This window comes from Rhododendron vialii, chromosome 9a (genome assembly GCF_030253575.1).
Source record: "Rhododendron vialii isolate Sample 1 chromosome 9a, ASM3025357v1".
Taxonomy (NCBI): Eukaryota; Viridiplantae; Streptophyta; class Magnoliopsida; order Ericales; family Ericaceae; genus Rhododendron; species Rhododendron vialii.
The window spans coordinates 27,765,536-27,837,624 of record NC_080565.1 but is presented as its reverse complement, the minus strand read 5'-3'; the positions used below and the strand labels follow the sequence as shown (position 1 = coordinate 27,837,624).

Genomic DNA, 72,089 nt, shown 5'->3' with positions numbered 1-72,089 from the left:
TGGGTTTCAAGTCTCAGCATTTTCTCTCTACGTGCTGTTTTCAATGAATTCTCTCTTTAATTACTATTCTCATTTCTATATCTATCTCTGTCTACTCATTACCCAAAAAAATTTGTTCAGGTCCCACAATGTGGCCGAAAGAGTCGGCGTGCCAGATGGGAGGATATGATAGGGTCAGGGCCGGCTTATAGGATAGGCAAGGGAAGCAACCGCTTCCGACTCCTGAATTTTGGTCCAAAATTGAGGCTCCATTGTAATGTAACTTACGTATTAATATTAGAATGTTTTCAAATAAAAACACAAACTAGATACTTGGTTTAGTGGTCACATAATACGGTCATGCTATTAGGAGTGCGTGGTTCAACTCCCATGCATCTCCATAATTGCAAGCATATCTTTTTTACATTTTTGTCATAATTGTATCCTTTTAGTTTTATTTTTTGTTATTTTTTAAACTTTTATCATTTTTTAAAGAAATCATGAACATGTAAAGGGCATTTGGAAAATTGCTTCGGGCCTTCAAAATATATGAGCCGGCACTGGATAGGGTGTAACAGGGTTGGACGATCTTGTTACAATGACGGAAATGACGAAGGGAAATGACCGCAAATAAACACGTAAGCATGAATTAATTACCTATAATGCTGGTTATTGGTAGCAATTTCAACTCATATTTTTCTAACCCGCCTAATCTGTCAAGTTATAACTCAACTCGCCCATAATACCTTACATACAGCAAATTGGTCTACAGTCCATTTTGGACCAGCCCATTTGGATTCTAGCCCAGCTTCTTTTACCTTGCTGGACTTGGTCCATTACATTGTTTAATTTGAAGTCTAAGGTCCTTGAATTTACTATTTTAGCCTTTTGTATTTAAAACTGGGGCCAATTTACATTCCAATCGCGCGCTGTTTTTCAAATGGGGCGTTGAACGCTAGGGCTGGCGATCGTCTCTCTCTCTCTCTCTCTCGATCTCTCTGGATCTCTCTCTCTTGATCTCTATCAGGTACGTCTCTCTCTCTCTCTCGTTGTTGATTTTTTTGCAAGTTATGGTTTAGTTTTGAGTTTGTGTGATTTTGACTCTGTTTTGAGTTTGTGCGATTTGTAATTGTACTATTTTTTGGAGTTTTGCAAGCTGTCATTGTTCGGTAATGCTGTTTGTTGATTTACTGGCACAATGATCATTTGTGTATTGGCATATTTGTATCTATTAGTCTTTCTGTGTATCTGTCATGTTGTTTTTTGTTCGTATGCTGTATTTGTATCTGTATCTATCAGCGTGATTTTGTTGGCATGTTTGTATCTGTTAGTCTCTCTGTGTTTCTGCATGTTTTTGTTCTGTATCTGTCAGCATGTTCGTGTATCTGTGTCCCTTTGTCTTTCTGTTTTGTTTGGTATATGCGTTTATATTTGTCCTGTTATACCTTTATTTTTTATTTGTTTTTGCAGAGTAGGATTACTCTATTTCAATGGCTTCTCCGGTTATATTGATGTGCAAATATGGTGAAGTTACTCTAGTTGTCATGGCTACAAGAGGTTTTGGTTTCAATGATCTGGTGGAAAGCATTCATAAAAAGTGGCAGAATTTGGGTAGTTTTGAGCTTTTTTATGCTGTCGCTGACCATCATAATTGCATTTTGGACAATGATGAAGACTTTTGTAACATGATTGCATTAGCTGCTGCGTTTGGTGTGACTTGTGTTGATGTATCTGTTGGGGTTATTTCTTCTTCTACCATTGAATGCGGTAAAAGTTTGGGTGAATGTGTTAGGAGTTTTGAATATGGTGAGTGTAGTACTTTTCAAGGAGAGGAAGAAGATCCGCTTGATAAATTTTGTCCTCATCATGAGACAGTGGGTCTTTCAGCCGATTGGGTTAATTTGCTTAAGTGTGTTGGTCAAGAGTTCAGAGATGGTGTAGATGATTTTAAGGCTTGTTTGTCCAAATATGCCGTTGAAGTTGGTTTCAAGTATAAATATCTGAAAAATGACAGATCAAGAGTAACGGCCGAGTGCTGTAAGAAGCTGGATGGTTGTACATGGTTTATTCATGCAACTTTAGAAAGATCGAATAATTTTTTTGTTATTAGGGAGTTTCACAAAGAGCACAACTGTCTTGGTACGTTTTTTAGTTCAAAAAATCCTCGGATGACCTCAAAAATTATTGCCAAAGAAATTGTTGAGGAGGTTCGTTCGAAGCCATCTTATACACCGATAAAGTGTTTGAAACATTTTGAGGGACGATATGGTTGTTTGATTGGTTATTACCATGCATGGTTAGCAGTTGAGAAAGCAAATAAGGAGCTATTTGGTGATTTTCAATTATCTTTTGACAAACTCCGCTGGTATGCTGAGGAATTAAAGGAGAAAAACCCGGGGACTGTTATGGATGTGGAATATTGCAATGAGACTAATCGGTTTATAAGGTTTTTCCTGGCGTTTGATGTATGCATTAAAGGCTTCAACTATTGTCGTCCTATTTTGGCTGTTGATGGTACCTTTTTGAAGGGGAGATACAAAGGAACGCTTCTCTCAGCTATAGGAAAGGATGCCGATCAAGGTTAGTTACTATTTTTTGTTGCTTGTTGTATCTGTTAGTCTCTTGGTATCTCTATCAGCATGTTCGTGTATCTGTTGACATGTTGATTTTATTGATATATCTGTGTATCTGTCTCTTTGTTTTGGTATATCTGTTGTTAATGCAGTTGATAATGTATTTTGTTGTTTGCTTTTGTTGAAGGATTAGGTTTTGTTGGTATATCTGTCTCTTTGTTTTGGTATATCTGTTGTTCAAACAGTTGATAATCTTTTTTTTGTTGTTGCTTGTTTTATCTCTTAGTCTCTTGGTATCTCTGTCAGCATGTTCGTGTATCTTTTGTTGATTTTGTTGTATCTCTTTGTCTTTTGACATATTGGTTTTGTTGATATATCTGTGTATCTGTCTTTTTGTTTGGTATATCTGTTGTTGATATTATTTTTTGTTGTTGCCTTTTGTTGGAGTAGGATTATTTCCTCTTACTATCGGTGTTGTTGACTCTGAGACAGAGGCAAATTGGCAATGGTTTTTGGAGAAGCTGTCAACAGTTATTATGTGTTCTCGGCCTCTTACGTTCTTTACGGATCGTCACTCTAGTCTTGTAAAGTATGTGCCTACAGTTTTCCCAACTGGTTATTACTCTTACTGCTTGCAGCATTTGAAGGGAAACCTTAGGGATAAGCTTTCAGGTCGACTCTCGAATGGGTTTAGGGAGAAAGTAGTCAATCTTTTCAATGATTGCGCACATGCTCCTACTGTGATAACTTTTGCCAAGGCTCTTGAAGAGCTATGTACTGTTGGTGGAGCGAGTGCAAAGAATTTTGTTGAGTCATTTTCGCTTGAGAGATGGGCAAACGTGTACTTTGAAGGTAGACGATATGGTGAAATGACTTCAAATGCAGCTGAGTCATTTAACAACCAGATTCTTAAATTCCGTCATTTGCCAATATGTGAGTTGGTTGATAAGGTAAGGGTGCTAATTATGGAGCAGATGTGTAACAGGAGACTACTATCAAACAAGTGGAGCAGCTATGTTTGTCCTGTAATGGAGAAAAAGTTGATTGACCGTTTCAATAAAGGTCGAACTTGGCATGTGGCAGCAGCAAACGATGATATTTTTGAGGTTTTTTCTCAGCCAACTGTTGTGGTTGATCTTAAGAAGAGGACATGCACGTGCTGTCGTTGGCAACTTCATCTTTTTCCATGTGTGCATGCTGTTACAGTTATTCAAAAGACAGAAAAGCAAATGTACGATTATATTGATCCCTATTATACCATCGAGGCTTTCCAATTGTCGTATGAAGGTACTATAAACCAGGTCCCCACTCTTGGAGCTTCGGTGATCACGAAAGAATCTGCCATCATTCTTCCTCCTAAAACGAGGAGGCCACGTGGGAGGCCAAAAGTTGGGAGAATCCGATCAAGGGATGAGAAAGTAAGGCAAATGTTGTGCGGGAGGTGTGGGAAGTTAGGCAAACACAACAGAAGGACTTGCAAAGAGGCCGATGATTGATGATTCTTTAATTGCTATTCTTACGTTTTATAGATATACTTTGTAATTGACTTTCATTTGGATATAAATTGAGGTGGTTCATTTACTGCAGTCATTTTGTGTATCTAATTGAATGTTGGTATAACCGTATCTGTTTTAAAAAGGTATATTGGTATATGTGTATCTTTTTTATGTTGGTGTATCTGTTTATCTTTATGTTGGTATATTGGTGTATTTATATGTGTATGTAGGTATATCTGTTGGTGGTATGTCTGTATCTGTTGCTGCGTTAGTGTATCTGAAAGATTTTCCTCAAACCATACATATGATTTTCATCATTGTCCAGAATGCACTTTGTAATTGACTTTCATTTGGGTATATCTGTTGGTGGTATGTCTTGCATAGGAGCAAGACATTCCAGATATGGTCAGGTGGATGCCTAGTGAGAATAATTGTACAAATGAAAAACGAGAGATATAAAGATTAATTCTACTTCAGTAAAGATCATAACCATTGTGGTCCAATTGTTTGGACAACAAAAAATATGTACAACCATTGGTATGGAAAATTCCAATTGTTTGGAGCCGAGTATATGCCTAAATTGCCAATCCATGCATTAGTTGCTTGCTTTTTCATTCTTCTGTTGACCATGTTTTGGGCTTGTCATTACATGTACAGACTAATTCTACTTCATAACCCTTGTCGTCCGGTTTGAGGATAACAGTTTACCACCGGACACCAAAAAAATATGTACAACCCTTGGTATGGACAAAAAAACTTTAATTCTTGAGCAAAAGTATATGCCTAATCTGCCATTCCTTGCATTAGCTGATTGCTTTTCCATTCTTCTATTGACCATGTTCTAGGCTTGTCATTCAAGAATATATTGACCAATTCAGCTCTGAATTTTTTCAGATTTTCCACAATGAGATACGTTGGGACGGGCTTCTGTTCTTCAAGTTGTTTAATGATATAGCACACAATTATTCCACAATCAACCCTGTAGAATTCATAGAAAGCAGGTCGAAGAAGAGAAGAGTTTAGAAACACGACGACGGTGACAGATACAGGAACAGATACACCAACATAAAAATAACAGAAGCTTACGATCCAAGTTGTTGCTGAGGTGCATCATCAATGGAGCTTATTGGAGCACTGAGTGTGTTGGTTGGAAACAGTGTTGGTTTAGCTGTAGAAATGAGTTCAAAGCTTGGTGGTTTACTAAGAGTCAACTTCCTCATTTGCTCTTCCACGTACTCTTTCTACAATTTGTAAAAAACAGCAAATTTTTTTTACTGTTATGATTGAGGGATGGACTACCAAATTAAAGGTAAAGTTATGTACCACAATGGAGGCATCTGTCAAGTAAGGATCCTTCTTTTTCTTGGGCTTTGTCAAAGAATTATAGTGCATCCATTGTTGCTTGGAAGTATCGTAGACCAGAAGAGTCCAATGGTCAGGAGCTTTCACTTTTCTGCCTCCCATTGAATTCATCGGGAATATGAGATATTTGTAGAATGCAACACCATTTATGTCAATAACTTTGTCCAGTTCTTTCAGCTTTTCGTTGATTATGTTTGTTCTTGCATCAGCTTTTTCTTTGATTAGTGTCTGTCAAAAAAGAATGTATTTCACATATTATCAGATATTGGGATAACATATATCTGTTCTCAGTTGACAAAGATGGAATACTAAACAGTTTGCATACCCAACAGGTGGATGTAATGTAGAAGCAGTTCTCCTGTGTTTTTGCTGTCTTTACTTCCTGTCTTTCCAAAATGTAAGTGAGCCCATCAATGCACTGCAATAGTTATGTCTTGATGTTAGAATTGAAGTTGAAAAAAAAAAGATGTACCCATAGACCTACATGGTTCCAAAGTACTAAACAGATGTACCAAATATGCTTAAAACAGATATACCAAGTGTACTAACAGATACGTTGTTCCAAACAGACCTGTATTGTTCCAAACTACAAAAACTACCAAATAGACGTACCAAACATGCTTAAAAACAGATATACCAAGTGTACTAACAGATACAAACCTATATTGTTGCAAACTACAAAAACTACCAAACAGATGTACCAAACATGCTTAAAAAGATATACCAAGTGTACTAAAAGATACAGATATACTAACAGACCAGCATTGCTTCAAACTACAACAATCGAACTGATTTACCAACATGCAGATATACAAAACCAACTTAGAAACCAGCCGATATACAAACGTATTAACAGACACACTCGCATAAAATCAGATACAAGTAAAAATAGTTTCTTTGGTGTTACCGTGTTTCCAATATCACCCTCGTTCAACAGATTCAGGACGTCTTCGATTGTAACTGTATCATTGTTGACTGGGTTGTGCCAGACGAAAGATCTGCGATTGCCAGAAGAAAAGATGTATTAAATGGAATGAAATTTGTGAATTTTACTCGATACAAATCTAGCTTTGCTGATTTCACTTACTTTTTGTCTTCTTTCTCAAATTCATAAATTGTATCTAGTAGATCCATATCTTCCTCCGAAATGTAATTGAACAGCTTTGTCATTTCAAATGCAGAATTGCTTTTCTTTCTTTCCTTCTGGTTCCTATTATAGTAGATGAACTCTTCCTCCATCTTCACTGTTCTGTCATCTTTGCCCTTCAGATCTTTTATCATTGACGACGGGTCAATATCATCTTGTTCTCTCTTCCTTTTCTTTTCTTCTTTCCTTTCTCCTTCCTGCGTGTCTTTGAAGATTTGGGAGATTGTTTTGTCAATAACTTCGTCAGACAAAATTTTATCATGCAATCCAGTTGCTATCTCAACTCTTTCGCTGATAGTTTGATCAACTTCTCCTTCCTTGCTCTGCTCCTCTTCTTGCTTTTTCTCTTTGTCTTCTTCTTTGTCCTGACAAAGTGAATTAGGCAATTATGATTTATGTGTGTAACTAATGTACAGATACATATATGACATGGCATACAGATATACCAAAACACTAACAGATACAGATAAAACTAAACAAATACCAACAGATATACAAACAGATATAGCAACATACTTATGAAGAGATGTTTTTCTTACGTGGTGTTCTTGTGTAACCATATGGGTTACCATGTCATCTAGGCCATCTTCGAAACTTGCTTTGTCTTTTTCAGATTTTTCAAGTTTTTCCTCTAATAAGTCGTTGCTGACGTACAAACCTCCTATCTCAACCTCCTTTTGCACAATTTCTTCCTGCAGGATACCCTTTTCAACATGTACCGTCCCGACTTCTGTTTCATAGTCAAACATTTGCTCAGCGGCGTCTTCATACGGTACATGGTCCCTTTCAAGTTCAGCTATTTTTTGTTGCAAAGTTTGAATTACTCTGTCCTTTTCCTTCGATTCTTCCTTCAACTTGTCAATTTCTTTGAGTAGGTCAGAAATTAGGTTGTTGGTATCATTGTTAGTCTCCTCAACCCCCTCGTCCTTCTCAGATTTCGATCCATCGTCGTCCAAGCTGCACTCCCGAGCATCATCATCCTTCACATCACTCTTATTTTCAATTTGTTCAAGAAAATGCAACAACTTTTTCTCTTTCTCGTTGATGGGCTCCAATTCTGCATCCTTTACCATTTCTGGATTAAGGGATTCCAATGGTGTTCGTGCCAATGCTTCTGGTAAATCACTCATATCCCACTTCATAAACCTTGGACAATTGTCTTTTGATTGTTGCACATTCATTATGCTTATATGCTCGCAGAGCCAATACTGCATTCAAGCAAAGTAGCTATCACCATAGAATTCTAATATAAAGCAGATACAGGTATAGAAAACAGATACACATATAAAACAGATACAAATACAGATACCAATATAAAACAGATACAGATACACAGATAAAACGGATACACATATACGGATATACCAATATAAAATAGATACAGATATAGCAACAAACATGACATTAAACTACAAAAATAGAAGAGATATTCACCAGTAGTCCAAGTACACATCCACCAACAGTTGTTGGATTTGTATGCTTTGTATCAAGCTCTTTGACCAAGTGCTCTATAATGAATGTTGACCATGCATACGTTGTGGATGTGTTGAGATCGTCAATGAATGGATAGTAAGCCCAGCTTAATTTTGGTTGTGAGAGTGGGACAAAGATTGTCGTGAGAACTAACATCATTAGCACACGTGCGATGTCCTGCGCACTTTGAGTAGAATCTTTTGTAAAAGCTTTTCTCAAGAATATCCTTGAAACTAACATTTCCTTTTGTTTTTTGAAGACTCTGTCGAGAAAATCTGAATTTGGCCTTCTCGGGTTCCCCTGGAGGTGTATTTTGATTGGTCCAGATTTGATTCCAAAGATAAGTGTCAAATCCTTGACACTTATCTTAACTAATTTGCCACCAAGATCAAAGTATCCCTCCCCTTTGTACTTTTCGACCAACTTTAATGTAATTTCATCGCTTTTCTTCACGAAAAGTTCATTAATTTCCGGTTTGGTCATTGGAAACAAGAGATTTGCAAAAGGGGTTTTTTTGATCTCACGAACTTGGAGAGGAGTGAATTTTCTGCGTTTCAGAAGCCGTACAAGGCTGACGAGATTAGACCTGCAGGAGATTTGTACAGATGAGATAATGTTATACAGATAAACCAACATAAAACAGATACACTAGTAATGTAACAGAGAAACCAACATGAAACAGATTCATCAATATAAAAACAGATACACCAATAATGGAATAGATACAGAGAAACCAATATAAAATAGATGCACCAATATAAAAACAGATACACCAGTAATGTAACAGATACATATAAACTAACATAAAACAGATGCACCGATATAAAAACAGATACCTGTATTGGCAGCTCTCTTTTTTGATCTCAACAACATCTTCGTTCTCCTGTTTCTCCTTTTTCCTTTCTTGTTTTTTTACCCTTTTTTTAGGAAGACGTGGGCTAGACTTCTTCCTTTTTCCCTTGACCTTGACGAACTTGTCGTCCTCCTCGTCTTCCTCAACATCTTCCTTGTCTTCCTCCTCGTCTTCCTCTTTTTCTTTCTCATCTTCCTCCTCGTCTTCCTCAACACCTTCCTCGTCTTCCTCCTCGTCTTCCTCATTTTCCTCCTTGTCTTCCTCAACATCCTCCTGCTCGTCTTCTTCATCATCTTCCTCTAAGACTACCACATCATCTTCTTCCTTGTTTATAGTCTTCTTGTTTCTGTTTGATTTTCGAACATGCTTCTTTTTTATTTCAATCGTCGTTTCAATTTTTTTTGACATCCTTGTCGTTCTTATTTCTCTTTTGGTAAGAGATCTTGTTATTCTCCTCAATTGAGTACCTTTAACAGGTGATTTCTGTGAAGCCCTCCTTTTATGTGGCGATTCAATGTCATTCTTCTCCTGTTCAGTTTCCTTTATCTGTGTTTCATCATCATCATCATCTTCCTTTTGATCTGTTGTTTTCTTTACAGCATTTGAAGGTGAGTTCTTTCTTGCTCGCATCTTAAATCTTACCTTTTTTGCCTCTAATAGTCTAGTCTGTTCTACTACATCTTCCTGTTCAGAATAAAAAACACAAATCCAAAATAAATATACCAACACAAAACAACAGATATACAAAGTGTACTAACAGATACAAAGATACCAACACATGGATCCAAACAACCAAACAGATATACCAAATATGCTTAAAAAGAGATATACCAACTGTACTAATAGATATAGACCTAAAACAGACCTACATTGTTCCAAACTACAAAAACTACCGAACAGATGTACAAAACATGCTTAACACAGATATACCAAGTGTACAAACAGATACAGACCTACAAACAGACCTACATTGTTCCAAACTACAGGGTAATAAGTAGGATATTGAAGACATATTAGTTTGCACTTCGTTCTTTAGGATCCATGACTTGGTGAACATAAACTCTGAAAGAAGGTTCTCAAAAGAAACTAAAAACTTACAAAATACGCTAATACAGGCACAACGATATACATAGAAGACAGTTAGTATACTAAACAACAACAACAGATGTACCAAGTGTACTAACAGATACAGACCTACAAACAGACCTACATTGTTCGAAACTACAGAATAGATTTACCAAAATAATGTCAAAAAGCAAACAGATACCAGCACAAAACAAACAGATGTACCAACTCGTTCATAATGAACTCAACAATAACGATGATGAACTCAACAAACAGATGTACCAAATCGAACAGATTTACCAATATGCATTCAGATACAAACATGAAACCCTAAGTTAGAAGGCGATGGAGAAGACAATAATGAACTTAACAACAACGATGATGAACTCAACCATGACGATGAGAAATGAAAACGAGAACATGCGATACAGACATGAAACCCTAAGATGAAGAAGACAATGATGAACTTGATCAAGAGGATGAGAAGTAAAAACAAAATCGATTAACTCACCGGACGTTCCATTAGTGATCGATCGATCGAAATGAAAACGATCTGCTGATTCTTTGTTGATTCTCTCTCTGCCTTCTTGTTTCCACAGACGTTTGGCGTACAGTGAGCTCACATGTTTGTTTTTTGTAATTTTTGGGCTCGCATGAGGGCTCGCGTGACGTAAGGGTTTTTTTTGTAAATTCTGGACAGAATGTCCTTTAAACTCTAAGAGTAAATATTTATGTCCTTATTATAGTTAAAAACCTTATAGTATGTCCTCCTACTCAATTTACCCTAATACATAATGGATTGACATAAGTTGAACCCATATTTACATGGATTTAGATGGATTAAAAATGAGTTTAATATGAACTGAAAGTAAAAGACTCTCTCATTCCCATCCAAATGTAGTGCATCGGACTATGAAATCTACACGTGTGGATCAGGCGATGTAGGGCCTGATTCTGAATTAAATCAGGCCATTTAATTAATTCTTTTCGATGGTGGAAGCTTCAATTTGAGAGAGAGAGAGAGAGGGGAAGGGGGGAAATGGGGAAAATGGAAAATAAGGCCAGATGATGTGTTGATGGCACTTGCTATAATTTCTTTGAAAGAGAAAAAAAAAATGTCAATAAGCTGTCTTTTATGATTTTGATAAAAAAAAATTTACTTTCGATTTCACTTGTCGAGACGAACCAATAAATCACAAAAATTTGATACAAAATTAACAAATGCAATTTTTTTTGAATAAAGGCAAAAAAAGTTACTCCCTACTTTTTAATCCAAACTCACCCTTAGAATAATACTACTATAATTATAGCTGTTGCACTTGTTTTCTTTTTGGGACGTCCCACAAAATTTTCTATATCTCACAATCTATATGTTTTTTATGATTTCGAAAATTTTGTTTAAAAAAATAAATTGAGATCTATCAAACAAGATATATATTAAATATATAAAATACTATAATAAATTGTGAGATATAAACAATTTTTTGGGACATTCCAAAAAAGAAACAAGCGAAACAAAGTGGAACAGAGTGAGTATTTCATTATTGCAAATAATGAAAGAAGATTGGGCAAAACGTCAAACACGAATGTTAATTAGCTTTAGGCGACATGATGAAAACGGCAAACACGGCTTCTATTCAACAATCCATACCGAGGGAAGACAAAGGAGAAGAAAAGAAGGGAGGGGAAAGGGGGGGAAAAAAACAGAAGAGAAGAAGAAGAAAACGGGTCGGGTGGGTTTGGGATTGACTTGACCCATATTCAATCCGATCCGTTTCAACCCCTTTTACTATCTGACCCATATTTGACACACTCATATTTGATCTGTGATCCGTTTCAACCCACCCAAACCCGATACAACCCACCTATTTGTCACCTCTAATGTTAGTTATTTATATTTTTAGAAAAAAATAGGATTAAAGAAATAAATTGACGAATAAAACACAAGACCGCCCCACCCGGTGGGAGACTCTACAAGTTGGTTCCGGACATTCCATTTTGTTGATGTCACTAACTAATATTTTTGGAATTCGATTCCCTTTTTCATTCGCTGTCTATGCGAAAATAATACTAATAAAATTCAGGTTAATCAAATGTGGAATAATAATTATATTTAAAAAAAATTGGTCAACCAGAGTTCCGATCATCCTTCGGTTTCAAAATCAACGTGATTCAATCAAATTGGTTGAGTCAAATTTTTTTTCCCATGAAGGATATAGATATTGAGATCTCGATATCACCGGGTCAAATTGTTAAAATGGGTCAAGTTGTTAAAATGAGACTCATGATTGAAGCGCCCGCCTGCTACTGGTGAGAGGAGCTAGCCCTTTTTATATCTCTAATTTTGTAGACATGTAGTACGGAGTATCATGTTATCAGGATAAGCTCCCCCTCCATACCTCAATCTCTCGACCGCTTCATTCTCTCATTTTGTTGTTTCATTCACATTCCATAAAGAAGATTTATAAACTCTTCACTTTACAAAACCAACAAAGAAGAGCATATATATGAAAATTTTGTTTGGTCGAATATCAATAATCAACAAAGAAGAGCATTTTGTTCAGCAGAATGGACAGTCTAACTTAAAATCATGTTTGTCTTTCTTTTTGTAATGTAAAAATTAACATGTTCTCGTGCTTATTGATATCTATTCGAGTTTATTTTTAACAGTCATATTCATATTTGGGGTTCATCGGAAGTAAATTTTAATGATTCAAGTGGGTTGTATAGGACCATGAATGGGCTCAAAAAACTGAGAGTGTCGAGAGACAAAAGCAAACGTTCAAATCAAGACAAATGCCTCTGTTATGGAGTGGGTTGGAAATTGGAAGAGATTGATATTTGATAGTGAAAGGATTGAATTTGGGGTTGGTTTTTGTTAGAAAAAATATAACCATAGTACGGAAGCGGGTGGTTCGGATTACCTTGAGAACTTTAACCAAATCGGACCTTGGCGTGGATGGATTACGAACTCTCGATCACGTACCAAATCAACTACAAATTCCTGCGATGGAGTGATACTACGAAGATCGAGTATCACCCTTTATTCCATGGTGCAAAAGCTCGGATTGCTCTTTAATGGTAGAGAGAGAACTATCGAAGAGAGAGAGAGAGAGAGAGAGAGAGAGAGAGAGAGAGAGAGAGAGAGAGAGAGAGAGAGAGAGTTTCCTAAAACTCTATATCTTTTGTATACCTCTGGTGTATAGTACTATATTATTGTGTAAATTCTTTATGAATATCCTGTAGGAAATAAATAGAGAGAGCATCCTAGATGCTTTAGAAGTCTTCTAATTCTAAGAGATTAGAATTACTTCAACTTCTCCTATCTTATCTCCAAGATGAGATAGGACTCTCTAATATCTGGGTCACCAAGTCATGCCCACATAGGCAATCCGATTTGGTCCCGGACCGGCCCCAAATTCCAACATCTCCCACTCGTCCATGCATGGGCATGACAAGTTGTATCAATCTCTCTTCCATCTACCCAACGAAGAAGCAAACTCATACGCGCTAATGAACCGTGCGATCGCTGGAGCACCTGCAAGTGGGAGCTCTACACTAGAAACTCTTTAAGAGCCAGCATAGAGATATCAACCCATAAGAGTGTCTCATGTACCCTGAATCCATTTAGTTACACCGGACCAAGCATCTTTAATCCTTCCAAAAAGTATGCTTGACCCCCCAACATCATGCACTTTATATTCAAACCCGATCCGCATCCTAATAGAGCGACCTGAGTTTGTCGACAGTGAATATATTACAAGGGTGTACTACTAAATGATCATGTTTTTGCCCTCATGTCACTTCATTTTAACCTTGCTGTTTTCCCAGACATGCTCCATGGGACCCTGACATTTCGTGGTCTTAGGTAGTCAAGCTAGAGTAGCAACACAAAGCCTTTACTACATGACACAATCAAAAATCAAAGAGCGCATTTAATATATATGCAGTCATCTAAATGACTGCTTAGACTCACACAGTGAGGAAACAAGGATCCATTCACTCACCTCTAAAACAAATGATCACCAAGCACATGTAGTATGAATATATGCTACGATGGAGTTACTTTTTCAAAAAGTGACGTCATACTCCCAAACACCGTACAAACTTTAGTCTAGTCGCTACCTAGCGCCCAACCTGAGTTCTTAGATAGCTTGCCATCATGGCGCTATACGAGTCCTCGCATCTGGCTAACAAAGACAGGTTAATCTCAACACAGGGGGAACTATCCGAAATTGGTCTCTAGCTAATAGACCTTATCTTGGTTCCAACCAAGGCAAAATATGGTGGGTATATCTGATTCTTTTTATCAGACTATATCACTGGTCCAACCTATATATCTTACTACCCATCCGTCTCATCTTCGCTCGCTATTTCAAGTGCCGAAGGCGATTGCTCGTGTGAGTGAGCCAATCTAACCTGCTGACATCAATCTTTAAATTCTGTATGTGTTGTTTAATAAACAATTGTCCAAATTGCAACAATAATAAGCTAATATTAAGTGCACAAATGACATAAATATTCCAAAAATCTGAAAGAAGTGATTCATGAAATTAATAAATAAAACACATCTATCATTATCTACGCAGTCCTAAAGCCTTATCATGAGTCTCAAAAGTCCTCTTAGCAAAGGGCTTAGACAAAGGGCATACAACTATACGACTCGTAGCTATGTGTTTTATAATTATTTCTTTTTGCGCAACAATATCTTTGACCCGACTAGGCATAGATACATACTCTGGAAGCAAAGAATATAATAAGCAGTCCATTAGAGATATGTTAATATCCTCTTGACTGCTTGTCAACAATCACGACCAAGATTGGACCAATAACTGCTTATAAGCTGCCAATGGTACTTGAATAGGGCAAGTGGGCCATCAGTTCCAATTCTTTAGGAGTTTTAGGTTCCATGTTAAACCCCTAAGGCCCCGTTCCAGAAACCTTCTTAAAAAATAAGTAGTTTATTTCACATTTTCAAACTCAAAAAAAAAAAGTAAACGAAAAATATTTTTTTAATTTTTTTTTTGCATCGTATAAAAGATCTCATCGAGATCTTCTAAACAAGATTCATATTGCATATTTTTAGATTTCAATAAGTTCATAATTTTTGAGTTTGAAATTGCCTTCTTAAAAAATAAGGACTTATTTTTGGTTCCGGAACGGAGCCTAAGTCTCGCCTTTAACAATAGAAGTATCTATGAGTTTATAGCTTTGTCTTCGGAATCGTTCTAAAAATATTCTTCAAGAAAGAATCTTCCTAGAAAGATCCCTTAAGATCTGAACTCTAAGCACATAGCTTGCTTCGCTTATTCATTCATCTCATAAGTGAAAGATAACCACAACTGTGTGGCAACTATCATCTCCTAGTTATTCCAGCCAACTAAAATGTCATCAACATAGAATGACAATATCAAGAAACTATTTTTGGACCATCTCATCATATGCACGCAATGGCCTTCATCGATCATCGTAAACCCAAATGGCTCGATGAAATCTCAGGTACTGCCTGGATGATTGTTTTAGGCCATAGATAGACCGTTGGAGCTTGCAAACTCTGCGCTCCTAGCCTATTGCCTTAATGTCCATCTAAAATAGTTCTAAGGCTAGAATAAGTTCGCCACTAGACGAGTCTTATTGCTCAGTATGGGACCATCTGCTTCGCGTTTGATCTTAAGAACTCATTTGTTCTTAATGATCTTGCGTCCAAGCGAAAGATCAACCAAGTCCCAGACAAAGTTTATCTTCATAAACTCCATTTCATCTTACATTGCAGCTATTCATTCCTTCATAGCAGACGATAAAGGAGTTTCTCCCACTGTTATGGGCTCTCTTTTATCTTCAAGAGTAATCATGACAAAACTCTCCCTCAATCTCAAACAGACGAAGAAGGATTATTCAATGTTTGCTTCTATGCCTAAGAGGATCTTGAGAATCCATATCTATTAGATCTAATCCATAATTAAGCAAGTCGCTCCCACTATCCCTAGGAGGTAGGAGAATTTTTTCTTCATTCTCAACTGGACAATTTGGTGCGCCTCTTGTTGGATTCTCCATCTCATAGAGTTCTACATCTCTACTAACCACTCATCTGTTAGGAAAATCCTCCTCGAGGAATCCACATCTCGTGACTCCATTTCAGCCACAAATGTCTAACAGATAGACTGTAATGGAACAAATGCCCTTATGATTTTCTGAATGATTTTCTAATTGTTTTTCTTGTTGGGCAATGGTCACAAATGACAAATGGGTAGGTTGACTTAACAAATCTTCCTTTTGCCCAATGTGACCTAATTTTCAATGCCATTTAAAAGAATCAACATCAACAGAAAATGTAACAAAGCAAATAGAAACACTAGCAATATTATTAAAAGTAAAATTAATAACATCTAGTATTATCAAACCATCCAAAAACCATAATGAATTGTACTCAAATCAATCCTCACTTAGCTACTCTCAAACAAAAATAAAAACTTAGACCCATCATGCTAGTGACTAATAACAAGTTTCGTCAAATTCTTGGAGCATAAAGTACTTCATGAAAAAATAAAGTGCGCCCATGTCGCATGTCCAGCTTTCCAACGCCCAGCACTAACACACTAGACTTGTTTCTCATGAAAACTCTTTGGCCTCCAACTGGAACTCAGTGATACTCTACAAACCTTTCTTGTTTCTTCGCTAATTGGTTGGTTGCTCTTGAATCTACAACCCACGAATGAGGAGAATAAGCAACTAAACCTTAACATATTCCAAAACAGTCAACACGAGAAACAAAAAATATGGTGTACCTTCTTAGGCTCAGTGCACTCACGAGCAAAGTGTTCCAACTTGTCACAGTAAAAGCATGCCTTTCTGGCCTTGTTTTTGTCACCACTCTTCTTCTTGCCTCTATTGCGCTTAAAAGAACCAGCGCTAATAGGGTTAAGGCCTATAGCAACTCCTTTCTTAAGGGCGCGTTTAGCCTTCCTTCGCTGGTACCCAGACCTACAAGGGACAGTCTCAACTATGATGCATGAACCATTTGGCTCAGCTGCCTCTTGGCGCTTAGCCTTCATGTCCTCTAATTTATGTTCATCATCATATTTTAAGTTCGAGACCATCTTAGTCGAGATGTCAATATCATATTTCTATTTGATAGCTTCCCATAACTTATGAGCAGTCTCATAATACTCAAACTCACATATCAAATCATTGTGCATGCTGCGTACCATAGTAAGTCGCGCATATTGATCTTTCTTGTACCATTTTTCAAAGGCCTCAAGATCACAAAGATATTGTGGTGAGTCACTAAGTTTTGGCTCAACCATCTCATGGTCGAGGGTCTCCAAGACCTCTAGCTCATTGAGAAAAAATTGGATCTCATAGCGCCAAACATTATAATTGTCACTTTTCAATTTTTCAACCTGGGTCAAATCAGCTACAACTTTCTTAGCTTCCATTTCAACTCTATCAAAGAAATGCGCATGAGATTATTAATAACAACACAACACAGAATTATTTTGCAGCAAGAATCTAAATTAGAAAATAATTGTAACGCCTCGAATTTCGGAACATTAATAAAAACATTTAAAAGACAATTTTTTCAATTTAAAATTTATGGATTTAATACATCACTGTTTCAAAAGTAGATGTCATCATATCACAACCATATCGAATTAAGTTTAAGTAGCCAAATTTGACCAAATATTACAATTCCCCAAACAAACTTTGAAGCTTCCAAAATAAAGTTGATTTAAATTAAATTAGAGCTATTACGCATACGGAAACCAAGGTTCTTCGGCTCCCTCCTCAGCAGCATTGACTCCAGTCGAATTGTACGACACTTCTGTTCTGTCTTCGGCACCTGGCATTTGAGTTACTAGGGTAACATTGTATCGTGAGCGATGATGCTCAATAGCCAAAACCTACCCGAAACCCATAACTTACACATAACAAGATAAGGAAAGCAATGCAAATAATAAATGGCGCTTCATTTCAATTACTACTCCTTAACTTATGTGAAATCTAGGATCTCACCTTGAGATCCGTCCAACCCTTAACCTCCAGCATAAGGCAACCCAGTATGATTCAGACTGCTCCTTGTTGTGTCCTGCTGATAGCTACCAAATTATTTACTCGGATTTACAGTCGATGCAACCATGCAAGGAAGGAACCAAACCTGTTCTCGCAGCCAATCATCACTGTGCCCTACCTAGGGTTACGTTTCTCAAACAATCTGGGCCCTTGTTAGCACCCATGAACACAAGACTAAGCCCCTGTTAGCACCCATCTTAACACGAGACTGGGCCCTTGTTAGCACACATCTTAAAATTGTAACGACCTGGATTTTTGCCCTATTTTTTTTCGAATAAAGAAATTATTATTTTTAATTAAATAGTCTATAGTAATCGATTAATTATTTAAAAGTATAATTAGATTAAACTATAACTTAGATTAATTTTTAGTGATAAAAATTAGTTTAGCTTATACATTATTAATTGGAGTTTTTAAATAATGATCTTCAAACCTCAGTCCATGTAAGTATTCATCCTGAGCATTTTGAACAGTTATATTTTCATCCTCACTTTTTTCTAATTCCAAAAGTGCCCTTATATAGCATTGATTTTTGGGATCAAAACATAACCCAACAATCCCCGTAGATTCAATCCAATCCCGAAATCTATCCCGAAAATCTCTCCTAATTTTTAGAGATAATATGTTCTTTGTACTTTGTACAGCTCATTCAATCACAAAAATCTCTTCCGAAATTCTCACCACCACATCCCCAAATCATACAAAACCATTTTCATCCCAAAACCATTTTTGATCAAAATCTTGGTTTGAAATGGAAATACCCCCACCAATCGAGACCACTGCTGCCGCCCAACTCATCCGGCCCACCGTGGCCGATCAACCAAATCATTGCCGACCATGTCACAATCGGATGGCCACAACCGCCGAGGCAGCGGAACCGGCAGCGCTCGACAGATGCGTGAGGCGGAGAAGTTGGCGGTGGATGGAACGGCCTGAGGCAGAGGAGATTGGAGGTGGATGGAACGGTCTGAGTGATTTGTACCGCCACCATGGCCTGAGTGATTTGTTCGGCCTGAGTAATTTGGAGGTGGAGGATATTTTTTTTACATAGGTACTTGAAATATTTGTAGTATTCACCATGAAATTGCTGGGTTTAATTATCATGGCAAATTATTTATAGCATTGACCATGAAATTGCAGGTTCTAATTTTCATGGCAAATTATTTGGGGCGTTCACCATGAAATCATTGCAAAAAATGCCCACCATTTTGCATGCATTATTGTTCATCGATTCATGGTGTATCACGTATAAGCATTGGGGGTTTTGATTTTCATGGCAAATTATTTGTAGCATTCACCATGAATTAATAGAGATTTGCTAAATTATTTCGTATCATTCACGAACAAGCATTCGTCGCCGGAGGATTCTGTTGGAAATTCCGACGATTTTGCTTGAATTGGTGATTTTGTTCCAATTTCATGGCGCATCACATACAAGAGTTGAGAATTTTAATTTTTATGGCAAATTATTTGTAACATTCACCATGAAATTGGTGAGTTTAATTTTTATGACAAATTATTTGTAGCATTCACCATGAAATTAGGGGTTCTAATTTTTCATGGCAAATTATTTGTAAAATTCACCATGAAATCATTGCCGTTTGTGGCAAATTATCTGTAGTATTCATCATAAACTTACAAGAGTTAAATGATGGTCATCCGAATCCTTTTAATTAGGAATCAAGAGAAACGGCAATAATAGGGATTTGGTAATCTACATGGAAACATTGAAATTTTGAAATCCTCCTACTAATTCTCACTTAATTGCAGGACTGACCGGTTCCCTTTAATTTAGGGATAAAGAAATCAATATATGTACATATATATACTAAAGGATAGTAAGGGTATTTCACACATTAGAAGGATGAAAACATAACTATTCAAAAAGCTCAGGATGAATACTTACATGGGCTGAGGTTTGAGGATCGTTATTTAAGTCTCCCTTATTAATTAGCTTGTAACTATATATAAGTGTGTCTATATATCTGCAAAATAGATATTAGTAACCATCTCTCACCTATCTCTCCCTCTATCTCTATCTTTTCACTTATCCACTCTCCTTCAAACTCTTCCTAAACTATATCTCTCTCTCCTCTCGCATTCTACCACCTCCATACTTATCCTTAAAACCCCACTCCTCTCTCACAATACAACACTCCTAGTCCACTGCAAAAACAGAAACAAGAAAATAGGGATCACACCATTTCGTTTTTCGTCCATATCACATACCTCTATTCATGGCCTTTTTCTTCCTTGTTGATGTCGTTTTTAGGCTTGAGTTTCTTCACAAATGTTGTAGAGGGGGTTGAGAGCTTCGATTTCAACCCAAGAATCGCCCAAAATGGTCAAAAATTGATAGAGTTATTGCCATTCAAAGTTTGATAAAATTCTCGTATTCTAATTTTCAGGCAAATTCAGCGACCCTTCTAAACTTTCATTTTTCTCCTACTTAGATTGATTTTCGGGCTTAGACTTCTTCACGAAAGTTGTAGAGCGTTTCAAGATCTTCGCGTTAGACACAAGAATCATTCAAAACGGCAGATGTTTGGTCAAGTTATTCCAGCCCTAAGTTACTGCTAGAATACCGATCTTTCGCCGCCAAACAAAAACCCACTGGACTCCACCAAATCATTTTGTTCGGATTAAAGGTAGTATAATCACTACTCTATTTCCTCCTAAGTATATTAATGTACTAAGATGCTAGTTTTTATGGTTAGAATCGAAAAAAATCGAAATTGGAATCGAATGAATGAAACCCAAGTTTTCCGAAAACTAACTGTTCACTATTCATAGGCGTGGTTACTATTCACAATCTTGGTACTGTTCATACGAGTTGGCTTTTAAAAAAATGACACCTAAATTACAGCTTTCCCCTTTGTCTATTTAAGGTACTTCGATAACATATTAAAATTAGCCCCTGAAATTTATTAAGATTATGTTTCAGCCCTAATTGTTAATAATATATTTTGGACAGTAATATCCTAGATTAGTCAATGTCCTCATTTTTAATCAAATGAGTTATGAAAGCTACTAAATTACTATTTTACCTAGTCTAGAAAAGAGAACCAAGTAAATAGGGTTTGCCAATGTATAAAATTGCACTTTTAGATTTTTATACTATAAGTTAGATTTTTATACTGTAAGTTACTGTAATGGATTCAAATTATGTGGCTCAATAATTATACTTGAGACCTAAAAGGGTACCCTAGTATATTATCAAAGCTAAGCCTACGAAATTGCTAATGGCACCTTTGAAATTAATAAAAACTATAACTAATTTACTTGTTCAACAAATCTTAAGGGCATTGGCCCAATCATAAAACTCTATGTGTTTTACTTACTCGCACCATAACAATTGTCATGCTTGGTTTTATATTGAAATGTATTTTGTTTATTGATAATGCTATTATGGATTTCTTATTGTTGTACTTGCTAGATTGGATTTGGATTCATGGGTGGTTTCGAGTAGTGAACTCATAGACGTGGATAAGTTAAGGATAAAATGGTAAAGTTGATTGAGAATGTTGGGTGCCGGTAATGGATCCTGGTACAGTAAAGTACCTTTAGTTGAGTTGGGAAACGATAAAGGACCCCGAGTATGGTAAAGTACTCAGAGTGTGTGGAGGACAGTAAAGGACTCCGGGTACAGGATTTGGGATACGGTAAAGGATCCTAAATACGGTACAATACCCAATGTGTGTGTGGATGACGGTAAAGGACTCCGGGTACAGTATTTTGGGAAACAGTAAAGGATCCCTGAATACGGTACAGTACCCAGTGTGTAGATCAGGGGTATGGTAAAGTATCCAGTGTGTAGAGTTGGGAGACGATAAAGGATCCTAGCAATAAGATATTGCGACCCCTAATGCTGAGTTGTCATGGTGAGCTGTTTCATTATTACGGTTGCAGGCGAATCTAGACTGAGTACATAATTTGGTAGTATTCGCTTAAAACCCTAGTGCAGGACAAATAAATGGAGAGTTATTCCATGGGATGGTCAAAGTTGGTGGATGTGGGAGAAAAGAATCTCGTGGAGCGAATCCTTAGATTTCATGTAAGTTAATGGATAGTAAAGAAAAAGACGATGTGCTATTATTTTATACCATCTGTATATTATCAATAGTTATATTGTTGAACTACTAATTGTAGAGTAAGGGTTGGTAGGGTTAGGATTATTCTACTGGGTGAATTAACACTCACGGACACGTTTGTATCCTGGTAAATCGGTTGCTTTGGCGATCAATTTGCCAAAGGGTGCAGGATATCAGGAGACCGAAGAACAGGATACTCTACAAGTTAATCAGTACCAGGGTGAGGACCTCCCAGCTAAAGAAGGGGAGTTTGTCGAGTTTTGGATGTCTTACCCTTAGAAGCTCTATTAGTTTGAAATACTGTTATTTGAATTTCTAAAGATGTTATCACATTAGTCAAATTTTGTTTTATTTTTGGGGTTGTAAGACAATTAAGAAATTTTGACTTTAGTATTTGAGATTTTCGCTGCTAAACTCTGTTTAATAAAATTTCATTTCTTAAATCGGTCTTATGAATTATTAAATCCATTAAAATGGATTTAATTAACGTGTTCGAAAATTGGGGCGTTACAAAAATCATAACTCAATCACCTTCCGATTTATCCTTTACTTATTAACGTTTATGTGATCTGTGGGCACATGCCCCAAAATTTTCAATTTTCGTCTTAAAAATCGGGAGCGCCCTTTTTGGGAAGCGCAGCGAAACGCTTACAATTCAGAGTCGCCACTCGGGTTTTGTGGTGAAGCACCCAAGGAACCGAACTTGAAACACTTGCTACATGTTTGATTTGAAAAAGGCTTGTAGACTGGACCGTCGTCACCTTCAATATCTGAGGTTCGGGAGCCAGGTTATGAGAGGGGAAGGGTTTTATGGCACCCCTCTCGCCCGATCCGAAAATCGGTCTCTATTCAAGCATTTTGTAAAATATTTACATTTTTCTCTCAATAATCGTTTTTTTTGCTAGCTAGGGCGAGGGAACAGTTATAGGGGAGTAAAACTATAACAAGTTGCATTTATGTGACAAAAGATGGCGTATATTTGATCTAAACAGGTATAATAGATTGAGAACAAGCACCTGTGAGTATTTTTAAACAAACTGGAGCACGCTGTCCCAGAATGAAGCACGCAAAGGGAGACTATATGCACTGGCTGGGCCATTGCATATAGGGACTACTTGCGGGCGCCATCGGTGTACTGGCGTGCACCGGAATATCTAAACTCACAGCTTTTTTTCTTAACCCTCTGGGTTCTAGAAGGACCAGTGCACACTCAGGATAAACCACGCAGTTAGTATAGCAGAATAAATGCAGTTACAGGCATCAGAGATGGCTTTAGAGTAGTAAAATAAACAGAACGCCCCATAAATAGTGTGGGGTACATAAACGGAGGCCAAGACTCGAATGTCATGCAAGGGCCAGCCACTGGACCCATTGAAATTGTCATACGTCGGTCCAAAGACCCCGTACGCCAGTTACACTATGTGGTCAGTGCTTGGCTTTGCATGATCTGGGTTCTGGAACATGACCAGAAGGATCCCAGAGGCCCTCTAAAATAGAAATAACAGATAAGCAACTACACAGCTCTAAGATACAGAAAAATAGTAAACTGGTTCTTAGCATGCATAAAGGTGATAAGATGGAAGAAAAACAGAAAGATTGATGATCATTGATCCCCACGCCAGTGGTGCACATACAACCATTACTGGCGTACGACTTGTTAGTACTGGCGTGCGCCATTGCTCATTTCATACGGCTGTTAATATTTTGCCAGCTTGAGGCCAGGATTGGTATTGATTACCAACCTGGACCTCACTAGCTCCCCTCAGGGCTCAGAACAGAAAGGATCACAAAGGTGGTCTACCTTTGGTTTGAGTTGATGATGGGTTTGAGCTTGGAACTTGAGGCTTGATGGATGGATGGTGAATGTTTAGGAGTGAGGGATGTGGGAAGGACTCTCTTGCTTACTCTTCCAAAAGGGTGGTAGAGAAAAGAAAGCAAGAAATCCAAGAAGGAGAAGAAAAGAAACTTGGAGAGTCTTAATGTGTGTAACCTTTTGCAAATGAATGCAAAGGGGTGTATTTATAGCCAAAGGGGTAACTGAGAGAGGAGTAATCAGTTGGGTTAAGGGGCTAGTTGAGTTAGGAAGGGAGCCTCCCATGCATTAAATGCATGAGACTAGGTGATGAGAGATGTAGGAGAGAATGGGGAACGCCTCTGCAGAGTATAATCATCAAGGAACTGTAGACTACGTCAGGGTAGCCACAAAAGTCCCGAGCACGTGGTTGAATAGTGATGTTTGACTGACTTTTGACTGGCGTGCGCTGATATTGTACCTGCGTGCGCCGATGGCAATTGAGTCAACGGCCGATGACTGACACGTGGCAGTTGACCGGCGCACGCCATCACAATACTGGCGTAAGCAATTATGGTTTTGCCGAAACCATTTGGTTCTGGCTTGAAGGGTCTTGGACAAGGCTCGACATTGGTTTGAATGAGGTTCAGGACGCCCAAAGCTCAAACACACCATTAGGCTCGGAGTGTTATTGATCGTAATCATCATTGGGGAATCAAAATCCGTAAGTAAACTATTCTGAACAGTCCAAAATAGGGTGTCTACATGATCCTCTAATCGTATACCACCCCGTGAATCTCAGTCCGTTCTAAGTTCTCGCAAGGCGATAACATTTATCAAGACAAGTAACAATAACAGTAATGGATGTCATTGACAATGATACTGACAAATACAAAAATTATAATTGAACCTTTGTTAACTAATAGAAAGAAATCACCGTAACAGTAACTCATCCTTTAACGGAAATTTGTTAACTAATATACTAGTAAAATATTAAGCATAAAAAGGGAGGATATCAAGGCTAGTAATGGCCGTACTAAAAGGAACAGAGGACATATTTCCATTTCATCAATCCTGTCTAATTTCACAATTCCTAAGTGAGCATTTCAAAAGACCCTTAGACATGGAATTAGCTAGCATTACGAGACATAATTTTTTTGGAACTCGAATAATCTGACCATTCTTTTATTTATCATACATGGTTCTCTTAACCAACATTTCTATCACATAAACTTAATTATTTATCACATCATTACTCTAACTCAATACCATTTAACTTGATAAGGCAGTTAACAGAAAACTTTTCAACAAGGCACTAATTTCATTGATCTAAAAGTTCACCCAAATTTATATTCTAGGAGCCTACCATGTCAGTTCTACACTATTTGTTCCGTAGGAAAAATATAGTACGTACATACACACAACATTCAAATTTCTACATTATCCCACTATAGACAAATATACTTAGGGAGATAGGATTTAACTACCTCTCTTCCCGAAGAATAAGCGGTGGTTTGAAGAAAAGAAACGGAGCGAAACGGTGGTGACTCGGTTGCGGCGACTCAGGACCCAAATGGCTGATTTTTTTTGGAGTTGGTTTCTATACAGTTTTCGAGCTGGAATGGAGTAGTGGTGATTGGGTTATTTTGGACTGAAATTGGATGGTCCAAGTTGCAGAAATTTTAAAAAGAGATGGTGGATTTTGTAGATGGTAGGAGGTGTTGGAAAAAAGAAAGTAGTGTTCACTTCTTTAGTCTCTCTTTCTCTCTGCCGAGAATATGAAATGGGGGAGGGAGTTAATTTAAAAGTGTCATTAACTTAGGTAAAGATCTCTTGGATAATAGGTGGTAAGTTTTATGGGTTTTGTTTAGATGTTAAAGGAAAGCATTAGGAAGTGGTGTTGGATTCTTAGTGGCTAGGGAAAAGCTATGGCTTAAATTGGCTAAGCATGGAAAAGTAATTTGATGGGTGATGGAAAACAGAGGAGGTGATGTTTGGTTTAGTTGGTTGAAGATGGTTTGGTTAGAGTAAATGGATGGGGTGAATGGTAAGCAAAAGACCATGTACAATAAGAAGGTGAGGCTGGGGATTAGTGTTAGGTTAGGAAAAGTACTCTAGTGCGACCAAAGTACACACACAAGGAAAATTATTCGTCTGAACTCGTGCGCACACGAATGATTACGAAATAAAATTTCATATGACAGAATAGATAATTTTTTTTCGAACAAAATAATTATTTTTGTTTTGATAATAATTATTATTTATTTAAAAAAAATACCGGGTCTTTAGAATAATAATATCATATATGTCGCAAGATTGAAAACACGCAAAGCTTATAATCATCTCATGAGCCTCTAAGTATTTTATTATTACAATTTAATTTAATTCATGCGCAAAATTTCAGTTTTCGAAAAAAATATATCAAAATATTTTCTCTATCGAACAATCTCCCACTAGATATGACATATCACAAGTATGAAACAAATTTATTATAATGCATAACACAATTTATGCATTAAAAAGTATTTTTCATGCTATCAAAATGAATAATTTAAACATTGAACAATGCCAAAAATTATCCAAATATGCCACATACAACATGTAAAATTGTCCAAAATATTAAACATGTTGTTTTCAATATTTTGTACATTTCCAGTTGCTCACATGCAATTATTGCAAATTTTCAGGATTTATTCTAATTCTCCAAGAATTAATAACAAGTAGAAAATGACAAATAATATCAACATGTACTGAAAAAATAAACAACCTACACCAATGAATACGTACTGAATCCAAGAGGTTGAATCCAAAAATTTATAATTTTTCAGATTTTTATTCTAATTTTCCCAAATTATCAACGGATAAAAAATACAGAATAAAAAATAAAGCATACTAAAAAATTAACCCAACCACTCCTATAAATTGTTTATTCAGGAGGTTAAATCTGAAAATTTATAATTTTTCAGAATTTTATTCTAATTTTCCTGAATAAACAACGAACAAAAAATACAGAATAAAAAACCAAGCTCATTGAAATATTACACCTCATACACCAAACAATGGTAAATAGTAGCAGAATATGCCACAAATTTTTTTGTTCCCAATGGAGGAGGCACGCATCCCCACTCTCTCATAAATCGAGTCAAAAATTTCATTTTTCTTGTATTTAAAATTCTGAAAAATAATTTCATTTCAGAAAAATAAAATAAATACGAAGAAACGTAGGAAATTCAATTTCGAGTTCAGCAATACTCTTGGTTTTTCCATATGACACCGTTATAGTATGGGGTGAATCTCACTCTCTCTCGGTTGAAAGTGAGAATGTGCATAATCTGCACTTTATCTTCTCCAAAACATACCCAAACTAGAAATTGTCACAACTTTTGATCCGTAACTCCAAATTAAGCTTATGGTATACTGTTGCAAAGCTAGAAACAAGAGCTACACAGTGACGTAAGTCCCGCATGCTGAATCAAAATAGAGAAAAAGCTTTGCCCAGTCAAAGTTTGGGGAAAAACAATTAGGGTTTGATTTTTCTCACAAACGGTTTATCCAATCAACACGAAAATTTTCAGATATGATATACATGTTATGGACTACGTTATGTAAAAATTTGAAGCAATTTCAAGAACTTTTGAAAATTTACGTTTTTTGGATCTATATCCGGCATACAGGAAAATCAGTCAATACGTATGCCTAAAACATGATACATATGGCTATTTAAGTACTAAAGAGCACGTAAACATCTAACTAAGGCTCTGATACCAATGTTAGAAAAAAATATAATCATAGTGCGGAAGCGGGTGGTTTGGGTTACTTTGCAAACTTTAACCGAACTAGATCTTGGTGTGGATGGATTACGAACTCTCGATCATGTACCAAATCAGCTATAAATTCCTGCGATGGAGTGATACTAAGGATCGAGTATCACCCTCTATTCCATGGTACAAAAGCTCGGATTGCTCTTTAACGGTAGAGAGAGAACTATCTAAGAGATAAAGAGTTTCCTAGAACTCTATATCTTTTGTATACCTCAGGTGTATATTATTGTGTCTTTTATTATTGTGTATGTTCTTTATGAACATCCTGCAGGAAATAAATAGAAAGAGAGTGCATCCTAGATGCTTTAGATGTAACGCCCCTGAATTTTGGTCAATAAAAATTTTGTTAAATATTTGAATTTTATTTAAATTACTTATTTTCTCTTGAGTGACTATATGATTTCTTATTAATTTTCGTCGTAGTTAGATTTCGGTCTCGACTAGAAACCCTACTTGACCAATTTAGTTAGTTTCTAACCGACTACTGGGAGGAACCGAGCAACCAACTTACCTAGTTACTAGATGAACCTTTTGGACCTTTGAAACTTTTGAACCTTTTGCCTTTACCTATTGGTCCATAATGGTTAGGGTAATTTGTGTCCATTGGTTAATAATCTTTTCATTATTATATTTGTTTAAAGTACATGTAGTCTTTTCAAAAACTTATTTAAGTATAAAAGTACTTGTACTTCTATTATCCTTTGGTTATTAACCGCAAGGGAAACTATTATCCATTGGGTAATAACCGTTAGAGAAGTTAGTGACCCTTGGGTAATAGAGTCTTTTGACCAATAAAGTACCGATGTGACTAGGGAACCTTCCAATAAAGTTGATTTGACTTGTACTTTATTATTATTTAAATAGAAAGAATCCTAGCCTTTTTATTTAATTGGGGTACTTGGTACCACACCTAATTTAATATAGGGCTTTTGTCACATGCTTTAAAAGGACAACCTTGATTATTTTACTATAAAAGTTTCCTAGTAGCTATTGTCCATTGGACGATAAATGTTAGGGGATTTGTTATTCATTGGGTAAAAGAGTTATTTTTTCAACTAGTACATGGGCTTATTAATCTAGTCATTTTTCCAAATTACCCAAGTGATGAAGTACCAATATTTTATTTTGAAAGTACTTATTAGCCTTAGTAGCCTTTAAGGCCTAAGATTCTCCTAAGTACCCTTTTATTATTTTATATTGGGATTTTGTACCCAATTGGATTAATTTATTGGGGAGTTAATCTTCCTAGAGTACATTAGTACACTAGTTTATTAGTTTACTCCAACATGTGCTTATTTATTTGTTTAATAGGAAAACTTAGCCTTTAAATTTCCTTGACTCAAGTACAAAGGTACCTTTCGTTTATTATTTTCTTGTATTTTGTAAATATATATATATATATATATATATATATATATATATATTTATATATATATATATATGTATGTAGTGTACTAGGAGAGAGAGAGAGGGAGAGATATATATATATATATATATGTATGTAGTGTACTAGGAGAGAGAGAGAGGGAGAGAGAGAGAGAGAGGAGAGAAAGGCCGAGAGAGGGAGAGAGTAGAGAGGGCCGAGAGAGAGAGAGAGAGAGGGGAGAGAGAGAGAGAGTGATGTGTTGTGTAGTTGTACAAGCTACCTTATTAGGCCTAAGTCTATTTTGCCTAATGCCAACCCATTCTAGTCTCTTCCTAGCTAAGGAACTAACCCTCCATTAACCTCCATTGTATTTCTATATTTGTTTTAGACAAAATCTTGTACCATTGTCTCCAAATCTTCCAACGAATCTTCCATAATCCCATCCAAGGACAATCTTAGCCATGCAAGCCTAGGGTTAGGCTTTGATCTTTCAAAGATTGATTGCCATGTGTCAAAATTTGAAGAATGAGAGAGGAGGGGGGGGGGGGGGGGGGCGGCCATGAAGAGAGGGGAGAGAGCCAAGGTTTTTTCTATAAATAGGACCTCATTCCAAGCATTTGAACTCACACCTTCAAGCTTTGCTCTTCCTTCTCTCTAGAAATTCTTGTTCTTTCTTTTGTTCTTCCTTTGTTCTTGAGTGTTCTTGAGTTCTTCAAGAAACTCAACCTAAGCTGCCACTAAACCGCCACTCGACCACCCTTCGATCCATAAAGTAGAGTAGTATTAGTCAAGAAGAAGTTTCGAGAAAAACCATTCTCTTTTGAAGCTCCCGAAGGCATACCGTAGGAAGTTATTCCGTCCGACCACCGACGTACTTTCCGTAGCCGACTAACCTTTCGTAGCCGACTACCGCCAAGAAGTAAGGTAGAATCCCATATACACTATCTCTAAGTATATGTAGAACCCCTTGCCCCTAACTCTACGTATAGAACCGTATGATAGAAAGTAGATTATCCTTAACGGATTCGAAAGATAGAACTTATCGTTTGTTTATAAGTATTTGTATTTTGATCTTTAAGATGATTAATGCATATATGAGTTGCTTGTATTAATTGTGGTGTGATAAAGCATAAGTGATTTCACTCCAAAGACGTCCGTACATGTGGCGTTGTGCTTTGAATAAAGCATAAGTGATACACTCCAAGGGCGTCCGTACATGTGGCGTTATGCTATAAGTGGTGATTGAGCGTGATAAGTAATATAGAATTGGATGATCTTGTAGTTCATGCTTATTGTTGTCCTACCGCGGAGTCTTTGCATGTAACGAGACACGAGAATCGAGAAAGTAGAAATATGACACCTAGGGTGTGAGTAATGAAAGGAAATATTTCTCGAGGAAGAAAATATTTTGAAACAACATAATGACAGATTTCGGGTGGCATTATGTGAGTTGTGTGTGTGCGTGTGTAAAAGACGTGTTTTGAAAAGGTTTTGAATTTTCGAAAACCGCAATGTGGCCGGACGTGGTAGCCCATTGTGTGGTGTGTGTTGAAAAACCCAATGAGAACCCGGAGCGGCGGAATCATTGTGGGGATACTCGGGAACCCGGAGCGGCGGAACCGAGGTTTTTAGATTTCGAAAACCCCAATTGGGAACCCGGAGCGGCGGAACCGAGGGTTTTAAATTGTGGGCGTTCCCATGGGAACGCGGAGCGGCGGAACCATGGTGAGGTATAGCTTGGTTATCCGCGGTACGGAGCCAATGCAAATGTTTTTGTGTGCCAATGGGAACCCGGGACGGCGGAACCATTGTGAGGATACTCGGGAGACCGGAACGGCGGAACCGAGGTTGGGTGTGTAGCTTGGTTATCCGCGGTACGGAGCCAATGCAAATGATTTTGAAAGGTTGGGTGTGTTTAAACAAAGTGGTTTTTGAAAGGTTGATTTGTAAATGAAAATGTTGACACAGTCTACGATGAGTCGCGTAGGAGAAACAAAGAAAATCTTGGACACCAACGATAATTTATTAACGAATGTGGATGTGTCATTGTTAGCTGTGTATATACGTATCATGTGGAAATCGATGTTTGTATTTCCTGTTGTTTGTAAGTTATGGGTTAGCGGGTATGGGATTACTCTGCTGAGCTTTGTAGCTCACGGTGTTGCCTTTTTGGTGACCCTGACATATTATATCGGTGGTGACGCTGGTATAATGTGTCAGATTTTGTAGATAATCAGGGTAAGCAGATCACCGTGGAGGCTTTTGAAGCTGAGGAGCTGGTAAGAATGGAGGAGCAGAAGGAGCTGTAGTTAGGAACCCTAGAAACCCCCTCCATTTGTGTAAATATTAAACTCTTGTGGGAGTTTTGTTGTAATAAAAGCCAGACTCTATTTTGAAGTTTTCAATGAAATTGTCTTTTTAACGTACCCAAAATTCGGGGCGTTACATTAGAAGTCTTCTAATCTTAAGAGATTAGAATTACTTCAACTTCTCCTATGTTATCTCTAAGATAAGATAAGACTCTCTAATATTTGGGTCACCAGGTCATGCCCACATGGGTGACCCGATTTGATCCCCGACCGGCCCTAAATTTCTACAGTTTTGATGAGGGATTACTAGTGATCCCTCAGTACTGTTAAACCCACCAGACTTCTTTTTTTTTATCAATAACAAATTTAAATCCAAAAAATCTAGCAGCACTTTTTTTTGGTAACTGAGAAATAACCCTGCAGCCAAGTCGCTATTGGATCCAACTGTATAATCCAAACCTTGGGGGAGATTAGTACAGTAACCCACCGCCATGGCCCCCACTTAAATCATGATTTGTCTACAGTGAGAATTGAACCTTGCTATGTTACAAGCGCAGGTTCGTCCTTACTATGTTGATAATCCATGGGTGGGTAATCTAGCGGCACTTACATGGAATAAACATAATAGTCGGTAAAAACTAAATCTATTGAAAAGTAGGAAACGAGCAAAATCACAAAAGTGCATACAAGCTAAAAGATGCATTACTGCAAAAGCAGACCGGCGCGATGCAACATAGGGTCCATCCAAGAATCAGTAGATGAGCAACTCAGAGCTCAAACCATTAGATTGGTCCTTTAAATGGCTAATGTTGGCATTCACGGCGTAAGGGACGGATCCCTCACAGCCGCAAAGGGATGCTCCGGTGCGAGTTTCTGCTAGCACTTCGAAACTCCAGACGCGATAGTTGACCAGACAACCCACAACATGCCAAACCTCCTTGCAAGCACAAGCTGGGATCTGGAAAACCAGTTCGAACTGACCAAACAAACCCTACGGTTATTACCCACCACCCGCCGAATCTGGGGGGAGACCCAAACTGGAAATCCACCGGATCTTAAGGAAATCCAGACCGATAACACAACTAGACTAGCCGGGAGATCTAGATAAACTGGTAAAAAACAGAAGAAAACAAAGAGAAAACCCCTTTACCCACCTACCTCTGTTACCCCACCCACCAGACATGGCTAAGGGTTTTTACCAATAATTTTTTTTATAGCTCGATCTGGGCCAACTTACACTCATCTTGACTAATTCTAAGTGTCCCATTTCACTACCCACTTATGAAAAGCCTAATTAAAATTGGAGCAAAGCTCAGTATGGACTATCCCAAGTTGATAGCATCGCAAGATTTTAACCTTGAGATTTTATAAAAGAGCAAACTCAGAAGTGTTAGGCCATGCCACCAGCCCAACCCCTTTGGATTTTACTAGAATTATCCCTTGATTACGGCATGGTTTGGCTTAAAAAGTCACATGGATTATTATTTTTTATTTTTATTAAAAGTATTTTCACTTAAAAAGTCACTTGGTCTGTCTTAAATTTTTTGTGAATTATTGATTCGTCTCGACGACAAAAAAAAAAATGATCGAAATTTAAAATTTTGTGAATAAAGACAAAAATAATTTAAAGTTTTGGATGCTTAGCTTATTTTCATATTTATTCACACGATTTTAAAATTTGGTTAATAATTTCTAACGTTTTTTATTCTTATCGCCAAGACAAACCAATAATTTCCAAAATTTTATATAAAACTGGGAAATGCAAGTGTTTTTTTTGTATAAAGACAAAAAATTAAGCTAAGTCGCTTAAATGAGATCAAGTTCGGGCAAACACCTTTTGTAATCAAATACAAGGACAAATGTATCGTAAGATTACTAAAATACCCTTTATGCAAAATTAATGAAAGTTCACTAATAACTGAAAGTTAGTGAAAGTTTTAGGATAATCCTAAACCTCAGGGTACGCTACGAAAGTGCCTAAAATCCTAAGATCCAATTCATTTAAGGGTTTTGAATTCTAATCATTATCCTATTTATTTCAAATTATTACTCTCATTTTTTTTCTGTATCTTTCTTCAATCATTACTCTATTTCTCTCTACACTCATTACCTACAAATTCAAATCCAAATCCAAATTTAAAATCCCAAAACAAACAGTGTCTAAGTTACCCTATAAAAGTGCCTAAACTACTGAAACTCTATAAGAGAAAAATGCACATTAAAATCTTATGAAAATATGCCTAAACACTAAGGTATTCTACGATCGTAAGGTAGGGTACTACCCTATGGTAGATTTGTCCGTGAAAACATGTTTTGGCCTTATGGCTCAATAACTTTAAAAAGTTGAAAAACTTCCATTGAAAACTATTGTTTAACGTCATTTTCCTAAATGGACACTATTTTACCATACGTATAGCTAATTTTCCCTTTTTATTTTATACTTATTGCTTTCTTTCCATTTGAAGGGTTAGCGGGGAAGGCATGTGGTGGCCTAAAAATACCCGTTGATTTCAATTTGATTGGATGGGGTTGATCCTCACCACATACCGGACAAAACTGGATATTTGCACACTGGATGAGAACCCAACTCCAATATTTTAACTTTTTAAGACTCTGTTCCAAAAATCTTTTTAAATAATAAGAAGTTTAGTTTACATTTTTAAATTAAAACATAATGTAAATGAAAAATAATTTTTAAATTTTTTTTGTATTGTATAAAAGACTCGAGATCTTTCAAACAAGATCGATTTTAATAAATTTATAATTTATAATTTAAAATTATCTTTTTAAAAAATAGAATGAAATTTTTTTTTTTGTTTTGAAACGGAGTACCCCAGAAAAAATCTAACGTAATTTGTTCGCCCCACATTAATTGGAGTCTTAAACGAAATTTACAGCGCAAATCGGGTGCAAAAGATTTGTGGATCTTATAACACCATAGAATCTTTATTGCCGAGATTTAAAGCACAGTCCAAGGAAGCAAGACTTCTCCGTTGATGAGTTAGGGTTAGGGTTTCTGCGCAATTTGGAGAGGGTATGTCGACAATGGCGAAAGAGCAGGAATTCCAGTTGTACAACAGCATGACGAAGCAGAAGGAGATCTTCGTGCCGAAAGAGCCTGGTAAGGTTGGGATGTACGTTTGCGGCGTGACGGCTTACGACCTCAGCCATATCGGTCACGCTCGCGCCTATGTAGCCTTCGACATCCTCTTCAGGTTCACCTCACACTGTTAAAGCTCCTTCTTTTCATCCATCTTGGAAATCCTGTTTGAAAATAAGTTCTTCGGACAAATACCTGTAATTTTTGTGTTATTTCCTGCAGTAGTGCTATATGCTATTCGTTAATTGTTTTGGGCCTTCTAACCTTATGCGTCCCCATTTTGTTTACATTGGCAGTGTTTTGTAGATGGGATTATGCCAGATGCTATTCCCGTAGCATTTAGCATTTCCTGATTAGCATTGTAGACCTACTTTATTCGTTAGTTACAGTATTACCCTTCAATTGCATTGTCTAAGATTTCGAATATAAGTCGTGGGATTTGCTTGTCACATGACTTAGTATAATGGCTGCCCTCACCATATTACCTCGATTTTCGGCTTCATTGCTTCAGGGGAAATTAACTTCTTTAGTTTTCGACACAAGCTGCCTTCTTCTCTTTTGAGTTATATGAGATCTTATGTCCAAAGTACAAGGATAGTGCTTAGAATCAACACCTCTAAAGTGAGAATTTCAATTATATAGAAAATAAATTAATGGTAAAAGCCCACAGGGTTGTCAATGAGGTTTAAAAAGTGTGTTGGTGTGTGCTAGAAGTCGCCGAGAAGTGTATTTGAGTATGTGAAAATGTTTTATGTTGTGTAAAATGTATTTTATGAATCTCCTTGTTTTTGGCATTTGTTAAACCTTATTGACATTTTAGTAGGCGGGTCAATTTTACGATCGTTTGCAAATACTCCGTATGATATTTGGAAGTTCGCAGTGCGCATATGCATTTCTCCTTTTGCAACATAAATAGAAGATTCGGCCATCAGCTGCATAGCCAATCACGTGTTTTCATCTTGCATGTTAAACTGTAATCTCAAGTATTTTGAGTCAATTTGGTATTTTGCAGGTACTTGAAGCACTTAGGTTACGAAGTGAATTATGTACGGAATTTCACAGATGTTGATGACAAGGTGAGAATTCATACATATTTTGTTATGCCGCATTCTATGCCTTCATGTTTCAGGCAATGGTTTAGTGATTTAATAGGTTTATAACTTATGATTGGAAATTGGATTATTTCATCATCTTTTTTTTTTTTTCCCTGATGCTAGACCTTGGTCTTTTCTTCATATTTGTTTATTTCCAAAATAGGCGGGAGCGAATGCCCCAAGTGAAATTTTTTATGCCCACCAATAGTGGTAGAAATTTCAACAAAGTGGGGTCTATAGTTTCTGTGCGAAGAAGAAAATAATAAAAAAGTTACCAGAGTCCCAAACCCCTTCTCACAGCGCAGTAGTAATCTGCAATTGGAAGATAGCTATTCCAGTGATGCTAGGTCTTCCTGGGAAAGCTTGCAAAAGCAGTGGTGAGCGTGTCAGTTGTCACCTTGCCCGATGACCCATACGTCGACGAACAAGCTGAAGTCAAAGGTTTTCTCCATGACCCAAAGCTTTTGCTTTGCATTTTTTAATAGAACAACTTCCCTTCTTAGACTTGAAAGGAGACAAATAGCTAGACCAGAGATACTGACCATATATGCTATTGTTTCATTTACCTTCCCGAGTTGCAACTTGCCTTTGGAATCGTCCTTATTTCTTTTAATGGAGGTGTAGTCTGTCACTCAGTAACAGGATCAAAGCTAGACAGATAGTGACCGTTTAGACTATTGTTTTGGATACCTTCCTGAGTCTTGACTTATCTATGCCTTTGGGATTAACCTTATTACTTTTAATGAAGGTGAAGTCTGTCACTTGGTAGCATGATCATTGCTGGACAGATTGTTACTGTTTATACGTTTGTTTCAGATACCTTCTTTAGTTGCGACTCATCTATGCCTTTGGCTTTGGGATCGTCCTTATTTCTTGTTATCTAGGTGTAGTCTGTCACTTAGCAACAGGATCCTCCTATCTAGGTTGTGAATTCACCTCAAACCTCGCTCCGGCGCCAAACAGACCCAAAAGAAACAAAAGAAAAACCTACCAAGTAAGAGAAAATGTGAAGTAACGATACGATTGTAAAAAATATTTACTCAAGTTAGCTCAAGTACTTCGTATAAACACCACTTTCTCATTTTTGTAGTTGACACAAACTATGGATTGACATCTGTACTAGGACTAGAGAATAATGTGTTAGGAGAACTTATATTTTTCTGTACTCTCTCTTAAGATGATCCCAACCTTCGATTCTTCTACATACTCATGCTCCCCCGCACCCGCTCTTTGTGCAACTAAGGTCTGTCATATGCTCATTAAGAGGAGGCCATTTTGTTAGTGTGTTGTCAACTCATCCCTCTGCTGACATGGCATGGATTCCTCACCTCCAAGGCCTATATCCCAATGAACAGGGACACCCAGTCATTTCTCCCCAATTAATCTCTTTCATCACCGAGTGTTTCTGAACACATGATATTGTGTTCCACTTGTCATTGTACCCAGACTCTATTAGTTTGTTGCTTATGAATTTTTTGGTTCAAATACCAGTTTTCAGTTACTACCAATTTATTGGAAAGGGTAACTGCTATTCTATCTCTTCCGCTTCAACTCTTAATGAACTGAAGTGGGAGATGATTTAACAAGATACGCATGAATGCAGCATTGTGTGTGAGGCAGTTTAAAATATTTCAGTTGATTCAGGGGGGGATGTACCAGCTGAAAGTCAGTGACTGCAAGTGAACCCTCTCAGATACAGGGTATTTTGACTCCTTCAACCACTGACACCTATTCTGCCCCCTCGACTTGTCTCCTGAACCCTATTGATCATTTGGGTGAAAGAATTAAAGGTGGCTGATCTTTTGGGGCATAATCAGGTGAGGTTAGTCTCCTTAGAAAATTTATGTTTGGCCTTGAAACACCACCTTACCTAATGCAGCATAGGAAAAATATAAAGTTCACATCATATTGTGACTGAAGTACTGGATTTGCCCCTTCTTTTCCTTAGCAATATTTTTAGGCTGTCTGCGACTCTGCGCCTACCATATACCAGAGTGGTCCCTCCTTCTCCATCAACAATTCTATGATGCACAAGGGTGTCTCTCTCTTCGTAATCCAAGGAATCCACATATATTAGCAATTGCAGTAGTTCCAAATTAAGATATTAGTCATGACCTTGAACCCACTGAGTCACTGACCGTGTTTTCTGCCCCAGCCTCCGAGTTGATTCATGTCTCTTCTGCTTTTCTACGCATTTGATAAATACAACTTTCAGTAGGAAGTAGGAATGTGTCTGGATATTTTCATGCATGTTCTAAAATTTATAAAAGTCTTGACTTTGTTGTTGTGATCAATTTTAACCCACGTTAGCTTTGAAACAGTTAGAAAATAGTTTAAAAGGTGAAAATACTCAGCCTGATTTGATTTTCAGTGATGTTGAATTGCTGCATCTTTTTAGTTCTTTTGACGACAGCCATTTAGATACATTTTCATCTGCTTGAAGTTTTATCCCTATGCTTTTAATGTATAACATTACGTAGTGATTGTTTACGTCTTAATTTTGGCAGATAATTCGTAGAGCAAACGAGCTTGAGGAGGATCCATTAGCTTTGAGTAGCCGCTATTGCGAAGAATTTCTCATTGACATGGTTGATCTTCAGTGCCTTCCTCCTACGTATCAGCCGCGTGTTTCTGACCACATGGAACAAATCAAGGGTATGATAGCTCAGGTGGTTCTCTTCCCATCATGGTATTTTTAATTTTCAGATCTCTCTCTCTCTCTCTCTCTCTCTCTCTCTCTCTCTCAGGCACATGCACGTGCACTGTGCTAGCGTGGTCGACAAAAACTAGTGAGTGAGAGCCTTCTTGCCTGAGTATGTGAAGTCTGAAGACAGGACTGCAATAATAGACTGCTTAGCAAAATTGCCTTTGTAGCGACCTATTGCAATAGCACTAAATTACTCCACTTTTAATTTGAGTATTTCATATGCTTAAGAACATGTCTTTTTTGGTGAGGTTAATTTCTTTTGTCGACATGCTTAAGAATATGTCTACAAAAGAAGTTAAACAATTATGCGTGTTCTTATCGTGTATTACATTTTATACATTCTCAATAATCAACAAAGGTAGATCAACGAAGCGATGCCGTTTCTTAGACCAGTTTGGGAGGCTGGACTTAAATAAAATGGAGAAGCGCCTTACTGGATATAGCTGGAAGTCGACGCTCATTAGTGCATTAGTTCAATTAGGGGCAAATCTTGAAAGCAACGCAAGTCTGCATTTGTTTTACTTTTTGCTGGGAGGGACTCTTTTGAGGGAACATGGTCTTGTCACTACATGAAATTTTACCTTCTTCGAGTGCTGCATCTGGGAAATGTTGGGCTTCCTGGAGAATTTGAACTCACTGGATCTAGTTCCCTATCGAGTTACATTTTGGGTTTTGGGAGATGACATTTTGAGTTGCATACCTGAAATTGCTTCTTGTGATAGAGTTCTATGATCTTCTTGATGGCTTTTGGTTGAAGATAGAAGAAGCGAAGCAGATATCTTAAATGTATGATGCTAATTAACGTCTAGTAAAGGCATACATCGCTTCTCTTGTCTACTTTGAATGGTATCCTGAATAGTCTTCTTTCCTTCTTGTAGATTATCAGTAATGGTTGTGCCTACGAAATGGAAGGGGATGTGTATTTTTCTGTCGAAAAGTTTCCAAGTTATGGTCAGTTATCTGGACGAAAGCTAGAGGACAATAGAGCTGGTGAACGGGTTGCTGTTGATACAAGAAAGCGAAATCCTGCAGACTTTGCTCTGTGGAAGGTAAGCTACCTTCATTTCTGCCCTATCTTAGATTAATAATTTTGACCCTAGTGATTTTTCTAGTTTTTTTCTCATGTTAGGCTGCAAAGCCTGGTGAACCAAGTTGGGGCAGCCCTTGGGGTCCTGGAAGACCAGGGTGGCATATAGAATGCAGTGCTATGAGTGCTCATTATCTGACTTATTCTTTTGATATTCATGGTGGCGGAATGGATTTGATCTTCCCGCATCATGAGAATGAGCTTGCCCAAAGCTGTGCTGCATGCCCAGATTGCCATGTGAAATATTGGGTGCATAATGGGTTTGTCACTGCAAATGATGAGAAAATGTCGAAATCCCTTGGGAATTTTTTCACCATTCGTGAGGTAAAATGCACATTCGTAATACATTTGGTACCTATCTAGACGTATATGGTTGCAATGTGTACAGCGTATTTTGCGTATTCTAACACATTCCTCTTTCTTAGGTTACTAAACTGTACCACCCGCTGGCCTTGAGGCATTTCTTGATGAGCACACACTATAGGTCTCCTGTCAACTACTCAATTCAACAGATAGAAATTGCATCCGAAGCTGTTTACTACATATATCAGGTAGGAAATTGCAAGTGTTTTTAACATAGATGAGGATGCAAAATTGCTTTTGGTTTACCCAAGAGAGAAAAGAGCCAGTTTTGTAATATCAGAATTTATGGTTCGTTGCGCAAGTGGTGTGAATGGATATCTTAATTATTATGATGAAGCTAACAAAATTACAACCAGATTCATGAAACGTTCTGAAGCAATAAGTAGCATTACGTGATTCTGGCATCTCATATTAAGTGATGTTTCTCTTGTTTAAAAAATTATTTGGAGTAAAAAAAGTTTTTTGTTTAACATCTCATGAAGACCCATTGTTGCTTTGCATAGCCATACTTCCAAGATTTCCTCTAGGGGGTGTTTTAGTGACAAGTTCCATAAGAACGGGATGATGCTAAATGGTCAAATACATGGACACAAACTCCTATGTTCCTCTCATGACGGTATTTCAATGACAACAATAACTACATCATCATCACAATAATAATAGTACTAGAACCAGTATTATTTCTTATAGCAATGATTAAAATCTTATGCATCTATAGAAGTATAATATGTTCTAATTAATAAATTGTTGATAGATGCAGTAGCATTCTATAATTTATTTTGGTCGTATTTGTGTTAAGTTACCATGACTTCATACATTCTGCTCCTTCATATTCTGTGTTGGAAACAATTATGGTAGTGTGCTTTGATTGATAGACTCTGCAAGATTGTGAGGATGCTCTATTACCATTCCAACAAGGAAGCCAAGAGGGAACTGAAAATGGAAAAATAGCTCGCATTACCCCGGCTGCCAAAGACTGCATCAGTAAACTACGCGATGATTTTGAGACAAAATTGTCTGATGATTTGCACACACCTTACATACTGAACGCTGCTCTCCAAGAAGCTTTGAGATTCACGAACAGTTCTATGAACTTGCTCAAGGTACTTGCTTGTGGTTTTTCTGGGGGTCTTTGTCTGCTTCTGTCTCTATCTCTGCTATTTGTGTGAGCTGGCATGTGCCATTTTCCCAGCGTGCTTGCTTGTTTTTGTTCCTGAATTATCTTCTTTGATATTTACCAGAAGAAGCAACCAAAACAGCAACAATTATCATTGGTTCAGTCCCTTACGGAACTAGGGAAAGAAGTTAAGAAAGTGTTGAGCACCCTTGGATTGCTTGCTGGGTCAACTTATTCTGAGGTACTGCGACAATTGTTCAGATGTTTTTGGGGTAATATTGGTTTCCAATTTCTTGCTGATTATGAAATTCATAACTAGATTTGTTTGCTTTCTTTGTCAGGTTCTGCAGCAGTTGAAAGACAAAGCATTAAAGAGATCTGGGTTAACGGAAGAAGGCGTCTTACATCTGATTGAAGAAAGAGCAATGGCAAGGAATAACAAAGATTTTAACAGGGGCGATGAGATTAGGAGTGAACTAGCTGCTAAGGGCATTGCTTTAATGGATGTGGGAAAGGAAACAATTTGGAGGCCATGTGTACCACCAGAGCAGCCATCTCTGCCTGTTCAAAAAGAGCAGCCCTCTGTGCCAGATAAACAAGAAGAGCAGGTAGTGCCTGTTTCTACTTGATGCTGTGGAACTCTATTTTGGATAAAATTTTTTGATCCATAATGTTAATTAGGTCAGCTGAGGAACTACGAATTTATGGAAGATGTCACATGTACTATCGTTGATGTTGTAAAATTTGGATTTTCACCTTATACCACAACCCTTGTTGGGTGGTTTTCAAAGGAATGCAACAACTGTACAATATGGCTTTGTCTTGATCAAGGGTTTTGGGCCATGAAGAAGCAGGAAATGCTATTTATATATGGTAACTGTTATCATACTGGCTTATTTACAGAGTGATTGGGTGATGGTTATGATGCAGTAGGATCTAGGGTCCTTTATGTCATTTCACGTCCTTAGTGTTGTTAGGGTATTGAGTTTATAAATAGGTGAGTTGTTCTTTCATTTGGCAACTTTTTGATTATTGAGAATATTGAATATATTGATTGAGACATAGTTTCTCTCTCTACCTTTTGGGGTTTATCCCCTTGGATGGGATTTATCCCTTTCATATTTTGATTGCATCATTTGGTATGAGTGCTTCTATCCCCACCGTTCATCTTGCCGGAAACCTAAGATGGCGCTGGAAATCTCGCCAAAGCCCCCAATCCACTTGTCTTCTACAGATCTGCTCAACCCAAGCCTTTAAACCTTGATTTCGACCCTCAAAACTCACTAATCGACCATTTTGGAGCTTATACCTGCTGTTTTCAAACATCAAAACCCATTTCGGAGGATTTACAGTGATTTCGAGCCTCGCTACAGTGATTGAGTCAGATCCGTGGGTTTTCAAGCTTGAACAACTCGCATTGAACTTGTTTTGGGTTGTAAACACAGATTCGAGCCCTGTACAGTCATTTTCGAACACTCAAAACCCATTTTGGAGCTGTACAATTGATTTTCTGTACTTTTCGAAGTCCAAACAACCTCGAAACCCACAGATCCATGCTCGGTTTAGTTTTTTGAGCTTGACCCAGCCTTATTTGAGCTCGGAAAAGGCAGAAACCAGTTCGAAACAGGCCGATTGAGGCTTGTACAGCCTCAGTTTGACTCGTACAGCCTTCGATTGTCCTCGAATTAGAGGTAAAGGCTTCCAAACTGCTCTTTTGGCACTTGAATCTGCATTTTAGGTTCGATTTCAACTGGGTTGTCTTGTTTTTGGCTATTGTCTGCAATTTCTTGCGATTTGGGTGTCGTTTGTGTTGATTACTTGCTATTGGTGGTGGTGTGGAGTCTTGAGTTGACTGGGCTTTCATTATTTGGGGTTGAATGGTTGATTGCTTGTTTTGGAGTTGATTGTGGTATTGTAATGGCTTATTGGGCTAGTGTAAAAAGAGGTGTTAGAGGTACAAGATTTGAGGTGAACAATGGTGATGGCTTTGAGTAAGAAAATGCAAGTCAAAATCGGGAAGAGATTCAAGAGTTGAGGGAAGAAGTAGCTACCTTGGTTGAAAAGGTGCGACATTTGCAACTTCCGACCAAAGGTTTGGATTCATTTAAGTACAACCATTGTGTTGGTGCTCCGCATTGGTATAGAGCATGTTCAAACAACTTTGACTATAAACTCCCTAAATTTGATGGAAGCTTCACTCCTAAGGAGGTTGTTGATTGGTTGAATACTCTTGAGAGAGAGTATTTGAATGCCATGTTATCTCGGATGAAATGAAAGTAAAGTTCGTTTCTAAACACCTTCGAGGAAGAGCTTCTGATTGGTGGGAACAATTACAAGATAGCCGGAAAAGAAAAGGCAAGGGAAAGATTAGAGAGTGGGAAAAGATGAAAACGTTCAAGGAACGGTTCTTATCTTTCCCTTCCTTTGCCAATGTTAGTTCTTTGACTAATGTTGTTGGGTATAGGACTTGTGGGAAGTCTTTTGGGGTTGGAGTACAAAGCACAGTTGACATAGGTGCTGTCCCAATACAAAATCAGCCTTTATTTGACACTTCGAAGGCTAGAAGTTCTTCTATAAATGAGAAACTTGAATGCTTCAAGTGTGAGAAATCTAGTTTCAAGTTAGAGGTGGGTGAAAATGCTTATGAGAATCAAAGTGATGCCCTTTTTGTAGAGGAGAAGATGAACTTTAATCCGGATGTGTTTGATGATGAGATGAAACATGATTATTTCAACGATGCTCCCATCTTTGATGAATATCTTAATGACGATTTTGAGGGTGTTCTTGAAGATGATTGTGTCTTTGAGATTGAAGATGAGTTTGAAGATTTGCCTCTCTTGTTGAATCTCCAAATGAAGACTTTGCAGGTGAATTTGAAGATGTGCCCGTCTTTGATGAGTTTGGTGTTATAATGAAGAGGGAATGCTTATTGATATGCTCAAGGAAAGTTTCCTTAGGCCCAGACAAGGTGTGGAACTTTTGGCAGAAGGTTATGGAGAAGAGGGAAGTTGTGATCTTGAGATTGAAGATTGCTCTCAAAACTTTACTTTCAAATTGCCTTTGGTAAAAGACACTCAACATGAAGAGTATGGAAATGATTTGGAAGCTCCACTATTTGATGAAGAGTTGGTTGAACGACATGTTTAGGATTGCCTCTCTCGAGTTGCCCCAATTGCAAGATCTTCAAGTTTGTGGTACATTGATTCCCAAGCCACCACTTCTTTCCACGCTGACCCATCGGACTTCAACAGAAGAAGTGGAAGCACTCATGGGACAGTTTGAAGACCCCTTGGGCATGGTGTTCACTCAAGCAAGTCTTGGGTATAAGGTGGTGCACGTTCTTAAATCTTTGAATGTGATTGGTCTAAGTATATTTTGGGAGTATGTGTTTAGAGATATTTTGATGGTATTTTGTTGTACTGAAGACGTGCTAAATGGATTGCTTATTCACACCTAAGTCTGGCCACGGTGGATGTATACAAGAAGAAGCTCATATTGAAGATTGGTTGTGAATGAGGGTGATGCATTGATCAAGTAATGCAGCCACATGTCTAAGTCGGAGCTGCATGATAATCACTTCTATATTTTCCTTATTTATTCTATGTTTGGATTGGTGTTTGAATTTTTTTTTGAAAAATAGTAGGGGTAATAAGTGGAGAGAGAGAGAGAGAGAGAGAAATATTGGAAGTATGGGGAATCTAGAGGGAATTTTTTGAAAAATTCTTTTTGAATTATGAAGAGAACAAGGCATTCGTGTCTTGTGTTTTGTTGTCCAACTTGAGGACAAGTTATTTTCTTTAGAGGGGGTGTATGATGCAGTAGGATCTAGGGTCCTTTATGTCATTTTGCATCCTTAGTGTTGTTAGGGTATTGAGTCTATAAATTGGTGAGTTGTTCTTTCATTTGGCAGCTTTTTGATTATTAAAAATATTGAATATATTGATTGAGACATAGTTTCTCTTTTTATTCTTTAGGGTTTATCCCCTTAAATGAGATTTTGCTCATTCCTTTGAATCTTGGATCCCCTTTCATATTTTGATTGCATCAAGTTATGTGAGTGAGTTGCCCCAAAACTTGAGACATGTTATGGACGCTTGCATTGGTTCTCTTTTTGTTGGATTTGCAGAGTTGAATTTGGACACACGCTAAAGCATTCTTTTTCATTTCTCGGTTCAAACACTCATATGCATTAACATACCCATATTAAGTGATTTGCACACTGTTTTAGTAGCATCAGAAGTGCACTTCATACCCCATCTTTAAGAACTGCTCTATGTGGTATTTGCTGATGATTGATCACAACGTGCTCAATTGGCACTAGTATAGAATGACTGATATACTGGTGGAGTGGTGGTAGGTCTATCATCAATCACCATTCAAAAGCTCACAAGTTGACTTCAGGATTGAAAATGGTACAAGTGATTTCAATCTGAGCAATGCTAGAATCACACCCACTTATAGACCCATTTACGCACCGGTACTCACAAGTGTGTGGGCTGCACACACTGGATATGTGCAGCGTACGTAGGGCTCACACACTTGTGAGCGTGGGTGTGTAAGTGGGTGTAGTTCTAGCATTTTTGTTCAGCATGCTTAATCTCCCTTTCCCGACCTAAGTAGAAATAGTCATGAACTAGTTTTCTAGGATTTGGCTGTGGAATCAATCTCTGTGGGTGTACTTGGGCCCATTTCTTACTATAGAAACCATTGTAGATCTGCAAATATTTGCTTGTGTGGATTCTCCTCTTGAGGGATGCCAGAGCAAAATTGCGTGGTTCAAAATGATAAGAATAAAAGGGGACTGAAATTGGTTAAGATGGAATTATTTACTTGTGGGTTACCAACCAGAATATGGCTTCTCTGTAGGGTTAGGGCAAAAGAGTGCAGTCCGTGTGGTCTTGATTGTCCAAAAGTATTTTTAACTATTCATATTTGTTGAAAGACTCTTCCCGGGAAGAATCTTTTGCCGAGATGGATGGCTAAGATGCACCGGCAAAGAAGCCGGTTCCTTTTCCCAAATGTACTTGTTGGATTTCTTTCGCGCTATTTCTTTACCAATTGTTTTCCACATGGTGAATTCTAGATCCTGACATAGCACAAGGAGAAGCACAACCTTTAGAGATTCAAATGCAGCCCTATTGTTACACCACTATGGTGTACGTAAATGCCTCCTAAAGTTGCATAACCAATGAGTTGAGACGGTGCTTAATAAGAAGAAAACTAATTGAAGCTTGATTACAAACGAAAAAAAAGATCTGAGCGACTGTTCAAGACTCTGATTGATAGCGGCATCCAGTTGAGTTAGGAACCTGTTATTAGTCCGATAACTATTTTACTATGTTTCTGGGGTGTCCCAGACTTTGTCCCCACTAATTCATGAAGGTGCATAACTCCGGAGGTAAAACTTAAGAAAGGGCGAGTGAAGTATGGAATTTCGCACCATTATTTCCACCATTTGAGATCGGACCTTAGCTTTTATGTATGCATGTTATTTGTTTGTACGTGTGTTTGTTGTTAGAGAGTCATCTGTACAAGTTGTAGGCTCAAGCCAGCAAGGGTAAGGATAGCCCAAGCCCCAATAGTTGGTCTGATTGGTTGGAGGGTTTGCTCAGCAGTCACCACACAATTGACTAGTGTTCGATTCTTGGTGTCAAGCCACAAGAAAGAAATTTCTTATGAATCTTCTAGTCCCGGCGTAGATGACTTGCCTTGACCGGACTTGGTCCCGGTGTAGATGACTTGCCTTTGACCGGACTTGGAAGGGGATTAGTTGAAATGTGCGTAAACTGACCCGTTGGATTGCTCACCACATAATTGACTAGAGTTTGATTCTTGGTATCAAGCCTGCAAGAAAGAAATTTCTTATGAATCTTCTAGTCCCGGCGTGGATGACCTGCCTTTGACCGATGCGGGAAGGGAATAAGTTGATATGCGCGTAAACTGACCCTAACCTGGACGCCCTGACCGTCGGGAAAAAAAAGAAAAGAGGATAGCCCAACTTATTTAGTACTAAATGGTGAAGTTGGTGTCCAATAGGGGTGGCAAACGGGCGGGTTTGGGTCAAATTGGGTAAGTTGTTAGTGGGTTGGGTCTTTAATGGGTCATTGACCCATTTAGACCCATTAACTATGAGTCTAATTACCCATACCCAACCCGACCCATTTATTTTAAAGCAAACCCGACCCGCCCATTAACCCAATTACATATATACTAAAAATTATGATCGAAAAATTAGAAAAGTAAAAAAAAATTATGATCGAAACTCATAAATTTTTTCAAAAAGACGAGAATAAGTAATTTTTTTTGTCTTATTGATTTTTTTTTGTCTTTATTCAAAAAATTATAAGTTTCGATCAAATTTTTTTACTTTTCCGATTCCTCTCATCAAAACAAATTAATAAGTCACAAAAATATGACACAAAACAAAAAAAATGCAAAAAAAATTTGAATAAGGACAAAAAAATAAGTCAATTTTTTAATCCAAACCCTTTGCGGGACTACCATGAGAGAAATTTATTCACGGCGGAGCACAATTTCACGGGTCCATTCGCACAATTAATGGATGAGATGTGTTTTCAATTTTGACTGGTCAAAATAATTGTTACCGGTTACAATTGATTTTTAATTCGGACCATTCAAAATATTTTTGGATGCGTGTGATTTAGGACAAAACAATTGAATAAAAGAGAGAGAAGGCCATGCTCATGGGGGCGGGAGAGAGAGAGAGAGAGAGAGAGAGGGAAAAGAGCCTGGGGGTTTGGGGGGGTGGGTGGGGGGGCAGGGGAGAGAGAGAGAGAGAGGGAAAAGAGACCAATTGATGGGTTTGGGTTTGGAAAAAAGACCACTTAAGGGATGAAATTTGGTGGGTTACTTTCATTGCCCATTGGGTCATTTAAGTTGACCCAATTGATGCCCAATTATGACCCAACTAATAATGGGTTAGCTGGGTTTGAACCCATTCTTACCCAAGTAATAAATGGGTTGGGTTGGGTCTATTTTCTAGTTGATGAGTCTGGGTTTGTTAATGGGTCTGGGTTCAATTTGCCACCCCTAGTGTCCAATGACATTCAAAAAAAAAAAAATGGTGAAGTTGGTGCATTTACTTTGGAACAGATGGAATTAAACAGCATATGTACTTGAAATGCAGCTACAGCTATAGCATATTATTGGGGTCGGTACTAAGTAGTACTACACTGATGTGAACAGAGTGCGACATATAGGAGTACCATGTACTAGGGACTACTAATATGTGGAGAAGACAAAATGTTAGGCGAATACAAAGTTCATATGTCTTGATCAATGGCGGGCTTCTTTGAAGAGCTTTAATTTGGATCATAGAAGTAGAGCAAGTGTTTAGTACCGTGAGGACTTTCTGATTCCTCAAATGTGTAGAGAGAGAGAGAGAGAGAGAGAGAGAGAGAGTCGTCCTTTCCTTGCCCAAGTTCATCCTACCATGATACCAGAGAGAGAGAGAGAGAGAGAGAGAGAGAGAGAGAGAGTCGTCCTTTCCTTGCCCAAGTTCATCCTACCATGATACCATCCCTGTCATGGTCTTGACATATAGTTGTACCACATTGATGCATGTGTAGATATTTCTGTGTGTGTGCAATGTTTGGCGGGAAAATGGGGCACATCTCACTTTATCTCTCATATTAGGTAACCACAAATTGACCTCTCGATGATAGATTGTGACAACTAGGAAGGCAATTGACGGGGGACTCATAAAGAGGACTGCGTAATCAGTAGTGGTGCAGTGTTACAGTCGTAGAATTTGGACAGAAAGCTCTCCTTTGAGTCGAAATGAGAGGTCAGGATTCGCTTAAGCGCATGCGTCTTGGCCGTAGAATTTTCCATAGGATGGGCAATCCTATCAGCTGTCATACGAGAAAAGTGAAGCAATTAATGATGACAAATTCCTAATGTACTACTACATACTTATCAAACTTGATGAATTATTTGTTCGACAAATATGTAATCTCTCCTTTAATTGTTGCATTCAAATACCGAAAAATTCTGTCTCTTTAGATTTGTTGTCTAACCTGGTCGATCAAAAACAGTGCCTAATAAGAGTACAGTTTAGTACTTATCTTAGCCTTTGGAGTGACTAATAGTAGTATCTCAATAGCTTCTTGGTTGATCTGTTGGCCTACGATACTAGCTAGTAACATAGACACACATCAGTCATCAGTTGGTTGTGAAACTATAGGGAATTAGGTTGCTGAAAATCATGCTACTCTACATAGTAGTATAAATTAATGTCCTTTAATTTAATTGCATGGCCAACAATTTTAGTACTTCTGAGAGCCAAAAGGACTAGTCGTATCCACCCTTTAAACTCACTTCCCCCGTACCAAAAAAAGAAAAACTCCATTTCCCCCAATAGATCAATCTATACAAAGTTTTAGCCCAAAAAATAGAAAAAGGTTTTATAGTATTTAGAGGATTCAAGGTAAAATTCCTTGCAATATTTGGGTAAAATCAACAAATCTCCATAATCTTTTCAGTGCTAACCCCCTTCTCTCTAGACTTTCATGCTAACTAGGGTTCCGCCGGGGGCACCCCTCCTTCCCCCCTCTCTCCTTCTCCCTTTTCTCTGTCACAGTGGCTCTTCCTCTTCCCCCTTCCCTCCTCGGTTTTCCTCCTCTTTCTTGATCTCATTTCCATTTCGGCGAGTTCCCACTGGGTTAAACTATACTGGGAGTATCCGGTTTGGGGCCTAACGGTGAAGTGATTTCTTGTTGCGTGGTGGTGATCAAGTTGGCAATGAGGCTCGAGATTTGCTGGGTTGCTCATCTGCTTTCGATCTGCTGTTCTCTTTCCTGTGCCTTCCAGTGGGCTGGATCTTGCCACCGTTGTCAGTTCGTCTGCTTCTGATCACTTCTTCCTCGAGGTTTCTCGTGTAGGTTTTGGTACAGAGATGTGGTCCGGTGGTGGCTGCAGTTGGAGGATCTGTTGGTGGATATGGTGCGGTGCCAGTTTCAGTAGCTGTTAGGTTTTAGGCTTTTATTATAGGTTTGGGCTTGACCCAATCGAAGTGTTTTCTTGGTTGGCATCTTGCCAATCTTGTATTGAATCTCGGATTGACATGTGATTGTTCTTAGCTTTGTTTAGGGATATAATGCCATCAAATCCTTATTCCCTTTAGTCTTTGTAACAATTTCAAAGATTAAAAAAAATTTCTTTTCCTTTAAAAAAACAAAAAACAAATCTCCATATTGGTTTTCAATTACATAACATATAGTATTATACTTTAGTACTTCCCCAGTCCCTTTTAAGTGTCCTCTATGGAAAATGTGCAATTTTGAGATAAAAAAGTACCATGATGCTATTTTTTGTACCAATTTGAAGAACCAATTGCACGTCTGGACGGAAAGAGTATATTGTTAATGTTTGTTTAAAACTGCCTCACCTTATATGGGCATGCAGGTAATTGTTCACTAATGAAACCTATTATTTTGATACAACCATTGAGGAGTTAGCCAAGAAAGTGGGGTTTACATCATCCACTAGTTAGTTATTAATTAATGGAATTAATTTTTTTGGTCAATAATAGTGGGAATTTATACTACTCCGATATATATATTAGGTTGTCACAATGCCATGGTGTTTACATATAACCTATCCCTTTCTTACCGAAAGTTGAAATTCGAAAAACACCAATTTGGTCATTCATGAGCTGTGATTGGACAATATAACCTAATAGAAAAAGCACGTGACTTGTCAAGTGCATACATAATTCATATACGTGTTTTATTTTTTTATTTTTTTTTATTTTTTGTGGGTCAAGCCATATATTTTTTTTGAAAGGAGGGTCAAGCCATATGCATCATGTAATTGGCTGTCAATTTCTTTCCCCACTTGGGTGATGAAAGCCAATTTTGTTGTGGATTGGTCAAAAGTCCTTAGTATTATTTTTCTTAATTCCACATATAATAAGAATTTGATGTGCAAAGCCCATCCTAATGTAAATCATGGGTATAGTAATCTCCTAAAACACATACCTAGCCTTCAACTTTTTCATTTTTATGCTTATTTTTTTATAATAAGGTATTATGTTTTTTTACCCAGAAAGTTGAATTTTTTTCAAGTGAAGAGATGATAGAATTTAAATCTACCGAGATAATTAAATTTTGCAACTCATGTGTATATATAACAAACAGGAAAATTTCTCTTGCTCAGCATGATAGTTGTGAATCTTCTGATGCTTCATGTTGGAAAACTAGAAATTTAAGCATAATAACAACTTAATTTACGATATATTTCCACAATCAATTAAATGAGGAGATATGGATGAGAAAACATTATTTTGCCAAAAGGTAGAACCCTTAAATAACTTCTAAAAATGAGTACAATACTATTTCTTTGAGTAAAAAAAAAAAACCCAAGAAGGAAAAGAGGAACTAATTGCAAAATATTATTTTTACTTCCATAGTCCCACATTGGTCGTCTTCAACAGGAAATTAAGGGCACGTATAAATGTATCTACATTTAAGACATTTGATAAGGATTTTTGACATTTATTTAAGTCCTAAATTACTTTTAATAACTTGTGATGGTTGTTTGTCAAAAAGGATAAATATAGTTTGGAAGATTTCAAGATAAAATGTATGACCACGGGGATTTAGTAATTTGGCCAATTTCCCATTTGTCTTAACAACCATGGCATCTAGAAAGGCAAGAGTTTATTTTTGATCAGCTAGAAAGGCAAGACTAGGATATTGATCCCTCAGGAATTAATCGAGTTGCATTGCATGTAAATTCATTGCCCCGGATATCCTAATGGCCTGACTTATTACAAGAAGGGAAAAAAAAAAAAACAATGATATTTATATAATAATTCAAACATAACAATTTACACAATCTCTCATATACATGTGGGCTCCACAAATAATAGTATATGTGGAGCCTACATGTATGTGAGAAGTTGTGTAAATTGTTGTGTGAGTATCATTTGTGAAAAAAAAAAAGGTTAACTAGCTAGCTAACTCAATGATTTCTGGTTCATAATCATACTGTCGGCAGATGAATACTCCCTTTAATAACTTCTTTATATAAGTATGACATGAGAGAGAGAGAGAGAGAGTTCATTGATTGGACCGTGACTCTCCCAAGTCCCACCAATAACGAAGTTGGAGACAGGGAGAGAAATTTTAGATTTGGGGTTGATTGGTTTAGGGATTTAATCATAAGTGGTTGTCCACATCTGACAAATGCACTAATGAAGGAACCCATTGGGCCCCCCAACCAACAGCTAGTAAGACTATTTATTTTGGTTTCATAAAAGTTGGGCTAATACTTCCGAAGTATTACGTGACATTATCGTGTATATTAGTTGGCCAACACATACTATGAGTCGCTTCTTGTCTTCCGGCTGCCCAACTTAACACAAATGACTGATAATGTTCATATTGCTTTATTTGTCGCTACGTAAATGATTGAGAAGTACTACCACGTAAGCACCGTCATGCGTGATACTCCAGAAACGTTGAATAATTATCGGAAAAAGTTGTGGGAATGGGATTAGGTTTTTTTCTCATGTTTGCCTCACCAACCACTCGAGGGTTGCATCTTTAGCTTGTGAACTCATATGTCAAAACATTAATAAAGCTCTATAGGAGAAGATACTTTTTTCCAGTGCACAAGTTTTCAAATCCATGATGATGCTTGCGAACCCCCCTTCTTTTCTTTGTTTTTTCTCCCCCTCTCTGCTGTCTGCATCATTATTCTATAGTCTATATCATCAGAGTTTTCTAAAGATGAGAAAAAGGCATCCAATCCAAACTGAACTCTAGAATTCTCCTCTCTTTCTTTGTTCTTTCTTACTAACCTAAACTCCATCAGTCCATTGGTCCCCACATGGGTGCTTATCACTCATGTCTCTTGACCTAATAGTATTAATACAAAGCCAGATACATATAGGCACCATCCAAAGCAATACGAATATATATATAATTTAAGTCACATAATTATTGGCATGTATAAAGCTTGCGGGCGTGAGAGCGTGAACTAAACACACAAACTACTAAAACGTAGGAGTACGAGAGCGATGTGAAAATTGAGAGCGAGAGCACATGGCATTTTGAAAAATTATACGCCTTAGCTAAGCGAATAAATGTATAAATGGAAGCAGAAGTTTGACTAAGAAATTGTTGGGCATTCCTAAATCTAAGAAGAAAGTGGGAAGAAAGAAGAAAAAATGCGTTGTTTTTAGATTTGTGAATGCTGCTGCGGTTTTATCCGCTTTTTTCGGAGACACTAACAGGTTTCACCTTGATGATGCAAATTAAGGTTGCTCGGTCTATTGAGAAAATCTTGGGCGAAGATTATTTGGGTGTTGATGAGAAAGCTTTAAGTAAAGGGAATGACTTCAGTGTCTCCGGTCATTTTGGGGACACCGTAACTTTTGACATAACAAAATCATTATGAGTATAACCAAAACCCATTACAAGCATAACAGAATCATAGCAAGGCATAACCAAAATCATAGCAAGGCATAACTTATTTGTTATACCTTGGTTGGTTTTTTGGATATTCCTTAGTTATGCCTTGTTTGAATTCTGTTATGCTTGTAATTGATTTTAGTTATGCTCCTAATGGTAAAGCTATGACAAAAATTACGGTGTCCCCAAAATGACCGGGGATACCATAGCATCATCCTTAAGTAAATATATGATTGATCCTAATTAGACATCTTAGGGGCATGTGGTTGGGTAATTGGGTGTGTTTATCTCTTCTTTGGGTTTTTAGGCCTTGGTTGGCAAGAAGTCAACCGAGGGAGGTTATTTTTCCATTCTGGTTCCTAGCGGCATATGATAGTCGGAGTTCCTTTTGCTCTGCTTGATGTCTTGTACTTTGGATCATTTTAATCTCTGTAATCCATTTTCAAAGATTAATAAAAAAAATTTGCTGTTAAAAAAAAATTGAAAGTCTAAAAGTCATGTTTCCTTTTTTTACAATTTTGATAACAGGATGTTCGGATCAGTTTGCGTGCACTTCAATACCGTTCGGGTGAACTTGCGAGTATTGGCCCCACGGTTTAGAATATTTTGGCCTCCGTACAATTCGAACATACGACCTCATGAAGGATAATCACTTTTATTTTACTTCCCGCCATGGCCGAACTCGGCCGGCCATTATAATTTGCAAGTCACGTGTTTCTTGATGGAGATATACTGTAGTATAGTACGTACCCAGTTACGTACCCACAAATCATAAAACATGTGAAGGGCGAAGTGCCCCCACATTTGCCGACCTTTAACATAAATCGAACCCCTTTTATAAGCTGCTTCATGACTTTGCACCGAAAAAATAGCCCACCATTTCGAGGGTTCCATTCCTTCTTTTCCTCTCTTTTTGACCGTTTTGTGGTGTTGTCCTTTTAAAACTGTTGATGATCATATATATATATATATATATTGCTTAGCTTTAAAATGAAGCTTTTGGTGCTAATGGGCATGCATTAATATCTAGTTTTCGTGGTTACACCTAAGCTTTAGTTCATCACACAAGCCATTGGTTGCTGATTTATAAGAGCTAATTAAAACTTTTTGAAGCCACTCTTTTCCCCTTGTTTTCCCAACAAAACCTCTCTCTCTCTCTCTCTCTCTCTCTCTCTCTGTCTCTCTCTCTCTCTCTCTCTCTCATACAACAAGCTAGTTTTAGGTTTGTGCGCATGTCTGCCAAATAAACATATAAGAATTCCATGCTAGCTAATGATATATAGAAGGCTAAGAAGGGAATGAAGGAAGATATTAGTGTTTTAATTTGAGTTAAAATGTTAGAATTATTGTTCATTTAAATATATTATCTGAGCACAGGGATTAGTAAAACACATAAACATGGAACTAAGATGAGCAAAATTGAAGAATGTGAAAATAGTGAAAATAGAAAAGAACTATATACTATAGAAAAGAGTATTCAACTCAAGCTTTCTTCATCCGACGTTCATGACCATTGGGAGGATTTATACGAGTCACGAATTGAGTTGCCCAATATATACTATAGAAAAGAGTATAGAGAAGGGCAGAGGTATGTAGAGACAATTGGAATATATTTATTTATATTTTAACGGTGAGTGATTATACACTCATTTTGTAATGGTAAAGTAATGATAAGGGTAGAGACATGTAGTGACAAATGGGGTCACGTGACCCAACTCCCAAGTCTCATTCATTATTCATTGTTTTCAAAATATGATAAATCTTTGGTACTAATTATAAAGCAAACTTAGATTTATCAGTGTATATCTATTTTATAATTAATCTCTTAGTGTGTGTGTGTGTGTGTGTATATATATATTAGATTTATCTCTATCTTATAATTAACCTCTTAATATCTTAGATTTATCAGTGTATATCTATCTTTGGTGCCACTAACTGTAATTCCTGGCTATGCCCCTAGACTAATGATAGGACAATAATTGTACGATACACATTCTACCTTCTTTTATTAAAATGTTCCAACAATAATGATTTCTGAACTCCAAGCGGTTGGCCTGATGATCAAGATTTGAGATTTACATTAATTTCTTTCTTATTCTCAAATTTAAAATCTCATAGGTTCTATCAATTTTTGTGAAGTCATTATTTAGGAAACTTCATCCCAGCAATACTAATCGGGCCTCTTGCTAGAACCAGAACAACGACATTGGTCCAAAAAAAAAAATTTGAGATGTACATTAGCCAACCTGGACACCCTCTGATATAGTACAACTTTCTAAATTTAATTTACTCCACAGTACAAAGAGCTAGGAGGGACTTGGTGTATGCATGTGATTGGTCCCACAAATTGCATCAATCAGTTTCTACGTACTAAGTTTTATAGTTTACGTTCGGAAGACTTATTAAGAGTACTCCTGATAATGATGTCTTGTTTCTCTTATAACAATGATAATCATAAGTAAAATATACATTTTTTAGCGATAAAATAAGATTGGAGTATGGTTCTCGATCGGGTGTCATTTCGCCAGTGTGCTCGTGATCCGTTAAATCTTTGTAGTCTTTTTCAAAGATTTATAAAAAATAAAGAGAGAGTGGAGTATGCCATAAGGAAGGGAATTCATCATTGTTAGCTGCCACTTTCTTCATCGTTAGCTGGAAGTATTATAGGAATCATAATGCATGGTGGAGTTCACTTTCGAATTTCATAAGTTTGATTATTAATAAGAAAAACCAAGGCCTTTGGATTAAATGGGATTACAAATCTTTCGTGGGGAACGAAAATGATTTTCCTTCATGATCTTTTTCTCTTCTCTCAATTCAAAACCAAGCAAATTAGGGTTTCAACACTTGAAATAATGCAAGTAGACTGACAGCTATAACCTGCAAATAAAATCTTACCAACCGGGAATTACGGAAAGTCTATAAACACGATTTTAAAATACAATTCCAAACAGAAATGTTGTATGGCTAGGACCGTATTATGACGTATTGCTCTTGGAATTATTGGTTGCATTGCTTGCAAAAACGGAAACTTGGAATTATTGGTTGCATCGCTTGCAAAAACGGAAAAACCCTTCTCGCATTAATTACAATTGATTTCAAATTAATGTTCAAACCGAAGAAGAAGAAAAAATTCTAAGGCCTTGTTCGTTTTGGAGGCTCAAAGTTCCTAAACACAGTTACTTTTTTCAAAACCCAAACTGAACATGATCGGACTTCCCTGCCCGGCCTATGGACGGTAATGAGAACCAGTGCTCTGATCCGTACCCATATTAGAGAACTATACAATGCTTTTTCCCTCGGTGTCAAACTCAATGGTCAAAGTGATTTGTACTTTTGGACATTTATTCCTCAAATGTTGCACTTTCGTACCCGACAGCAGTTGCATCTTACTATCTTTCTTGGATCTTGGATTTCTAAAGCTAGCAAAAGGAAATTTAGAACAAGCTTGGAAAAAAATTAAGAGAAACTTTAGTAGTAAAGTTGGGTTGCAAAATTGATGACAATCGTACGTTCCGAAAAACAAGGTTACGAAACCAATGGAAAAATTAGCAACCCAAAACACGGAATGGGGATGCTGCTAAGCACTCCTTGCCAAGCGGGTGTTGAGCAGTCGATTCTGTCGTCCATTTCGACAATATTTTGATTAAAAAGAGAAGAGGAAGTGATGGAAGGCTGTGTAATACTCTTATGAAGGCTTAAATTTGAGTAAAAAACATCATTTGTTACGGAGTACTTTAATAGAAAATACAAATCTCACTATAGATTTGAGTAAAACTATCATTAATGCCAATAAAAAAAATGCATTAATGCCAAAGTTTAATGCTAAAGAGCAAAAAATAGCAATACAATTTTTGACTAAAGTTTAGTCTCTTAATAAAATTGTGGGTTTGGGTAAATAAAAAAAGTAAGGACAAGAGATGCTTTTGAGGAACAACAGAATCCAAAGAGCCTATACCAAACCCATTTGCAAAATCAACAAATATAACCGTATTTTTTTGAACGGCAAAGAGAATTTTATCCATCTTTGAAATAAAGAATTTTAGATATCTTCAAAACAAATATAACCATATTAGAGAAGCAAGAGGCAAGAATTTTAAAATATCTAAACCTGACAAAGCTACAACGAAGTGTAATGAGAATTCTCTAAAATGTTACTTTTGCCGATTAAAAAAAAATGAGAATTCTCTAACCTAACTAAGTTATTTCTCCTTCAAGAGAAAATTATCCTAAGACATACTCATTTTAAGACAAAATTACCCTCATCATCTTCTATACCTCTCTTGTTAGTCCCTCCATGCTGCACAAAGTGATGAACAAGTTAGTATTTTTACAATCCAAATTCCGATCGAAGGGGATTAGAGAACCAGATAGGTAATTCTGTGCATAAATTTTTTTTTTCACGCTTAATTGACCTAGCAAAAATATGGTAAATTGTCATTTACCATATTTTCTGGATATAGTTTTGGCGTCCAGGCAAACGAAAAAACGACATCGTTATATGCTAATCCACGTGGGAGTTAAATTACTTCTCTGAAAAAAATTAAATAAATAAAATCTGGCAAAAAATTTACAAGGTCATCGTTGTCTCACGTCTGACAGCTCGGAACATTAGCCATTCAGCCATATTATAAGCTGGTAGTACCCACCCAGGTCAAGCCAACCCAAAGCCACTTTCTCACCGCGCGGCTGGCGCCAGCGCCAGGCTGAGGTGCAAGTCCAAGCCGAACCCATCAGCCACTTTCTCACGGCCCGGCTGGCGCCAGGCTGAGGTGCAAGTCCAAGCCGAAGCCATCATCGAAACTGGGCCCACCTTCCCCTCCTCTGGAGAACCTACTCAACGAAGGCCCATTAAGCCCATTATCGACTCTCCCGTGGGCCCGGCCCATCTGCTGCTGCTGCTGCTGCTGTAACAACGGCCCAGTACTACTCGTCAGCGTTGACTCCCCTACGGCGCCGGCGTACGGTAACCCCCCTGCACCCCCAGACGAAAAGACGCACCCGTGCGACACGTTGAACGGAGGGGCGGCGCGTGGGACATAAACCCATGACGGGGACTGCGGCGGGAGCATGACGGCGCCTCCTCCGGAGGCGGCGAGGAGGTGCGGCGGCGGGGCGAAGGCGGAGACTATGGGGTTGCGCATGTAGGAAACGGCGGCGTTCCGGCTGGCCTGGAGCTGGGCGCGCTTGAGCTGCTGGCGCTCCTTCTTGTGAGCGTTCTGGTGGCCGCCCAGGGCCTGGGAGTTGGCGAACTCGCGGCAGCAGTACTGGCACTCGTACTTCCGGCCGTCGGAGGGGGGGAAGCCGGCGGAGTCCGGGGAGAGGGACTTGTTGGTGGAGGAGTCGGCCTCGTCTTCGGGCTCGGAGGAGTTGACGTTGAAGCCGAAGAGCTTGAGGCGTGTGTTTGTGGTGGGAGGTGTGTGGTGGTGTGGTTTGGTATGGTACTCGAGTTCGAGTTCTTCCATAGAGAGAGAGAGAGAGAGAGAGAGAGAGAGAGAGAGAGAGAGAGAGAGTGGAGATGGGGGGAGTGAAAGTGAGACAGAAAGAGGGGAGGATGGGGTAATGTTAAGAGGGGAGTTGTTGCATGTGTGGGGTATTTATAGTAGGTTAAGACTTAAGAGAGTTTCTTTTAAAGCTTGTGGACTGCGGTGGAGAGAGAGAGAGAGAGAGAGAGAGAGAGAGAGAGAGAGAGAGATGGTTGCGGACATCCCAAGGAGGAGGGAAAATGAGTGAAATTGGGAACACGAACCAATAAGCAGTTGGGGACCCAATGGATTGCACTTGTCTTCGGGGTATCATCATCCACTATATTTGGTTCACTCAGCTTAATTGTGAGATGACTAATATGCCCTTATTACAATAATCATCGGATGGGTTGTAGTAATTGTTACTAATCAATCCGATTGGTTGGATCGGTCAAGTAGGCATGAAAAAACAATAAGTGTTTGTTATGATGTTTTTCATTAGATCATATGTTTGAATTTTTTAGAAGTCAAATATTCTAAACCTTAAGACTATTGGAGGGTTTATTCAGTTGTTAATTTCAAGATTCCAAAACTAGTCGAGATGCACACAAGTTGACCCAAACATCAGATTATAAAAAAAAATGTTACTGATCAAATAAAATAAGTCTCATGATGGTTGGGTACAAAATGAGTGATCAATTAATGGACTAACCTAATATGAGGAGCCTTAATTATATCAAATATAATAGCTTGGAGTGTTGAAGTTTTACATGAGATAAGGTGAGCCCATGACTCAACATGAAAAAAAACGCAACATGATAGACTTTAAAAAAAAATTACATGTGACAAACCTTAAAATAGCTAGACACGAGAGACGTTAAATAGTACGAGTTCTACATTACTTGGCTATGAAATGAGGGACAACTTAATATAAATAGTGTATTAGAATCTCCCGGCGGCTAGATTATAGCTAGCTCAAGTTTTTTAAGTTAGATAGGGCTTTTCCTAGTGGATAGGAGCTGCTCCATTGGAGATGGGAAATGTCATTTTTTTTTGCTAGTGATTGATTCGTGAATCAAGGAAAGTAAACTTGGTTGGGGTGAAGAATAAAGTGATATATGCATGTGAGTAGTACTAGTGTTGGGTAGAGGGTGTAGATCTAGTGTAGGGTGGTTGAACAATCAAATGATTGAGATCGATTGTGCACAACTTTGAGCAAACACTAGTGTTTGTGTTTTCTTGCCCCTCTTCTTGTTTAGCTCAAATCGAGAAGAAAATGTATGATCAGTCAAGAACAAGATTTTCATGGCTTTCCAAAACCTCTTGATTTTAGTCTTAACAAACCTGGTTAACCAATTTAGTGGTGAAGTACCCAACAATCATCTCATGGTCTCACCCTTAACTTAGCAAGAAAATCCAATAAAATAAAATAAAATAAAATAAAATTAATCACCATTGTATAATCAATCTCATCAACCTCCTATAGTACATATGAATTGATATGTCAACAAATAGTTAGTGCGGGATTTAAGTAATTTTGGCACTCCACAATAGCCATTGCCACTTCATTTTTTTGTCTTTATCTTTTAATAATGGGTAATTTGGTAGTTTCAAATACAAAAAAAGACAAAAAGGTATAGTGCCGATGATTAAAAGTGGAGTGCCAAAATCAATTTTCGGAATGTACTACCATTTGCATAATATTTTGGATTTGTTGTTCAGTCGTACTTTTTTTTCCCTTTCACTTCAGAGAGTGACAACAACACTAATGGGAAGAAATGAGAGAAAGTATCCAATGTCCAAAGATTGGGGATCATCTCTCTCTCTCTCTCTCTCTCTCTCTCTCTCTATATATATATATATATATATATATATATATATATATATATATATATATATCAGTATGATATTTTCTCATGCATGTACCTAGAAGTTTATTTTCCTTTTTCGTTTCTTTACGGTGAAAAGGATTTTTACCCATATTCCCATGTGTACATGTTTTGCGATATATACGTATAATATATATTATTATTAGCAGCAACAAATCGTGACCGTCTAAAAGTATTCTGAACGGTCAGAATTTTAATGAAACCTTTCAAGGAAAAAGTTTAACTCTTCTTCAAAAAAATTTCATTAATATCTGGACCGTCCAAAATACTTTTGGACGATCGCAATTGACTCCGTAAACAAGTATTCACGGCTCTGCCGTTAAAAAGTTTTTCTCATTATTTGATACTCACTGGAATGAGAAGTTGACGAGATTCATCCAACCACATGTACGGTTTGCCAATAGAATATTTTCAATGGTACTATTTGCACTAATAATTGAATTATAGTATTATTAAGATGCATGCAGTTGCAGAGGTACGATGCCCAATGAGCTACTGTAACATGAAGCCCATCTCTCTGTTTCCCTTTACCGACTCTCATGTGAGACAGCAACCTCTACAATTTTTATATTGTGAAACTTGTTCAGAAAATAACTCCTTTTTTTATTTTAACAATTGTCATCCAAAAATTCTCAAAAATCTTTCCGGCTGAAAAGAATATGAAAAAGAGTGTTTTACACTGCTAAATCTGCAAATACAAAATTGCGGTATTGCAGCTTCGCAATTTCATCCACCCATCGATCCGTCCTTCCTCTTACGTTTCAACCCCACAAACTTTTGATTATCCACGCGGTGCTCTGAATTCATAGGGCGGTACTCAAAAATTCATAAGGATTTCAGAATTCGTATGGTGACCTAAGTGTTCCACATGCTTGGAGGTGGGGTCTAGACACTTGTTTTAAGGGAGCGATCTAGAGTTGTACTATACTTTTGAAGCACCAAATAATTTTTTCCAAGTCTGCCGTGGCATGAGCTCAGGAGCCGACACCACCCCACTAATCTCTCTCTTTCTCCAAACTCCAAAAGTCAAAACCAACACATCCCATGCATGCAAACACTTCAAATGTGGATTAATGATTATCTACATTAACTACTACAGTATCTAACCTAGAACACACTTTTGATCAACAAGTCTCATCAAATCATCTCCGTGTGGCCCACGTGTCAACATCACAACCGCGGTGCATATCTAGGACTAGATTTATACGCACATAAATATATTTCAAATTAACCATGCACAAAACTTTTAATACTATTTTTTTGTTAATTATTTTAGCTATAGCAGTATTTTATTTTCACTTGTAATTAACAAAGTGGCAGTTTTGTGAATAAAGTCAACATGGGAGTATTACAATATTTCTGGTGAAAGCTAAGCTGAGCTGAGCTATACTTTTAGACATACATAAGCGGATGTCCGAGCCAATTTGCGCACATATACCACGACTAATTTCGAGATCTAATTAATGAACGGACAAACTTTCAATGGCCACAAGGTATGAAATATTTAGCCTTTTGTGATAGTCAAACTTGCGACCTCTTGCGATCGAATCCTTCAGGTTGTTTTCCCATGTTCACTTGGCCAAACTCTTTGAATTACTTTTAGACAAATATATAATAATTAGTAGTATAACGTAAATATCATATCACATGTATTTGAAAGGGGTATGAATGTTCAGGTGTTGCAACTTAGATTGGACCCCACCATTACATATTGATGATGAATCATTGTTTAGGATGTTTGCGTGATTGACGTTGAAGTCTTATATTTTTATATATTTATGTGGCTTTATTTATTTAGGTGAGATCTCTGCGAATCTTACTAACTACAAGAGTGAGAAAGAGATGGGTCACTTAAAAAGCATATATATCTATATAAATTACATGTGTGTATTACACATAGGAACCATTTTCACTCTTATCTGTATTTGAATTTGTTCTCTCTATTCATGTAAATTTATCATGTTATTATTTTAATTTATGAAAAATCAAAAGATAACAGAGTAATTAATTTACATAAATTAAAGCAAAAATGAATTATTGGGTATGTTTATATGTATATCTATACGAAAATTCCATACCCACCTCTTTCATCTCACCGTCCAAAAGTGTTTTGGACCATTAATTGTCGAGGCAAACGGTGAAATTGAGATAACTATGAAAGTGAAATTGGACGGTTAAACTTTGTGGTGGACATAACACTGTTGATATCTATATATGTGTAGTGTTACATTCAAAAGCTCTTCCAAAGTCTTGCCTGCAACTCCCAACATGGCCCACCTTGTCCCCCTTTTCTTATGTGTGCTCCCTTCATAGTTTTCATACCTTCTCTCATCAAAGTCAAAATTTCCCACATAATAAGAAAATTTGATCCTCCATGATTTGATTACCTTTGTTTGTATGAAAGCTCATATTCTTCCAAGGCCATAAATTAAGTACATGATAAATTAACCATAATTACCCCGATTAACGGTGACTCGAGACATGAATGATGAATAGTGGGGCTTTAAAGATTGGTGGATAATTTGGATATCCTTAAGCATGAACATGAATAATGACATGGGTAATTCAGAAGTCAACATTGGCGATCATTATTTTTGCTACCATCATGAACACCATGGTGCTAGAATAAATTTACAGACATACTTCAAAAAAACGATAAATGAATCAGTGGCTTAAAGTTGTTGAAATTCAGTGTGCACCATATTTGAATCTAGACTATATGTTATTTCTTGTAAGGAACTTTCTCTCATTTTTTGTGCAATAAGTAATTATTTTGTGAACTAAAGGTGATATATTTTGAAAGAATGATCTATATATCTCGTAAAACGAAAAATAAATACTTAAACAAATAAAAATCTTAGAGGAACGAGACCTTATCTTTTCTTCTTTTCTTTTTTTCTTCTTTTGATGAAGTATTTCATTATATTTTCGATGTGGTTATGATTCAACTCATGCATCATACACGTGGGACCAATCTATGGGTGGATTTTTAGCCCCTGACTTGCCTCTGAGGAGACCTGAAATTATGGCTATAGATTTAGGACTTAGATTAGAATCTCCATCATTTTAGAAATGTTTTGCCAACACCTAACCACCTTTTTGCTTTATTATGCGGATCCAATGATTTTTGTCCTTGGTTTCTTTCTCTCACTTTGGAAAGGTTAGAAGCTAGGCTAGGGATTGGGCCACAATTACCCACTATGGGGCTCAAGGAGTTTGGTCTGACTCATAAAGGGAAAATGTGTTGAAGTGACCTTCTCAATGCTATTGTGTGACAGTGTGAGTAGTCATATTCATGGTAAAGGGTGGGGAGTTCACACAGTTGGTGAAACAAGTATTGGCTAAATAAGTACTTGTTTTGGCTTTATAAGTGTTCCTTGTTTACTAAGCCTCCTCGACCTGACACAGTTGGGGGCTTGCTCGTGCAGGATGCTTTTAATTGTCGTCTTTGGTAGGGGTTAAATATCCCAGATTTCGTTCTTTTTAGGATTTTATAATAGTTTCGTTTGAAAAAAAAGAAAAAAAAACCCGAGTATGTAGTACGGACGCGCGCAGAATCATATATGCACAGCACATGAAATAGAATGGACACAAAATAGAATGTGGACTATTTTAGTGAAATTTTGCTATGTGATCAATCACCATAGTATTGTAGAACGAATCATATGATTATTTAGTTAGACTTCATGACGTCCCATAATGTTCCAAGCTAGTTAATACTATAATTTTGAAGCTACTCCAATCTATTTTAAATTGATTTTAGGTTGTATCTCTATGTCTACGAAATATCACATGGTATAAGAGCTAGGTGTTTTGTGGTCTCACCAAACACGGGTCAATTCGCTCTCCTCACCAATGCGCATAAGTAACTCCACAAGCTACTGAGTTGTACATTAGACCTGTCCTACATCGCTCACCTAAGTCATCTAAAATTGATTTGTACCATTACCGGAAGACTACATGAATTGCCAAATAATTATAGATTCGACATCTCAAAGAATTAATTCTCACATACATGCAGCCACAATAAAACAAAGCAGTTCGCCTAAAAGAAATTCACCGGCGAAGATTGTGGTGGATTAAAAACCATAAGATCTGGCGACCATATGAAACCCCTGGTAGTTATATAGTTTTTTTTGTTCTTGTATTCTTTTGATAATGGCAGTCCCTGAAGGGCAAAGAGGACCCCACATCCAAACCAAAATTCTTTTTGACATTAGATATTGAAACATGGTAGGCTTAAGAGTGGTACTTAATATAGCTAGATTGCAGCAGAGGAGAGAGAGAGAGAGAGAGAGAGAGAGAGAGAGAGAGAGAGAGAGAGAGGGAATTGCACATGGTCTCTCTCTCTCGTCTCCATTGATGTAGGGGAAAAACACATGTGAATGTGCATCCAGTTGGTCTCTAACTGTTCAAGCAAGAACATTGGTAGGTATACATTTGCCATGTTGGGACCACATGGGATTCATTTGTGTTACTGGCCCCACCTAAACCCCTCTCGGATCCCTTGTCAAGGTTGGATTGCAGAGAGTCGTTCATGTTGTTTTGACCGCACAAATGTGTTTTTAATGGTTCGAATTTATTGAAAGACTTGGATTACAGAGAGCCGTTCATATTATTTTGACTGCACAAATGTGTTTTGAATGGTTTGAATTTATTGAAAAGCTTTTTCTCGATACAAGTTTCTTAAAATTCCGGACCATTACTTACAGAGATAGACGATCGAGATCGCGAAAAACATGAGCGGGGTCCATCCAGGATTTTAAGTAGCTAGGGTGATGGTGTTTTCCAATGGCACTTTCAAAACCTTTGTTGAATCATCAACAACTCTCAATAATGGGGTTTTCTTGTTTTGATGGTTTCCACCATCTAATATAATAACGTATTTAAGAGGACCTTAATTATGCTTTCTTTTGTAGTTGATTGAAGTGATGCCGATATTATCGTCTTAAGATCGACCGAATCGCGATTATGGCCCACCAAATTATGCTTATCAAAGGAAAAATCAGCCAATGAGGGAAATATACAAAACAAGGATTAGTATCCTATTGCAGACATAATCCTATCATAATACAACTCCATTAACTTTCTAATCAATCTTTTGTTATCTTTTGTAATAACCATTACTTTGGAAGGATCCAAAAAGATGAAAGATAACCCCATAAAAAGTGACTTAGTTTTCAAGTTGAAATCCCCTTTTTGGGATATGTTTCAAAAGCATTTTTAATCAATCCCAAACAATGTGGGTATGACTCAAGAAGCCCCCCTCCAACGCATTCCAAGTGACAATACCTACTTCTTTTATAAAAAAAATTTAAAAAAGGTGGAGGGGTTGGGTGGAGTTAGCTTTAAGTCATGTGAAGTGACTTGTAAATATATTAAAAACCCATAATTGGATAGTCCCAACATGAAGACTATAGGCCTAGATTACAGTCTAGAATGTCTTAGGCTTTTAAAAAATTTAAAGCAGTCCAATGAATTCCCATTAGGTGCTATTGAATTTCAAAGTTGAGCAATGTTAGATATACATAAACAAGAGAAATTTAAGTAGAGAAAGGTCAATGTGTGATTCAAATTCATTTAGAAAGATCTATGAGTATCTCAAACTCATTATGGAGGGGATTTATATTTGGGTAATTCGAACAAAGCCGGAAGTTTGCTGTGCACAATTTGAGCTTTTCGTTCATTGTCGAGATGAGATCTGGACCGTCAGATGGCCAAACGGACAGACCAAATTGTGTGCGCAGCAGGCTCCCCCATTTCAATTCCAACATGGACCATCTAATAATTTTGTGGAAATTTTTTTTTTTTTGTAATACAAAGTGTCTCAGGCCAATTTGTGTAATTTTGTGACGCTTCTTGTTTCCGTCTTTTTAGTTTAAGAAACATAATTAAAGTCCCGTGAATTGAGCTAGGAGAGGGGTTTGGACTTTTGGAGGGGAGGGGGACTTTGGTCAATCAATGAGACAAAACTAAATGTGCTTTGGGTTGGCAATAAAGTAGACACTTAGACGGCTACATAAACTCTCTCCACTACATGTGATGGCAAAGGCACATTAGTTGGGGGGGGACACCTGCACATGACTAATTAAATTAACCAATTGGATTACTATATAATTAACCATCTAATTAGGCTATATAGGTTAATATTCCACTAGAGAGGATTAACCAATTGTCTTACCAATTGTTTCACAACAAGTGGATGAGTGCAACTGCAACGCATTTTCCATTAGGTAAACTTTTTTTGACATGCGGCGTGTAAAAATGATTGTCCACATCATCGGCTCATAACTTGTATACGGCAGTGGTTTATTTATGTTATTCAGCCTTCTGAAAAGTTGATGGCCATTATTTACCTTGTTTGAGACCCGCGCGAAATCTCACTTTGATAATAGAGTTGTAGGACTTGACATTCTAACCACTCCCGTGATTAATTGACGTAATTAGATTTCGGTAAATGCATGATCAAATCATTCAAATCTTGGACTAAAACTCTAAATTTGAATGTTCAGAACTATATCTAGTTTACAATAATATATAGTTAGAGTTACTATACTTTCTTGGTCTTTTTTAGGATAGCAATTGGACTTATTAGAGTTTCTTTCTTGCACCACATAAAGAAAAAAAAAAAAAAAAATTTCTGTAAGTACTGGACTTTGAAGCTCGAATCCGTCACACCAAATGATTTTACACTCTCTGTGTAAGTGGCTTAGTGCGAAATTATCTTAAGAACCGACCAAGCCGAATCGCTTATATCCAACCCTAGCTTAAATGTATTTTTAAAGCCCATCAAGCTTTGAAATTAAACTTTCTTGTTTACAGGTTGGAGGGTGAAGTGGGGACCCACAAGTCGGCTGCCACCTGTAAACCAGTGGCACAAAGCATACATATTTACATACTTGTAACCAAACTGGGAATCTAAGCATGTATAAAGTACGATTAAGATCTATAATTATTTTAATTATCCATGTTTTGGACTTGGTCTTAGAATAAGGTTTAGGCATATCCTTTGTTAACATGATGGGCTTTCTTTAAAGCAGGGCTTCAGATAAACTGTCTTTGAATTTCCCAGGCATTTGCCCCCTTTAAAAGAATCCAATTAGGTACAGGACAATTAGTCTTACAACAGGAACCTGCAAATGACTTTGGCTCAACAGAGGTCAAGACAAAGTGGTTTGGAATTAAAGAAATGTAGTTAACCTCAAGGGGTTGGCTTGATGGTCAAGGCCTGCGACTTAAGGATTTGCTCCATTCTAAGATTTCAGATTCGAAATCTCTCGGGTGCTATCAACTCATTTTGGGCCAGTGGATACAGAACTTTGCTCAGGCTATAATCGGGACCCCGAAAGTGGATGGTGGAATGGTCCCTCAAGACTAATTGAGGTGCCTGTAATAAAATGGCCTGAATACCTGAGTTATCAAAAAATAATTTTTTTTAAAGAAATGTAGTTTGAGTGAGTTGTTTTTCATGTTTCTGTACATTTTAGTTAGGTCATCACCTTAATAATTCTTGGAAGCCATATCATGGGATCTAAGATTAATTGCCAATCTAAGTCATGGAACAGATTACCTAAGATGACGTTTTCCGTTTTATAGTATGACCCGTGATTGCACGTTAATGCAAATGTTTTCTTAATCAATCTGTCATTGAGGCATAAACAAACTGCTTGGTTGAGTAAGCATTATCTTAATGCGTAGGGTTGGGAAAGCCCAAAATACAGGTCTAATAATAAGATATGAGCCAACCTAAAAAAAATGAACATTACGCATGTATTCGAGTTGAAATATTTCGTGCATATAGGACTTGGGTATGGTGTTGTGCTCTAAAATAGCCGTTACCGATATCAGATTGAGCTAATTGCCATTACCGTATATAATCTCACATTCACTAGGCCAGATTATTTCAGTGATTCACCCTCCTCGACTTGGTTTTACCACTCTTCAGTACACTGGCTGCACAAATGCAGCAACATTTGGTGTTACTTGTTCTTGAAACAAATCAAGTGGTGATAAGTCCGGTGCGGATCATAAAACTGATTCACTCAGATTTTGATGCTGGATTTGAATGCTTTCGGTTCAGGGTATTTCGCCAGTAATCATCACTCCGGCCAGATTTGATTCAAGATCTTATAATCACGGAGACAGGGGCAGCAGAAAACGAAGAACTCAATATTACAACAAAACTCAAGGAATAAACCTATTATTGCAATCTCAAAACTATGATGTATCTGCTACAAGAAATGGGTGGGCTGACAAGCAACGCCATTAAAAAGTGAAAACAAGATATAGACACACGCACGCACACACCTTTCTGTCAATGTTTCCGTAAATAGACTACAACAAACTTTTAAAGAACCACCTGGGGGGAACCCACAATGGAGAACCAAATTAACCAAGTTAACACAAGGGCCTATCACGGGCAGAAACCGGTGGCCCAACTGTACGTATGCACGGTATGAAATTCCAAACCCCTCGAACAATGCAAGACTATCTAACCAAACCCTTTTCTTAACCCACCTTTTTATCAGATCCTTTCAGGTTAAGATTGAACCATTTCTTCCTCGAGGATTTATCCTTCCCGTCCGAGCTTCCATCTTCCCCTGGGCTCTCGGGTTTAAAATCTTCACCTGGAACTTTACTAGTACTACTGCTGCTACTAAAACTTCCGTTACTAACATGAGTGCCACTCCCGCCACTGATGACGACGGACCTGGCTATGGTGAATGAGGAGTGGATGCTGTCTCGCTGTTTCAGCAGCTCATCAACCTGTACTCCAGAGGCAGAAAATTTAATGTTCTGGAAACAAGATAATGGCTACTGTAACACAAAAACAAGCTAACTTTAATGAAATCTGATTATGAGAGGGAAAGTCGAAATTCAGCGTATAATTACTGATGACATTGAAAACAGAAACTGAACCACACTTGTGAGTTGTGACACAGATTCAGGTATCACTAAAGATTATGATCATAGGAAGAGGCATAAGATGAGTGAGATGATCACGGGCTCCAGAATGTTATGAAACCCAATTATAACAAAATTTTAAACATGAGATGTGATCAGGGTAGCTAGTGACTTGTAGAAATAAGGGACATATTTTAAATTAACAAAATTCAGTAATAAAATAATCTAGAAAAGAAAAAAGAAACACAGAAATTCAGTATCTTTAAAATGCACAAGATAAAGGCTCAATCCCTCAGTAGGTAATAGAGCATTCCTTCCGTACTTAAGAACCAAAGAGAAATAACTTCGTACTCAACACTCATCTGACATCAGTTGTGAGACCTTCAAGTAAGAAGTAGACAAGGTCCTTCACCTCCCTAAATGTCAGGCGAGTCCCTATAGAGGTGTGTGGTGGGTTTGACAGTCGTGAAACCCCTATTTGATATCCGCCATTGTGTGTGTACATGTGTATGTTATTTGTTTTTTGAGGGGACGCCATTGTTTTGGATAAGACTGGCTTTACCTTTGATCACAAGGTTGTTATATGAACGTTTAATCAGCACGGATGATACAACAGGAAAGATGTCAAGCTGTTACTGCCAGAAAATTCTATCAGATAACAAGTCTTGAGTAAACAGAACTTACAGACTGCTTTTCCTGGCTGTATCTATTGGTCACTTCCTGAAATCGTGCCAGTGCCTGCAAGACATCAGCAGAAAAGTATAAAATCAGATTTGCACTGCCAAATAAAAATAAAAAATTTCCCCAAGAAGGAAGAACTACCTTTCTGTATTCCGTCTCGAATTGGCGTAGGTCCGTTCTCTTCCTCAGAATCTGAGCCTCAATCTCCTTGAGCTTATTTGTTGTATCCTCATATGACTTTGCACATACAGCCTCGATCGTGTAGGAAGCAGTTTTAAAGAAGTTATCGCCTATGCAATAAGAGTAGAAGTTCAGTATAAGCCTATAAGGAAAGGGGCAGAAACCAATAAAGAAAAGGGGCAGATAAGCAGCATTAAAGCTGTTCAGACCATAAACAGCGAATATGTGAGTGCCAGGTTTTAGTTCCGAGACTTCACAAGGTTGAAGGCCTTCCAGCTTTTTGAAAAAAGCAGCTTCAGGGTCCTTCGCCATGGCTAACTGCAACGCCACATCGATAAACTCATTGTATGATAAGCCATGATATTATGAGACATTTTTAAGAGAAAAATGGAAGGTCCAACTTGCGTACCGCATTCACAGTGGAATCCATTCTGTACACTTGAAAATGTAAGAAATACATCCCAGCAGAAGTCACTTTACCAGTCTTCTCACTATCTTCCTGTACGCAGACACCATATAACACATTAATCCAGCCAAAAGAGGTCAATTGCAAGATTGCCAAATGCTTAAGAGAACATGAATATTGAAGACAAACTACAAAAAAATTCTTGAAATGAAAGTTGGTAACCATTAGACCCTTGATGTAAACTGATTTCTAGATAAACCTCAATATGATAAGAAGCAGAACATTAAACACAGATGGGAGCTGTTAGGAAAGCGATGAGTGCCAGGGGAGTTGGGTGGTATTTTCAGGAATGGAGAAGGAAGATGGGCCATCGGCTGCTATGGAAGATGTACATGTGCCAAGTGCTAACAGCCTTGAAGCCGAACTTTGGGATATCTACATGGGGGTACTATCATTTTGGTGAAAGGAATGAGTCAGGTGACATTGAGTCCAACTCACTTCAAGCCGTCCAACTTGTGCGCTAAGGAGGCGCTCCCAACTGCCTACAAAGAGCCTTAGTGGACAAAAATTCCACCTCAACTGTACCAACAGACAAGTCTATCAAAGTGCAGATCACTGGCTATAGTTGGAGCAGAGCAGAAGGAAGAGCTCATCATGTCTGATGGACTGTCCCTTCCCTCAGTCACGACTCACACATTTTGTGTACAAAGATGCCATGGGAAGGGGATTTTTCATGGATTAACCCTGGTTTTTTGCTGTGGTTGTTCCTGTTTTGAACTATTTCTTTCCAAAGCCAAACAACTGCTAGTGCTGATAGTCCATGCTTTGAGATAAAGGTGAACATCAAATAAACTAATTCTGAAGTGCAAGCCCAAAAGAACCGAACACCAGCAAATTGAGGTGTAGTCATTGAAGGGAGTGCAATTAATTGGTTTGAGAATTATAGCTTTGTATGATGATAGGATTGAAGAAGAAGAGAGGTTTTGCCTTGACAGAAAGAGGCAGAGATATCAAACAATTTGGGATGCAGCTCTATGAACTGGGGTGGCTAGTAGAAGTGTCACAAACGTGCCGGAGCATGCTGAATTTGTGTTTGTGTCTGACACTTTTTGTACACTGGTACAGAACCCTAATAGCCGTGTGGTGCTTCTTAGATAAACAACCACCAGCTGTTCCCTTAATTGTATCCCTTGATATCCATAAAGCCAGGTGCAGTCCCCAAATGGAAATGAGAGCATGATTCATGCCTGTCAAACTAT

The 72,089-nt window shown here is 37.7% G+C and overlaps 5 protein-coding genes across 5 annotated transcripts in view; 2 read left to right on the top strand and 3 right to left on the bottom strand.

Annotated features, from left to right (window-relative positions):
- Positions 1-1,523: 1,523 nt before the first annotated feature.
- LOC131299763 (uncharacterized) lies at positions 1,524-4,507 on the top strand. The gene is made up of 5 exons (XM_058325341.1): positions 1,524-2,559; positions 3,003-3,970; positions 4,082-4,090; positions 4,279-4,293; positions 4,433-4,507. Exons 1-5 carry the CDS (start codon positions 1,524-1,526, stop codon positions 4,505-4,507), a joined length of 2,103 nt encoding a protein of 700 aa, XP_058181324.1.
- An 11,879-nt stretch (positions 4,508-16,386) lies between these two features.
- Positions 16,387-17,435, bottom strand: LOC131301540 (uncharacterized). Its single transcript, XM_058327895.1, has 3 exons — positions 17,154-17,435; positions 16,734-17,005; positions 16,387-16,647 (listed from the first exon to the last, which is right to left on the bottom strand). The coding sequence occupies exons 1-3, from the start codon at positions 17,188-17,190 to the stop codon at positions 16,624-16,626; spliced, it is 333 nt and encodes a 110-aa protein (XP_058183878.1). The 5' UTR covers positions 17,191-17,435; the 3' UTR covers positions 16,387-16,623.
- Positions 17,436-34,253: 16,818 nt separating this feature from the next.
- Positions 34,254-41,761, top strand: LOC131300997 (cysteine--tRNA ligase 2, cytoplasmic). Its single transcript, XM_058327087.1, has 9 exons — positions 34,254-34,612; positions 35,510-35,573; positions 38,099-38,260; positions 39,177-39,347; positions 39,428-39,709; positions 39,811-39,936; positions 40,624-40,851; positions 40,990-41,106; positions 41,207-41,761. Exons 1-9 carry the CDS (start codon positions 34,434-34,436, stop codon positions 41,492-41,494), a joined length of 1,617 nt encoding a protein of 538 aa, XP_058183070.1. The 5' UTR covers positions 34,254-34,433; the 3' UTR covers positions 41,495-41,761.
- Positions 41,762-57,805: 16,044 nt separating this feature from the next.
- On the bottom strand, positions 57,806-58,901 carry LOC131301699 (zinc finger protein GIS3-like). Its single transcript, XM_058328082.1, has one exon. It carries the CDS (start codon positions 58,768-58,770, stop codon positions 58,051-58,053), a length of 720 nt encoding a protein of 239 aa, XP_058184065.1. The 5' UTR covers positions 58,771-58,901; the 3' UTR covers positions 57,806-58,050.
- Positions 58,902-68,843: 9,942 nt separating this feature from the next.
- LOC131300737 (chaperone protein dnaJ 15-like) overlaps positions 68,844-72,089 on the bottom strand; it is an 8,346-nt gene continuing 5,100 nt past the window's right edge. Inside the window, exons 8-12 of the mRNA XM_058326704.1 lie at positions 70,834-70,923; positions 70,634-70,742; positions 70,386-70,534; positions 70,248-70,301; positions 68,844-69,425 (exon numbers count right to left, since the gene is read on the bottom strand). Coding sequence (XP_058182687.1) covers positions 69,168-69,425; positions 70,248-70,301; positions 70,386-70,534; positions 70,634-70,742; positions 70,834-70,923 — 660 coding nt within the window. The 3' untranslated portion in view covers positions 68,844-69,167. The remainder of the gene's footprint in view (positions 69,426-70,247; positions 70,302-70,385; positions 70,535-70,633; positions 70,743-70,833; positions 70,924-72,089) is intronic.

Bases quoted from the DNA above. Each gene is read 5' to 3' on its own strand.
- LOC131299763 (XM_058325341.1), top strand. From the start codon at position 1,524: ATGGCTACAAGAGGTTTTGGTTTCAATGATCTGGTGGAAAGCATTCAT. The intron at 2,560-3,002 runs GTTAGTTACTAT...TTGTTGGAGTAG, and splicing joins AGGAAAGGATGCCGATCAAG to GATTATTTCCTCTTACTATC.
- LOC131301540 (XM_058327895.1), bottom strand. From the start codon at position 17,190: ATGGTACAAGAAAGATCAATATGCGCGACTTACTATG. The intron at 17,006-17,153 runs GTACGCAGCATG...AACATAAATTAG, and splicing joins AATATGCGCGACTTACTATG to AGGACATGAAGGCTAAGCGC. The intron at 16,648-16,733 runs GTACACCATATT...CGTGGGTTGTAG, and splicing joins AGTGCACTGAGCCTAAGAAG to ATTCAAGAGCAACCAACCAA.
- LOC131300997 (XM_058327087.1), top strand. From the start codon at position 34,434: ATGTCGACAATGGCGAAAGAGCAGGAATTCCAGTTGTACAACAGCATG. The intron at 39,348-39,427 runs GTAAGCTACCTT...TTCTCATGTTAG, and splicing joins CAGACTTTGCTCTGTGGAAG to GCTGCAAAGCCTGGTGAACC. The intron at 39,710-39,810 runs GTAAAATGCACA...CCTCTTTCTTAG, and splicing joins ATTTTTTCACCATTCGTGAG to GTTACTAAACTGTACCACCC.
- LOC131301699 (XM_058328082.1), bottom strand. From the start codon at position 58,770: ATGGAAGAACTCGAACTCGAGTACCATACCAAACCACACCACCACACA.